The sequence below is a fragment of the Zingiber officinale genome, chromosome 9A, assembly GCF_018446385.1.
Source record: "Zingiber officinale cultivar Zhangliang chromosome 9A, Zo_v1.1, whole genome shotgun sequence".
Classification (NCBI taxonomy): Eukaryota; Viridiplantae; Streptophyta; class Magnoliopsida; order Zingiberales; family Zingiberaceae; genus Zingiber; species Zingiber officinale.
In genome coordinates this window covers 43,631,491-43,703,579 of record NC_056002.1, presented here as the reverse complement: position 1 = coordinate 43,703,579, position 72,089 = coordinate 43,631,491, and the positions used below count along the sequence as shown (strand labels likewise).

General features: G+C 38.0%; 1 protein-coding gene across 4 annotated transcripts; it reads left to right on the top strand.

The window, feature by feature from the left end:
- Positions 1 to 51,297: 51,297 nt before the first annotated feature.
- On the top strand, positions 51,298 to 71,537 carry LOC122019754 (calcium-binding protein 39-like). 4 transcript variants are annotated; one of them, XM_042577266.1, is made up of 11 exons: positions 51,298 to 51,832; positions 56,201 to 56,365; positions 56,438 to 56,556; positions 58,271 to 58,345; positions 67,583 to 67,676; positions 67,786 to 67,845; positions 67,993 to 68,058; positions 68,131 to 68,229; positions 70,342 to 70,386; positions 70,720 to 70,822; positions 71,108 to 71,537. In XM_042577266.1, the coding sequence occupies exons 1-11, from the start codon at positions 51,788 to 51,790 to the stop codon at positions 71,194 to 71,196; spliced, it is 960 nt and encodes a 319-aa protein (XP_042433200.1). In that variant the 5' UTR covers positions 51,298 to 51,787; the 3' UTR covers positions 71,197 to 71,537. The 4 variants fall into 4 exon arrangements, with proteins under 4 accessions (XP_042433200.1, XP_042433198.1, XP_042433197.1 ...); XM_042577263.1 differs by lacking the exon at positions 51,298 to 51,832 and adding an exon at positions 55,139 to 55,324; XM_042577265.1 differs by lacking the exon at positions 51,298 to 51,832 and adding an exon at positions 55,982 to 56,110.
- The last annotated feature ends 552 nt before the right edge of the window (positions 71,538 to 72,089 follow it).

The following is a 72,089-nucleotide window of genomic DNA, read 5'->3' as shown; positions in this document are numbered from 1 at the left end:
CATGCCCAAATGAGTCAATATAGGATATTGAGCTCATTTGATTTAGTGAGTCTACTTGGAGTTCAAGATTTAGATTGGTCAGAGGATGACACGGTCTATGCCTCACATTGACCAATCTAGATGTCTAGGATAGAATGACACTTGTTATATATTGTGAGGAGTTACAATTAGTAGTCACAAGGTGATGTTGGATCTCAATATTCTTGTAACTTGGGTAGTAATGATGTATTGCTAGATACCGCTCATTACTTATGCTCCTAAATGGGTTTAGGGGCATTGCCAACGTTACAAGAACCTATAGGGTCACACACTAAGGGCAATTAGATGGAGACTAGGTTCATTTGATGAACCTAAATGATTAGGTTCATATGATGAACCAAATTGGATTAAGAGTAATCCAAAGTAGGTTAATTGAGTTGGACTCAAGTTGGTTCATGTGTTAAGTGAGTCTAATTTGGACTTAGACTCATTTAATTAATTTAATTCAATGAATAGAGATTCATTAAATTAAAATTGGCTTGGACCAATGGTTAGATTAGATCAACCAAGGGATAGAAGTGGTCAAGTTTGACTTGACTTAAGTAGGAAGATGAAGAGTCAAGTTTTGACTTGACTTTGACTTGACCAATGCCATATCATCAAGGCTTCTTCATTTGGTCAAGTTTGACTTGACCAAATGCCACCTCATGAGAGTTACCAAGAGTTATGACTCTTGATATTCCATGGGGGTTACAAGCCTTAATGTGACCGGCCACTTTTAGGGTGAATGAAAGTTTTATTTTCATTCAAGGCTAATTGATTTCATCTTCTTCCTCTTGCTCACAATTCTTCTCTCCCTCTCCTCCTTCTTGCCGAGACCTTGCTTGAGTGCTAGCACACTCTAAAGGTTTCTTCTCCATCTCTTGCTTGTGTGGATACACATAGAGAAGTGTCTACTTTGACACTTTCGAGATCCGGCGAACCGAGGACAAGCGGGATTGCGAAGGGCTTCGCTACAAAGGTATAAAAAGGTTTATCCTTATGTAGATCTACTGTAGATCAACGTTTAAACTCGTACTCGTATTTTTCGAATGTTTTCTTCGCACGAGATCCAATGGCTAGGGGGTTTCGGGATTTTCGCGGCCTGAAAAACCCAACATATTTACCAACTTGTAAATAACTCATTAACTGACCAGGTTACCATTTGTTCACATCTAAGACAATTAAATCAATTAATCTACTTCATTAAACTTATCATACCAATTATTTAAATAACATCAATTAATAACCTATTAACAATTAATCTCCAATTACAAAATAAACATCTAATTCATTACCTCATTGTTAATTTTTTTCCTTCTCCTCTTCTACAGTGGCGTACAGGGCAATGGCCAGCGGCTCATGGCAACAGCCACCTTCAATGTCGTTCGCCAATGAGAGGAGCTAAGCTTGTCGGCAACGACTGGCAGGCACAATGCTGCTGCTCAGACTTCACGACATCTAGTGGTGGCGACAGGGATATGGTGGTGAAACAGGTGGCCACGGGGCACGGAGGTGGCGGCTGTGAAGATCTCAAGCAGTCGGCACAGGGGCAGCGAGGCGTTCTTGTTCATGGACAACGACTATTGGTGGCCACTGTCACTGGCGGGGAGCGCGGGCAACCGACGATGGCCTCGGGTAGGAGGCGAACATGGCTCCAGTGTCACCGTTGTGTGAATGGAGGCGGTGCCGGCGATTGGCGGAGGGCATGGTCAGTCGTTTGTGCTGCCGACTCATGTCGCGGGTGTGTGGAGGGGTAGCGGCGGCACTGTGCGCACACGACCGAGGAAAGGATGGACGATGACAGGGAGACTTGTGACCCGCGGCGACGACGCACAGGCTCAGGGCAAAGGCGTTCGGCGATGGAGGGAGTTGGACAGAGAGTACGCATTGGCCAAGGGAGGTGGCAACGAGCTTGTGTGGGCAGCAACGATTCGCGTCACCTGCGTCGACGCTCGGGTGGGAGAACAGCAAGAACATTTAAAGCTTAAAACTTAGGTTAAACTAATTAAAACTTAAGTTTATATTTCAATCAATTTCCAGAGTATTTCTAAATAGATTTTTCTCTTATCCATTTATACCTTTTAAAATCTAAAAAGATTCCTTTAAACTCTAAAAAATTCTAATAAATTTCATAAATTTATATAAACCTATTTTCTGATAAATTATCCGATCAATATATTTATTTTTTTAAAAATAATTTAATTATGTCATATTTAAATTATATTTAAATTTTTATTATATTTTTGATATATTACATTCGGGTTCGGGATCAAGCTTTCGGGGTGTTTGGATTTGGGATCAAGTATCATAGTAAATCTATTTTTTACATGAATCCTTATGAGAGATGTGTCGGGTAAATAATACTTGGTCAGTGTTTTCTGAGGTTTGATATGTACCTTGAATATAGAGGGAATTGAACAATGCACATCAGCACATGGAGGAAGCAATATCCTCTGTTTTTTAATCCAAGAACACATATGATCAGTCTAGTTTATATAATTTTTTTTTATTGATAATTAGAATAAATCAAAAAGCCTTCCGACCAATTTAAATGACTAACATTCTTAAATTTATTTTTAATAAAAAAAATCCTTATAATATATCATAATTAAGAATCTTAAATTCTTTAATTATTTATTGGAAGACTTAACTATTACACCAATATTTCATGGGCAGAAAAAAGCTGCCTTGAAGTTACGGCTTGAACCCATGTGCCATGGAAGACTTATGGCTCGGCGACTTTATTAGAACAAGTAATTGGTTGAATTTTGGTGGAACTCAAACCACTTTTAAGACATAAAATATTGAGTGATTGTGTTGCAATCAAGGAGATAGTTGAAGATAATGGAAGACACATATGTTCTTTATTGTTAATTTTTATCTTTTAATTTCCTTTTAAGTTTCAGTTATTTTCATTCAGCTTCCATATGTTGTTTTGTTTTGATACCAGATCAACATTACCTAAAATTTTTATAAATATTAACATGCTTTAGGACGTACACAAATGATGGATGCATGAATTACTAAAATAGCGGATCTATTTTTTTATATAAATATTAATATATTTAAAATGTTTTTTAGTTTACTATTAAAAGTCATTGTTTTAAAGTTAAATTACATATTTTTATCATTATATAAAATTACTTAAGAAGGCGAAAAGATAATGGTTTGAAGGTAAATATATATTACCTCTTTAAATAATATATTATGTATCCATTATATTAATAACTATTTTTATTAATACATACTTGTATTCATTTTAACATTAATATTGATTATTTATAAATTCCACTATCTATTTATTCATCTTTGTTCCTTATATCTATTTTTTTTTTAAAAAAAAATATAAAATCTGTTAATTAACAACAATCAATTTTTTGAACGTGATTAATGTATGGGTGTTATAACATTCATTTTTTTTGTAACGCCACCTGAGTATTATAACACCCATGTATTAATACTAATGTGATGCTCTAATATGATTTTGTCATGCCTCAAAGGAGTCCTTGTTCGGCAAACGGACAACATCTCCCCTGTAACTGTGACAATATGAATCATGAATATAACCACAAGGTTACTCACAAGCTATAATCATCATCCCACACGACTGAAATATACATAACCACGCAGTTATATACACAGTCCACTTGGTTAGAACAAAATGATCACAACCACACAGTTATATAATGAACAGCTCACACGGCTGTACTAAAAATACAACAGAAAATGAAAGGGAAGCTCATACAAACCAAAAAGATACCCAATCTGAAAATGAACCTACCCAATCTTGTACTTGTTAGATCGAAAAGAACTTTAGAGGGGGGGGTGAATAACAATCGTTGAAAAATCGTTATCGAGTAAAAGTACGCAGCGGAAAATAATAATGAAAACAATGCTAACACACCAAGTTTTACTTGGTTTGGAGCCTTCGTCGACTCTTACTTTATGACCCGCATGTGAGAGTGCTTTTATTGGACAATCCACTAATAGTTCGTAAAAGAGTTACACAGTAAGTACAAGAACTATAAAATAAAGTTACCGACGACAAGGAAAATAAAAACTGAGTGGCAGGTTGTTGGAGAAGCTTCACAGCGTCGCAGGAGCGTCTTTGGAGTAGCACGCAAGAAAGTAGTTGCAGAGAGTTGTGTCTTGTGCTCCTGGTGGAAGGTTGCTTATATAGGCAGTTCTGGGCACCTGAATCCCTTCCGGGAGCTTAGACTGTGACGTCAGCCATCCAATCAACACGCTCCAAGCTGGCGACAAGATAGATTTTGGGCATTTCGGGTGCCCGAACCACTCCAGGCGCCCGGATCCCTTCCGGGCGCCCTGACCAACTTTTCCAGCAGCCTTTATTTCCTACAAAATGAAGTTAGTCCGAAACAATAAAACTTATATTATCCTACAAAACAAGTGTTAGTACAATTATAGTCAAGAGTAGTAATTAGATTCTATCTCCTCGAGACCAGAATCTAGTCAATATCTCAACTTAGATTTCCCAAATGAATCTAAGTTGGATCGACCCCTACTATTCCCTGAAACGGGGAATGCGCCCTCACTAAGTCACTCTCCTCCAATGACTTACCTAAACTTACCGCTTTGACAGATATCCGGTCAGCCCGTCGACCTATCTGGACTTCGTGCAAGATATTCGATCAGTCCATCGACCTATCTAGACTTCGTACTAGCTATCCAGTCAACCCGTCGACCTAGCTGGATTTCTTACCAGATATCTAGTAAGCCCGTTGACCTATCTGGACTTCTCCTACACACTTAATTAAATTGTTAGATCACATTAAACCTAACTTAACTTACTTTTTTATCCATCAAAATTTGAGTTAGACCGTTAGTGCAACCTGCACTAACAATCTCCCCCTTGTTGATGCAATGACAACCTGGGTTAAGTTAAGAAAAAAATAATATGCAAAAAATAAATGACATGGTTTTTAAGTTAGTCTTGTTTAGTCTTATTTTGCTAACTTAATTCACCTAACCTTCTCCCTTTGACATTTATCAAAAAATATGAATAGACAATACATGGAAAAAATTTGCTAAGTAAAGTAACAAAAAAACCTTGATAATAGAAAATTTTTAGGATTACTTGGGGGAGTTAAAAACAGCTTAGAAAATAAGTTAATTAATTTGAAGAGAATCTTTAAGACATCTTGTAAAGTAATTTTTTAAAAAAATTATGTTAGGATTTTCAAAAATAATGTGATTTTGAAATTATTTTCCAAATCTACATAGTTTTCAAAATATAAGATTTCCAAAATATACAAAAATTTGATAATTATAAGTTTTTGTAAATATTAGAAAATTTGAAATTATTTTCAAAATCTACTAATTTTTCATAAGGTTTTCAAAAGAAAAGTTTTTTCAAAAATAACTTTAAGATTAAAAAAATTCAAAATTATTTTTCATAATAAAAATAAGAAATATTTTAAAAATAACTACGTTTTTTTTAAGATACCTTTTGAAAACATTTGAACACCTTTTTTTTCAAAAATGTCTTTTTAAAATAATATTTCAAAAACATAAATAGTGGTCAAACTAATTTACAAAGAAATCATTTAAAAACACTAAGGGTGATAAAGTTGAAGTGTTTACAAATTTTTCAAATTTTCAAAATAATTTTTAAGTTATTAATCCTCCCCCTGAACCTGACATTATTTTAAAATAGATAATTAAAAAAAATATCCTTAACTGTCTAACCATTAGTTACTTACTAACTATTAGAAGATAGTAGTTTTCACTTGGTTAGTCAGGTTAAGTTAATTTATCCAGTTAGTGTTTGACTAAGCTGAAAAACTTAACCTGATTACTGTTAGTTTGGTATTTAATGCCAAGCCTTGTATTGATGCACTGATATAAGCATCTTAAGTTTAGGCAATCTACCAATGCATCTCACCCCTTTCTAAGTTTAGCAATACACAAACAAGGTAGTCCTAGTATGTTGGTGAGATGCTCAAATCCTAGATCTATAGGAGCATACTTTCTAAGGGTTTAATCTAGACTAAGGCTAAAAGTAATTTTGAAAATTCTAAAAATAAGGGTAGTTTTGAGAAAAATAAATAAATAAATTTACCCTAGAATTTTAAAGAATAATTTTTGAAATTAAGAGTCCTAGTCTATTAAGCACATTCCTAATTGTAACAAATAAACTGAGAAAAACTGACTATAAATAGTAAGTTAAAAATATACAATGCATAGTAACAATAATCAAGGCAAATACAAGTAGATAATAACAACCTAATCTACTGTGATGATGAGGAGGGTGGTCCGGAACCCAGAGAATGCAACATCTCTATCAGCTTAGTGTGATGAATCTGGTCATCCTCGCGAGAGCTGGACAGGTCCGGTCGAAGATCGGAGACATCCTGCCGCACGCCCAGTCCAAGATTAGAAATCTCTTGCCGCATGTCCCGTTGAAGATCGGTGACATCCTGCCAAAGGCTAATCATAGCTGACTCAAGGTCGGTAACTCGGTCGACTAGAGTACGAGGGGCGGGATGTGCTACAGGGGGATCACCAAAAAGCGCAACCATGAACTCATCCACCCCTGCCTCCTCCCCCTCAACATTTGGTTGTGGCTCAACGTTCGGGTCAAGCTGGTGTTAGGCCCCCCTCCGCCAGGACAAGACACCCTCATCATCTGTATGAATACCACCTAAAGAAAAGTTCCTAGATCCTACCATGTCAAACTCAGTCAGGGCTCTGACATCACCTCTGGTGACATCAATACCTAAAGAGGCAATGTATGCGGTCAAGATGTGACAGTAGGGCATGTGAACCCGTCTGCTAGTGATGAGTCCAGATGAGTAAAGAATGACATGAAAAATATGTAAACTAATATCTATATCTAATCTATGACAAAAGGCATACAGTAAAAATGAGTGAAAGGGACATATCATCGCGGCGTCGCCAGTGGTCAACGACAAAATGCAAGAGACTAAGACCCTATAAAGGGCATAGTCTTGGACTCTAAGAGAGACTGACCTAAATAGGATAACTATGGGTACTCGCTCTCCCCTTAAAAAATATAAATAGATCGTATCAAGTGTAATGTGTGAGTACGGATCACCAAATGGTGAATCCCTAAGGGGATAGCACTGAAAAGTGCATGCAGATGGACATATCCTAGAAAGGTCTAGATGATAGTAGGGGATAGCATGATATCAGTACTAGCTATCCTAGTGGTGTATGTAAGGTCATCTATTCTAACTAGGTTTTTGTACAGTTCAACACATAAATCTATGTTAACTAAATTGGTACAATAAACCAGACGCTGCAAACTGTAGTAGTCAATGACCTCTACAACAAGAATACATGAACACATAAAAAACTATCTATCTAGACACCTAGTTCATATAGGCATATAGATAGTGGTGAAAAACCTAATCCTAAGTTCCTCAGTAGGAAACCTAGGGTCAGTACTAGCAGTAGAGGGCCTAGTACCAATATTAGAACGCTTCCTAATTTATCGAAGAAAACTAAACTAAGCATAAAATACTAAAATAAAACAATTTTAAAAAAAATAGGAAAGGAAAGAAAATTTACCGATGCATTGTTAAAAGTACTAGAATTGACGATCTCGGTTGTTCCGCAATGACGTAGTAACCAGATGAAGAGGAAAAAATTTAAAATTTTATTCCTTTTGTGTTAAAGCCCGGTGAAGGCCTTTGCAAAAGAGAAAGCTAGAGGTACAAGGCTTTGGGGGCGCCTCTGCCTTTTATAAGGCGGTCCGGGCGCTCGGACATGTTCAGGGCGCCTGGAGCGAGGAGACGGGGTGGGGCACCCAGAGCATGTTCCGAGTGCCCGGAGTCAAATACCAGGGGCGCCCGCTCCTAGTTTCTATTTTTTTTTTAATTTAAGTTTAAGTTATATTTTAATTTAATTTAAATTTTAAATTAATTTGATTTGAATGTTTAAGTTAATTTTCAGTTAAGTTTAAGTTAATTTTAAGTTAATATGAATTTTATATTAATTTGATTTGAATGTTTAAGTTAATTTTCAGTTAAGTTTAAGTTAATTTAAGTTAATTTTAAATTTAAGTTAATTTAGGTTTGATTTATTTTGAATTTTAAGTTAATTTAAATTTTAATTTAAGTCAATTTAGGTTAATTTAAATTTTAAGTTAAGTTTAAGTTGAATTTTAAGTTGAATTTTAATTTATTTTTTTAAGTTTAAGTTTAATTTATTTTTTAAAGTTTAAGTTTTAATTTTATTTTTAATTTTAAGTTTAATTTAATTTTTAATTTTAAGTTTAATTTTTTTTAAGTTTAAGTTTAATTTAATTTTTAATTTTAAGTTTAATTTTTTTAAGTTTAAGTTTAATTTTTAACTTTAAGTTTTAATTTAATTTATAATTTTAAGTTTAATTTAATTTTTAATTTTAATTTAATTTTAAGTTTTAGTTTACTTTAATTTTTAAATTTTAAGTTTAATTTAATTTTTAATTTTAAGTTATTAGTCATCTCACTCGATCTATGTTTTCAATCAGGGAATCTTATAATTTTGTGAGATGAGTTAAGTTTAATTCCAGGATTTAGTTTAACATTATGTTAGATTCAGGTTTAGCTTTGGGTTCAACAAACAAATATTTTTTGGATAAACTTCTGGGCTATGGTGAGTCACCTAGACATCATTAGAGTAATAATGCATTCGAGGTTTTCTAAATAGTCTCATCCACTGAACTTAGTACAAAACGTTGGTCTAACTAGTTAGGATTCATAAGGGGTAGCTTCAGTTAGTTCCACTAAGTCAAATGCACCAGGTCGAAACCATATCTACCTAGTCATACATAGACAGAGCTTCCCTAATCTACTATCATCCAAAACTTCACCAGTACTGTAGGTCAAGTTAAACTTTTGTCCTTTTTTACTCTAATCCTAATTACTCTGTCGAGTAGGTTATTTTTAGAGGTGTCAACTAGTTTGGAGTCTCCCCCTGAATTATTGATATGGATTTCTTAAATTTTGGTTTTGGGTTTATGTTGGTTACTTTTGTAATTATAATAGACTTGATGATAGTTTGGGTTTGAGTTGGTTCTGTAGTTCTTTCTATTATTTGTCTTTTGTTTAGTTGATTTAGTTTTATATTTTGATCTTTGATTTGGGTTATTTGATTTTACATAATATATTTTGTTTTTGGGTATATAGTATTAGTTAATTTCTACTTGCATGGTTAGGTACACTTTTGGAACTCAGGCTTTAGTTTGTGTTTTATTTTGAGTTATGAGTGATATGAATGATTTATTTGTTGAACTGGACTTGTATCCAAGCCCAGATTTATTGTATACAATTTTTTGATTTTTAAGGATTAGATCCAAGTTTGTAGATCTAGTTGTAAAATTTTCTAACAACCCTTTAATTTTGTTAATTTCAATTTTTAATGTTGAGTTTTCCTCCTTAAGTTTTACAACTTGATTTAGATTAGAATTTTTGATCTGTTCCTTGAGGTGTTGATTTTTCTCAAGGAGCATTTTATTTTAATTTTCATTTTCGATTATTTTTTTATTTAAGCATGCAATAATTTTGAAAAAAAAATTGCTTAAATTAAGGTATACCTCATTGGAAACTTCGAAAACGAGTACGGACTCGTGACTCGATTTGGGTTTGAACCCGTCTTCCAATTCACCTTCCGATTCTAATTCAGAGGCCATCAGTCTGAGGTAACTTTGGTGCTTCTGTTCTTCAGCGTTCGATTCATCCGAAGCTGATTTGTCCCACGTCGCCTTAAGTGCTTTCTTCTTGGTTTTATCGTTCTTCGGCTTTGGGCACTCGTTCTTGTAGTGCCCCTTCTTGTGTCATCCGAAGCAGGTCACATTTTTGTTGTTAGGATCGGTGGTGGAGTTGATCTTCTGCAAGTCATTTCTACTGAAGTTCTTCTTTTTCTTGGTGAACATTTTTCTTACCAAGTTCACCAGGTATTCTTTGTCTCCTGGGTGTTGGTCAGACTCACCTTCAGGTTCAGGTTTGGTTCTTGACTTATCTTTGGAGGAACCTGCAAAAAGGGCAATTCCTTTCTTGACCTGTTTTGAGCTAGTCTATTCATGGAGTTCAAGTTCACAAAATAGTTCATCTAGCTTTAATTTGGAAAGATTCTTCGAAATCTTGTAAGCATCCACTATGGATGCCCACAGTGCATTTCGAGGAAACGCGTTAAGGGCATACCTTATCAGGTCGCGGTTCTCCATCTAGTAGCCGATGTTGTGAAACCTATTGAGGATGTCCTTTATCCTCGTGTGGAGTTGACTCATAGTTTCTCCTTCCTGCATTTTTATATTAAATAATTTATTCAGATAGAGGTCTCTTTTGGTTACCTTCGCGTTGTTGGTTCCCTCGTATAATTTGATGAGCTTATCCCATACTTCCATCGCATTTTCGTGTGGGCCGACGTAGTTTAGTTCTTCTTTCATTAGCCCGCACTAGAGGGTGTTGAGAGCCTTGAAATATATTTGGGCTTTCTTCTTCATCTCTGAATTCCACTGTTCCGGGTTCACCGGAATTTTGGTGTTATCGACCGGAACCTTGTAGCCTCTGGTGATGTTGAACCACTGGTCAAAGTCGGTCTTCAGATAGACCTTCATTCACTTCTTCCAGTACGGCAAGTTGTTGCTGTTGAAGAGGGGAGGAAGGATAGTGTTGTATCCCTCATTTTGGGCTATTGCTCTTGCACACAATAAAGAAAAACAGAGATGGTCCCAAGACTTTTGGTCTTGGATTAACAGTGTAGGATAAAAATAAAAATATTAAGACTGAATTGGTGTTGTACCAATTCAGATTAGTTTGCTACGAGAAAATGTTTCCAAAGAGGTAATTATACCAATTTGGATTATCTCAAAAAACTTAAAACCGAAAATAAGAAAACAAAAATTTTCACCCCCTTTCCTGATTGATAGTTGCACCAAATCAGAGCGGTAACCTGCTCTGATACCACTTGTTAGATCGAAAAGAACGCTAGAGGGGGGGGTGAATAGCAATCGTTGAAAAATTGTTATCGAGTCAAAGTATGCAGTGGAAAATAATAATGAAAACAATGCTAACACACCAAGTTTTACTTGGTTCGGAGCCTTCGTCGACTCCTACTCCAAGGCCCACATATGAGAGTGCTTTCGTTGGGCAATCCACTAATAGTTCATAAAAGAGTTACACAATAAGTGCAAGAACTATAAAATAAAGTTATTAATAACAAGGAAAATAAAAACTGAGTTGCAGGTTGTCGGAGAAGCTTCAAAGCGTCGCAAGAGCATCTTTGGAGCAGCGCGCAAGAAAGCAATTACAGAGAGAAGTTGTGTCTTGTGCTCCTGGTGGAAGGCTGCTTATATAGGTAGTTCTGGGCGCTTGGATCCCTTCCGAGTTCCTGGACCATGACATCAGTCATCCAATCAATGCGCTCCAAGTTAGCGACAAGATAGATTTTGGGCATTCTGAGCGCCCGGATCACTTCCAGGCGCACAAACCACTTCCAAGCACCTGGACCACTCCGGGCGCCCGGGACAACTTTTCCAGCAGCCTTTATTTCCTGTAAAATGAAATTAGTCTAAGACAATAAAACTTGTATTACCATGTAAAATAAGTGTTAGCACAATTATAGTCAAGAGTAGTAATTAGATTCTATCTCCTCGAGACCAGAATCTAGTCAAGATCTCAACTTAGATTTCCCAAATGAGTCTAAGTTGGATCGACGCCTACTGTTCCCTCAAACGGGGAACATGTTCTCACTAAGTTACTCTCCTCCAGTGACTTATCTTAACTTACCGCTTTGCCAGACATCCAGTCAGCTCGTCGACCTGTTTGGACTTTGTGCCAAATATTCAGTCAGCCCGTCGACCTATCTGGACTTCGTATCAGCTATCCAGTCACCCCGTTGACTTAGCTGGATTTCTTGCTAGATATTTGGTCAGCCCGTCGACCTATCTGGACTTCTCCTGCAGACTTAGTTAAATCATTAGATCACATTAAATATAACTTAACTTACTTTGTCATTCATCAAACCCTTAATTAGACCGTTAGTGCAACCTGCACCAACAGTACTAACATATAAGGTCAAGATTATAAATGACATAATAAATGCACATACTTAATTTGGAATCGACACATATGGTATAATGATCAGTAAACTCATCGGGGATCTGCAACCGATCTGCTGTGACACCTGAGCAATATAACCGACAGCATATATATGTATAATAAATGACATGTATGAAGCATAGCAACCATATGCAACAATCATAGCTCAAACAAGTGCAACATATCACAATCACATGTAGCTAATAACTACAAGATATGTATGCAGATATATCTCCACAGATGCATCGCGCATCATATGCAAATGCACATGCATGCCACATAGTCACCCCTGTCACCTCTCAAGACACCACGACCGCTATATGTCCGAGAGGTTTGGGTCCATGACAACTGTACTACCCTCAGGTCACTATATAGCAGTTGAGACAAATAGTTCGCTAAGTAGCTATCTAACTACATAGCATTAGGATCCCTGACTGCTCACAACGCCGGATATCACTTCAACCACTGAGTGGACAGGTGCCACAACAGGACTGGCTCCACTCCAAACTACCACTCTCCCACAGTGGTCGAATGACAGCTAACATGGCTGACAACTAGCTCATACTGAAAGGGAGCAATGGCCACAGAACCAGCCTATACCACTGGGAGCAATGGTTGTCAGCATGTATATGTATATATGACTGTCAACTAGCTCATACCACAAGAGAGCAATGGTCGTTAGTGTACATATGATGTAATGATACACATGATATAAATAATCATGATACCGACACAATATCCACACAATCATCATCAATGTAACACCTCAATCCATCATAAATACCTCTAGTACCTGATCCATCAAACACCTATATCTATAAGTAAGGGTAGATCCAACAAGTATCTACTAAATACCAAATATAGTAAGTAGCATCACTAGACACATACACACGATACACGTACGCAACCTATAACATAGGTATAATCAACATAATACCTCCAATATCACACCAGACACATACACACAACCACATAGGTATAATCTGTTGGTGCAGCGGGATCAGCAAGAGGGGGGTGAATTGCCTGCAAATAAAAAAATACCCTCCTCAAAGCTTTCAACTTTAAAATAAAAGCAAAAATTATAAAATTAAATAGAGCTAAAATAAAAACAGAGAAAAATAGACTCAGTGTTTTACTTGGTTACAACCAAGACGGTTATTAATCCAAGACAGTTGGAAAATGCACTAGGAACGTCTCCTTCTCTGAAGGCGGAGAAGCCTTTTACACTAAGAGCTCTTACAAGTTGCTTAGAAATGAAAATCAGAGTTGATTTCGAATAGCTGTTCGAGGCCCCTTTATATAGGGGTTCCAGAACTTATCCAATCACCTGATCTTCGGGATCAGGATTTGACTCAAGAGGGATCGGCCGACCAATCCTTAGGTTCGGTCGACCGAACCTGCTGAACCTGCCCAGCCTTCCATCCAGATGCAGCCTCTCTGGATTGAGCTTGTGTTTGGTCGACCGATCATAGTGTTCGGTCGACCGATCAGTCAACGGTCTCCACCTGATCTGGCCCGATCAAATCACTCAACCAAGTCTCTGGTTTATCTTCGGTTCGGTCGACCGATCAGAAGGTTTGGTCAATCGATCGCTTCACCAACGACTGGTTGCTGATGTGTCACCAACAGCTGGTCTCTGATGATTGGGGTTTCGGTCGACCGATAAAGACGTTCGATCGACCAAACACTTGTCAAGTCAACTTCCCGATTGACTTGCTCTGGTTCTGCTTGCTTGGGTGATTGCGGCCAACCGGAATAGGGCTCACCCGAACCCAATTCCAGGCCTTCTCCTCGAGCAGTCTTCCGCCCCGGCTTTACGTCCCTTGAACGTCGCGCACGTTCTTCTCACCCACCGGTGTACTCTTCCGCAGCTATCCCATCCTTCTGATGCACCGAGCCTGTCGGCTCCCTTCCCATGTCGTCCTTCTCGCCAGCTGCGTCTTCTGCTCGACTTCCTGCGCTGTTAAGCTCCTGCACACTTAGACACAGAGATAAAAAATAAACAGGATCTAACCTAAACTTGGTTGATCACATCAAAACAACCACGGGGTCTAACAATCTCTCCCTTTTTGATGTGCATCAACCCAAATTCAAGTTAGGGTAAAACAGACAAGTATTAATTTAAGTAAATTACTAAACTACCATTTTTAAGCATAAGTTTGCAATAAATTGCAACATACAATTTGGTTCTATTTGTTACTAATTACTGAAAAGAATAATAAGAAATTCAAAAAAAGTTTGAAAATATTTTTAACTCCGCCTTAACTTTTAACTCCCCCTTAACTTGTACCTATCTCCCTCTTTGATCATAGCAAAAATAAATGGGGTATAAAACATGTTCAAATAACCAAGATAAAAAAAATTTAACTGTAACTTGGGCAAAAATAGTTTTAAAGAATTTAAAAAGATTTAATTTCGGTAAATATTTAGACAAAAAGGTTTCTGAGAAATTTCTCACCAAGATGTTTTTTTTAATTTAAAAAAAAATGGTTTAATTTTCTTCTAAAAGCCTTAAAGAGAATTTTTAACCTAGTAGAGATTTTAGAACTCAGTATAGGTTCTTTGCTACAGGGTTAGCTAAATATTTGGGCGGTACATAAGTCTTGGGAATTTTTCTAAGTTGTCTCTGATATTTTCTTATATACCAATTTAACTTTCCATAAATTTTAAGTTTTGATTTTTGAAAACCATTTGTTTTTGAACATGCAGCAGTTTTCAAGTTTTCAATTTGTAATTTCAAACTATCATTTTCTATTTTTAGGTTGTTAAATAACTCTAAGGGGCATGATTCTTCTAATTTTAATTTCAATTTAGCATTCTCTTTTTCTGATTTTGCTAGATCTTTCGTAAGTACTTTGATAAATCGAAAAGACTGAGTAGGGGTAAGATCGCGTACCTTACTTACCTCACTTGGTGATGCTCCCCCTTCATTGTAGCTCTCCTCTTCTGATTCTCTCCCTTGATCTATGCTCATCTCTGAGTCCGAGTCATCTTCAAAGAGATGGTTGGCCATCAGTGCTACTCCTGAGAAGGTTTCGACTTCTGACTCAGAGGATGAAGTATCATCCCATGTAGCCTTGAGACTCTTACGTGTAGAGGACGTCGGTTTCTGAGGCTTCTCTATGTGCCTTTTCTTTAACTTGGAGCAATCATCCTTGATGTGCCCTTCCTCGTTGCAGTTGTAGCATCGGATCGTCCTTTTGTTGTGTTGATGCTTTTTCGATTGCGATCTGAATTTGTTAGTTTTAATAAATTTATTTAGTTTTCTTATCAATAGCGCCGCTTCGATTTCGTCGATCGGCTTCGGAGTCGGGATCGTCCATCTCTGCTTGTAGGGCAACATTGAGGTTTGACTTCTCTATTTGTTTAGGCTCTGCAATACAAGATTTGTGAAGTTTGAATGTAGAGAATAAGTTTTCTAAACTACTTACCTCAAAATCCTTAGAGATGTAGTAAGCATCTACTAAGGACGTCCACTCTGGAGTTCTTTGGAAGGCATTGAGCGCGTACCGGATTAAGTCTTGATTTGTTACCGATTCTCCGAGGTTGGTCAGTTGAGTTATCAGATCTTTGACTCTCGCTTGGAGTTGCGCTACCTTCTCGCCGTTGTTCATCCGGAGGTTCGTTAGCTGAGTTCGGAGGATGTCCCACCTTGCCAATTTTGCTTCTGAGGTACCTTCGTGAAGCTCCAGAAATTTTTCCCAGAGGTCTTTCGCGGAGTCGTAGCTTCCGATTCGACTTATCTCTTAGGGCGGCAGAACACTGAGCAGGTGAAATTTCGCCTTTCCGTTTGCGACGAAATCTGCTTGCTCCTTCTTCGTCCATTGGTACTCTTCTTTATCTTTTGGGGCTGCAAAACCATATTTCATAGTAATAAGAATATCGAAGTCTATTTTAAAAAATACCTCCATTTTTCACTTTTACGTAGCAAAATCTCCGTCGAACTTTGGGGGATGAATGTTCGTGCTGGTCATTGTCTTGATCTTTGTGCTTTAGTCGGCGGTTAGTCCTTCTGAGGCTGTTGGGCTCTGATACCATTTGTTGGTGCAGTGGGACCGGCAAGAGGGGGGTGAATTGCCTGCAAATAAAAAAAATACCCTCCTCAAAGCTTTCAACTTTAAAATAAAAGCAACAATTATAAAATTTAATAGAGCTAAAATAAAAACAGAGAAAGACAGACTCAGTGTTTTACTTGGTTACAACCAAGACGATTGTTAATCCAAGGTAGTTGGAAAGCGCACTAGGAACGTCTCATTCTCTGAAGGCGGAAAAACCTTTTACACTAAGAGCTCTTACAAGTTGCTTGCAAATGAAAATCAGAGTTGATTTCGAATAACTGTTCGAGGCCCCTTTATATAGGGGTTCCAGAACTTATCCGATCACCTGATCTTCGGGATCAGGATTTGACTCGGGAGGGATCGGTCGACCGATCCTTAGGTTCGGTTGACCGAACCTGCTGAACCTACCCAACCTTCCATCCAAATACAGCCTCTCTGGATTGAGTCTGCGTTCGATCGACCGATCACAGTGTTCGATCGATCGATCAACAACGGTCTCCACCTGATCTGGCCCGATCAAATCGCTTGACCAAGTCTCTGGTTTATCTTCGGTTCGGTTGACCGATCAGAAGGTTCGGTCGATCGATCGCTTCACCAACGGCTGGTTGCTGACGTGTCACCAACAGCTGGTCTCTGATGATTGGGGTTTCGGTCGAACGATAAAGACGTTCGGTTGACCGAACACTTGTCAAGTGAACTTCCCGATTGACTTGTTTTGGTTCTGCTCGCTTGGGTGATTGCGGCCAACCGGAATAGGGCTCACTCGAACCCAATTCCCGACTTTCTCCTCGAGCAGTCTTCCGCCCCGGCTTTATGTCCCTCGAACGTCGCACACGTTCTTCTCGTCCACCGGTGTACTCTTCCCCAATTATCCCGTCCTTCGGACGCACCGAGCCCATCGGCTCCCTTCCCGTGCCGTCCTTCTCGCCAGCTGCGTCTTCTGCTCGACTTCCTGCGCTTCTAAGCTCCTGCACACTTAGACACAGGGATAAAAAACAAACATGACCTAACCTAAACTTGGTTGTTTACATCAAAACAACCACGGGGTCCAACATAATCAACAAGAAACCTCCAATAACCACGCCGATCAAGTATACACACACAACATGCAAATGGACAATCAACCAGGTGACTCCTACAACACATACCAATTATATGTACACTCAACATCAAATGCATAATCAGCATGTTAACTCAGTCAACAAGATATCCCCTACTATACATACTCTACATGTATATGCACAACAGAGTATAGATATCCAAAAGTTAAGGTTGTCTATGAAATAAATAAATCATCTTAAAGGTCAAGTACAAGTATCAAGCAGCATAACAATATGGATAGATTTAAGGTAAAACAACCTAATTCATCAATCAAAAATGACCATGCACAAAGTTCAAAGAACTAAAGAGGCCAAGGAAGAAATATCCGCCTTAATTTGTTGATCATGCTAAGCAATCCAACGTCGAGACGCTCATCTTAAAATCAGAGTCATGCATCAATATGTGTTATTTAGCTAATTACATCATATATCAATTAGCTAAATTAAATCCTAATCCCATTAGGAAACCCCAGTTTAGATCAACCTAATCAATCCATTATCATATACTAAACATAATAGGGAAATGAACGAACCAATCTTACCTAAAATCAAAGACTCTGCTTGATGTAGAAATCCAATCGCAATAGCAATAGAACTCTCCCCTCAGATCCGATAAGAGGATGGTGTCACAGAGATGATCGGAGCTTGGTATAGGTACTGCCCCCCGCCCCCCCCCCCCCCTTCCCAAAATCTAATAACCTTAAAATTGCATTCAACACATCCACATCTGCATTAGGCCTAATCATTAATGATTAACCTCTTAACTTAGAGATCTTACCTTCATGTTACCATTGATCTCTATTCGAAATCACAATAGGATGCTGGCCAGACAGTGCAATTTGGGAGATTTGGCTAGGGATTCACGTTGGACCAGAGGAGAAGTCCAGTACAAACCCTAGTGACATAGGGATGTCCGGAGTGAAGAATCTGGTACCTCCAAAAAGCCATCAGTGACCAAGACCCAAACGAAACTGAGCATTTAGCAGAGGAGAGGATCTGGAATGAGAGAGCTCGATCTCCAGCAAGGGTTAGCTGAAGTCGAGGATTCCGATGGTCAGTGCTCTGACATGCAAATGGGTGAGGGAAGATCAACTCTAGGGCTCAGCGTCGAGCGATCAGCTGATGGGAAGGGGGCTTAGCGGTGATCAACTCGTACTCGTGGTAGGATTGAACAGCGTAGATGCAAGGAGAGGGTGAAGGATTGACAGTGGATCGAAGGAAAAAGGCTCAGAATAACTGGCTGACCCTGGATAGCTGCGACCTGCTACGACTAGCAAAGTCGACTATGCTACCGCTTTGCTGAAAGCTGGTTGTGTGACAACCATGATTTTGTTACAACATTTGGATCCATATATGCTTGCTTTTATGATCTTATCATGTGTTTAAATCATGTTTATATCATGTTTCATGAGTTAGAGTCATTTGTGGACTTAATTATAAATTATTTTATAATTATGATATTTGATGCTAATATTTGAATATGATCTTTGTAGGTATCAAAGGGCAAGGACTCGAGTGTGATCAGCCCAAATTCAGCTCAAATCTGAGCTTAAATAAGGAAATCAAGCTTTGGAACAATATTGGTCGTTCATCCAAGATTGGAGCATATTTAAGCCATCTGTTAAGGATCCGACCCAGCCAACTTAATGAAGAGTAGATCAGGACCTTTGATCAAGATCAACACCATTGGATTGGATTTAAAGCAACTTCCCATTGTTGATCAAGGTCCGGAGCATTCTGGGTCATCTGTGCAGATCTGATGAGATTTAAAAGGCGGAGAAGCTACAGTGTTCGTTGGGCTCAAGCTTTTCTCGCGATTTTTCCACTGTTCATCATCTTCTTCCCCGTTGCTCCCATTTAGCAACCAGATCTGAGGCCAAGTTTCTTTGTCAACAGAGAATATCTAGTGATCGGCAATCGACTTTCAAGGTTTAGAGTGCATCATGCAGAGCTTAAAGGGTGTTCCCAGGAGTTTCCCTGATTGTGATTTTGTATCTGCATTTCATTATCGCAATCAAGTTCGAGGGTGTTTCTCGATCTGTGATTTCCATCAGCCAATGGAGCTCGAAGGGTGTTCTCCAAAAGCTTCCGATCTCATTCTGACTTCCACTTCATCCGCTGCACCCGAATTGATCTGATCAATCGATCGAGTTAAGGACTTACCAGATTCAATTCCTTTGTTCCTTCGTGTGTTGAGTTTGCTAGGTGATTGCGAGCTCGAAGGGAGTTCTCCAGAAGCTATGAGCATCATTTATGCTAGCTGGGAACTTGTAGATTCATCGTTGATCACCCGAAGGGTGTTTTCCAGAGGCGAGTCTGCTTCATGGCAGAGTGGAGAAGCTGCGACAGAGATCTGTGTTTGTGAATGATTTATTTTTCTTACAATTTAGTTTTTCTTTCATTGAAATTGCTCAGATCTGATGATTTGATACTTATTTTTGTAATATGTCTTCTAGTCATTCTTGATTTCGTTACTGCATTTCATCCATCCCTTATTGAAAATAGATACCCTTTATGTTTACATTTGAATTGTTATAATTTGAATTGTGTTAGATTTGAGCTGAGAACCACCTTTCTTTGATATCATTTTTGTTCTGAACCTTAATTGTAACTCATTTAGTTAAGGTTTTGGTTTTTACTAATGCACTGTTGCGAGTTAGATGAATTCCATCTAAAATGTGAATTTAATAAGAGTGTCAAGATTACCTTGTCGACGTGATTTGTTTAATTCGAATTGGATATCATTTCTATTCTTACTTTTAATATGCTAGCATGAGTAGCTATACTTGCTGGATTTATTTCGGATACTTCCTTTTGCATGAATCAAAACTAGAAAACTCAATTTTATTAAGAAAACTTGAAAAGAATCACTTGAATCTAGAGTACTCACATATTTACTAGTTATCCTTGGAAAAATACGACTTGAGACTCCTTACTATATATCTGTTCTTGAGTTTAATTGAGTTTCCAATTTTTATTAATTTGAAGTGCCTAGTGACATGCAAAAGGGGCAACATCAAAATTTTGGCACCGTTATCGGGGACTAATAACTAGTAGTGTGTGTTTATTTTAAATTGTGCATTGATTGATTTTCTTTATTTAGCATTCTTAGAGATTTGATTGTTTATCTTTTGTATTTTCATGTTGGCTTATTTTTGAATTGTTAAGTTCTTTAATGTTCATATATCCATGTGTTAGAAACTTTATGCTCCTAAGTCTTCTAATATTGATTGTTAGTGTTTTAGTATAAGAACAGGAGATTTATTTTCGCATGGATCCATATTTTCAACATTTTGGAGGTGGAATGGAGAGTTAGTATTTTCAGCCTGAGCATCAATTTTATCCAACCATGGATCAACAAAATAGGTATGAGTCATTTTCTAATGCTTATAATTTTAATTGGGTGGACCATTCACATTTCAGGTATAAAAATGTACAAGGACCAATTACTGAACCATATCCATCCTACCAGAATTAATATGGATTTCAGGAAGTTTCAGAATTTACTTGGCCATATTCTTTTCAATAGAACGAGCCTCAAATTAAAGAGTCAATATGGAAAACTCATGAGGTTATGCAGCAAATGAGAGAGCATCAAGAGCAACAATTTACAAGGATACAGAATATATAGATATAATTAGATCAAATTGCATCATCCATCAACCAACTACAAACACAAAACTCCATCAACCACCTCTTGCCTGGATAGTCATAGGCTCACACAAATCAGAATGAACCAATTCCAACACTTCTTTGGCTCTATAACCCTTTTCCTTAAAAGGCCTTTTGGTCATTTTTCCTTCCAAGCAAGATTCGCAGGTCGGAAAGTTTTCCACTACCAATGAACCCAAAGGTCCATCGGCTATTAACCTTTGAATCCTACTCAAGTTAATATGACCCAACCTTAGATGCCAAAGATATGTTTGGTTTATTTTCGAAGGTTGATTTCTCTTATTAGAATTAGAAGATGTGTTATTAATTTCCATTTGTTACTTCGTGGGAGTTATTGGATTAAGAGTATACAAATTGTCAACCAACGCACCAGAACAGATAACCATCCTATTTTTCTTGACAACCACTTTGTCATCAAAAGAAATAGAATATCCATCCATAAATAATTTAGAAACTGAAATCAAGTTTTTTCTAAAACATGATACGTAAAGATAATTTTTCAAAATCAAAGTTTTATTCCTATCAAAAGATAGATAAACATCTCCCACTACAATAACCGCCACTCTCGTAGCATTGCCCATGTAGATGGTGATCTCCCCTTCATGTAGTCGTCGGGTTTCCTGGAACCCCTGCAATGAATTGCAGACATGATCAGTGGTCCCCGTATCTACATACCAAGTACTGGTAGATAACACCGCTAAATATGTTTCAACAACTAATGAATAGATATACATTTATTGTTCTCCTTTCTGCGAGGACAGTCCATCTTCGAATGTCCAGACTGCTTGCATATGAAGCACTTGCCTTTCGGCTTCTTCACACCTGCCTACAGCCCAGTCCCTTGAGGTCGAATCACTTTCTTTGCCGAACCAACTTGTTTCTTCCTCTTCTTTCAGCCTTTCGGCTTAGAAACAGAAACGTTTTCAACAATGTGAACTTGAGAACTTTGACGAAATAACCCTTCTGCCACTTAGAGTTCTATTAGAAGTTCCGTCAACAAATAAACCCTTTTGTTCATGTTGTAATTCAGGTGGAACTGCTCAAAACTTTTGGGCAGTGTTTGGAGAATGATATCGACCTGGGTTTCCCCATCGATTTCAGCTCCAAGGACATCCATCTCATTCAAAAGAGTCATCATCTTGAGGATATGATCCCTTACGGGTGCCCCCTCAGTCATGGTGGTCGTCATTAAGTTTCTCATGGGCTCCTGCCTGGCAGCCCGATTCTGGTATCCAAAGAGTTCCTTGAGATTGAGCATCATGTCATAGGCAGTAGGTAGGGCCTGATGCTGATGTTGCAGCACATTTGACATAGAAGTCAGCGTCATCTCATCTGCCTTAACTCATTTCCTATGTCTTTCTATCTCCTCTTCACTAGAATCCTTATCAGGCACGCTAGGACAGATCTCAAGAAGTACGAACTTGTATTCTTCAGTAGTTAAGATAATGTCCAAGTTTCGTTTCCAATCAATATAATTTGGCCAGTAAGTTTGTTTTCTTTTAAAATAACAGCAAGAACATTGAAAGCCATTTTGAAATCTTGAGAATCACAAAATAAAATATTTGGTCAAAACTTTAGAATTTAAAATAATATCGATTCCTCAAACAATATAATTTAAATCCACCAACACCTCAAAATACCATGAATTTTGTATGCTACGATAGTGTGGACGTATACTAATTCAAACATTTGTAAGAGGAGGTTTTACCCATTAATTTTATTATCTTGTTAACCTAATTTTATGACAAATAAAATTAATAGTTGGTTCATCTTCAGTCACACAAATAATGGCAGTGACTCCGATGTGAAGGATACTATTAAATGCGCCTAAGTATATACCATTACTTGATACTTAGCCCATTAATTAGGATTGTGCCCCTTCAGATGGAGAAGATCACACAAAACTAAATTATTTCCTATAATCATCCATAGAGGAAGTTTGATCTAGTGACCCGCAAAAAAACTCATCCAATATGGAGGAAGGCACTTAAAGCCAACACGCAAGTTTGAATGCATCACTTACAAACCAGTAATGGAGACCGTTGAATTTATTTAAATAATCCCTCTCCTACTTAGTAATTTAAATTGAGGAATTTTAACATGCACACACATCACAACACATAAACACAATATCACAGCACATAAAACAGCATATAAAGACAATAAATATGAAAATAAAATTTCCAACTATTATGGTCTCATCCAACGTTGTCCCCCAATATGCCGCCAATGGATTAAGTCATTGCGTCTATCTTGCTTCCTTCTTCGCCACGCCTCCGATCCTTAAAATAGCACCACGCATAGCAAGGATACAAGCCGCAACAAAAAAAATAAAAAATTACATTTATCGATCCTATATTCCACAAAGGAATTTACATATAATCTAGATCGAACAAAATGAAAAAAATAATATGACAATTGGTTGTATTTAATTATTATAATCATGCACACACAAACAAGCTCGACATGTCCGAGGGTTCAAATCATACACAAACACACAAAAATCCATTATAGTTAAATCTAGGATGTCTGCAACCACAGAGTTAATCTATCTATAGGGATGTAAACGAGCCGAACCGAGCCGAACAGTATTAGGCTCGAGCTCGGCTCGTTTAAGTTATATTCGGGCTCGAGCTTGGGTCGAGCTCGAATCGAGCTTTTATCACAAGGCTCAAGCTCGGCTCATTTTAGAATGATCAAGCTCGCGAATAGTTCAAGTTCAGCTCATTATTAGCTCGATTAGCAAAGTTAACGAGCCTAACTTGTTAAGCGAGCTCGGGCTCATTTTCGGGCTCGTTTAAAGCTTGTTTTTAGCTCATTTTTGTCTCATTTTTTGGCTCATTTTAAAGCTCATTTTAAGGCTCGTTTTAGAGCTCATTTTTTTGGCTCGTTTTAGAGCTCATTTTTTGGCTCGGTTTAAGGCTCGTTTTAAGGTTCATTTTTTTGGCTCATGAGCCTATAAACGAACATGTTCACGAGCTCATGAGCCGAATATCCTTAATCTCGAGCTCGGCTCGATAAAATGTCGAGCTCGAAATCAAGCTCGAGCTCGGTTCGATAAGATAAACGAACGAACTCTAACGAGCTTTTTACCGAACCGAGCTCCAAATAGCTCGCGAACTGTTTGGTTCATTTACATCCCTATCTATCTAGCACATCCTACTATTATCCGGCCTAAACTTATGTATGATCAGTGCATAATTTAATCGAAAACCAATCACATAGAACCAGAAAACTTGCTCTGATACCACTTGAAGGGCGCTGGAATTTCATTCTGTTTAAATTTCCCCGTAGAAAATTGTACAAGTACAGAACTATTCCTAGCAACCCGCATGTTCGATCAGACATGTGTTTAATCAATCAAGTAAGTTCTTGACGGATCAAAGCACACCTTGATCGAAGTATAAGATCGCTGGCCTCTTGTGTTGGTATTCAAAATCGATACAAAGAAAACTCGACTAATTACGCAATGAAATTAAAGAACTAGTTGTACCTTTCCTTTGTAGCTAAAAACCTCTTGATCTTCTACCATATTCCACTCCTCTTCTTAGACGTCATGTGGGCGACGATCTACCAAGACAACACCACCCTCCTTCTCTTCTCGGTTTTCAAACCGTCGGCTACAAAAGGAGGCTCTAGGATGGGGCACCTTCTAATCTTCTTCCTCTTCTTCAAGCCGCCGCCCACCAAGGAGTAGAGGGGGTGACGACCCTTAGCAAGGTGGAGGAGATTGCCGGCCCTAGGTAAGGAGGAAGGGGCGCTGGCCCTTGGTGGAGGTGGAGAGGAGGTGGCGCCGACCATAAGCGAGGGAGAAGGGAATTATGGAAAATTAGGAAAATTAGGTTTTAGGGGGTACCACCTGCTCCTTTTATAACCTTTGCCGTCGGTTACAAAGAAAGAAAAATAACAGAATTATGTTAAGAAAAAATCTCTCTTTCTATAACATTGTTAAACCAAACCAAGTTTAAACCAAACCAAGTTATGGATGGGTGGATGCGAGGCTTTATATAGAGGCTACAACAGGGACCTAGAAGAAGAATTGGTTTAGGCCTCCTAATGGGCTTGGGTTTCAAGTGTTCGGCCCGAACACCCAACCCAAGTCCATCAATTATAACCCATACCACTAAAGGGTTATTATTGAACTACCGCACCAATCCTATATTATAATATGGGCTCCTTCTTATCATGAGTGCGTTAATCTCTCCGTGTTTAAGATATCGTATGTTCGTTAATTAATTTAGTTACTAACAACCCAATTAATTAACATCTGATTCCAAGAGTAGTACCACTCAACTTTATTATCATGCCAGACTAAGTCCACCTGCAGGGTTTACATGATAATCCTTATGAGCTCCTCAAGGGGACATCATCAGCTTAAATAATTAGGACATAGATTCCTTCTATAATCAACAACACACCATATAAATAATACTATCTCCTAACTGTTGGAGTGTATACTAAAAGCCTAGCTTTTGTAAACATTTATTTTTAAAATAAAAGAATCACATTGGTCAATATTTAAATTTATTTGTTAAATGTAATTGTTCAATTAATTTATATAAGTAGATAACATGGTGTGTGGTGTCACACTCAAAAGATCATGTTGTCGGTTCTTTATAAATTATAAATAGTTGCTCACGACTAAGATGGAAAGTCAAAAACCATCAGAATAGTCGCAGTGTAATTAAGTATTAGTTTATCTTGATTAATAAATTACACTGGTACACTCTAAGTGTATTGAGTAGGACCATTTAGGTAAGTTATTTTTGTACTGACTTAGTAAAAGAACTAGACCTTAGTTATTATGGAAGTATGTGCTCTTAATCCTAATATAATAACAAGCACATATATTTAATATTTATTTCTTTGACTTATCAAAGGGTGAGATTTAGCTCGATAAATCAATATGCCTGATAAGTTGGGAAATGGTATTACTTATAGTGTGTGTTGTTGATTATAGAAGGAATATGTGTCCTAGTTATCTAGGTTGAGGATGTCCCCAAGAGGAGCTCATAAGGATTGTCATGTTAAACCCTGCAGGTGGACTTAGTCCGACATGACAATGAAGTTGAGTGGTACTACTCTTGGAGCTAGATATTAATTAAGTGAGTTGTCAATAACGTACTTAATTAGTGGACATTCGTAATCTTAAACTCAGGGAGACTAACACACTCATGATAAGAAGGAGCCCATAATGTAATTTGGGATTGGTGCGGTAGTATGGTAATAACTCTCTAGTGGAATGAGTTATTATCGATGAACTTGAGTTGTGTGTTCGGGGCGTGCACGGGATACTCAAGCTCATCGAAAGGCCAAAACTAATTTCTCCTCTAGGTCCCTGTCGTAGCCTCATTATTGCCTCAAGTCCATCCAAATGTAAGACTCTTCTTGGTGTCCAAGAAGTGGGCCGGTCCAATGCTTGGTGACCAAGCAAGGGCCGACCACATCCTCTTCTATAGGGGCCGGCCCTTTGCTTGGTGACCAAGCATGAAGGGGCCGACCACAATATTCAAACAAGGAGGGTTGTTTTTAAATTTTTAAAATCTTCTCTTTGTAGAAAACTATAAGTTTTAAAAGAGAGATTTTAATTTAAAAAACTTTCCTTATTTAAATTTAGTCACATGTTTTAATAGAGAGTTTTAAAAGTTTTAAAACTTTCCTTTTTTAGCCATCCTCATGGTTAAAGAAAAAAAAAGGAAGATAAGTTTTAAAATTAAAATTTTCTATCATCATGTTAAAAAAAGAAAATTTTGTAAGAGAAGTTTTAAATTTTAAAACATGGTTTTAATTTTTAGAACTTTCCTTTTTTAACTCCTACTTTAAGAAAGAGAGCTTGTAAAATTTTATAAGAGTTTTCTTGTAAAATTTTATAATAAAAATATATTTCCTTTTTCCCCTTGATGAGGTGGCCGACCAACTTGCTTGGTGCCCAAGCAAGTGGTCAGCCATGTTAAAAATAAATAAAATCATCATCAATCAAAATTGGTGATTTATTCAATCAAGAGGAAAGAAAAGGAAAAATAAAAAGGGAAAAGAAAAAACTCTTGGATGGTTTTATTTTTTATAAAAAGTTTTTCCTTATTTGCCTTGGGCAAGTAATATAAAAGAAGGGGTGAGGGGGCTTCATGAGATACAACTCTTATTCTTTGGCTTGAAGACTCTCTTGGTGGCCGGCCCCTCTCTCCCTCTCTTCTCTCTTTGCTCTCTTTTCTATTATGGTGGTGGTGGTCGAATATTACAAGGAGGAGAAGCTCTTTTGGGTGGTGTTTATCTTGGAGGATCATCGCCCACACGACGTCCAAGGCGAGGCAAGGAATACGGCAGAAGATCTCAAGGTCATTAGCTTACAAAGAGAAGGTATAACTAGTAATTTTCTTCCGCATCATACTAGTTATTTTCTTTGTAAGAATTCTAAATACAAGAGACAATTAGATCTAGTTTTTCGAATTTATTTTTCGAGTTTGTGTTTTCTTCTTTTTCGAATTTGTGATTCGATTGTTCTTTTTGGTTAACCTAGAGTTATTTAAGGAAATTAAATATTAGCTTTCCTTAAAAGGCTTTGTCTAGGCGGTGGTGGTTACTCCCATATCCAAGAAGGTCATGTGCCTCGCCATGCAGTCCTAGAAGCCAATTTTGGAAATTAATATTTAATGAAATTAATAACTTAGGTAGATTTGAATCAATAGTGTTAAGTTCTGCTTACGATTCAAATCTAAACCATTAAGAACAGATAAGTTAAATTTGGAATCAATGATGTTAAGTTCCGTCTGCGATTCCTAGTTTAACTTCTAAAGAACACAATAGGTTATTTAAGGAAAGGTTCGACACTTGTACAAAAATTTTTGTACAGTGGAACCGGTACGTTTTCCTAGGATTAACCAACATTAACTCATCGGGCCTATTGATTTAACGAATAAATCTCACCCATTGATAAGTTAAAGAAATAAATACTAAGTATACGTATTTGTCATTATATTGGGATTAAGAGGGCGCACATCTATAATAATAGAGGTTCTATTCTTTTATATAGTCCGTACAAATCGAACAACCTCAGATGGTCCTGCTCAATACACACATAGTATACTAGTGTAATTTTATAGTGAAGACAGACTAATACCAAATTACACTACAACCGTTCCAATGGTTTGTCCTAATCCATCTTGGTTATGAGCTACTATTTATAATTTATAAGGAACCGATAACATGATCTTCTGTGTGGCACCACACACCATGTTATCTACAATATAAATTAAATGGACAACTGCATTGACATATATATCAATATAAAATGTAAACATTTGACCAAAGTGATTCTCATTTCAAAATATTTCAAAAACAGATGGTTATATAAAAGCTAGACTTATATTATACATCCCAACATCCCTAAGAAGAGGGATGAAATCTCAAAGCCAAGATGAGTCAAAGAATGAGGATCTTGACTCTTTTATACCTCCAAACTGCCCAGAAAACCAGGATTACATGGGTCCAGTAAATCGGATTTTTCACCCATTAAACCAGGTTTTCTCATGATTCGCCCTAAACTAAAGTTGTAGCTTGTCAATTTGTCTACAATTTGATACTTGGATTGGGCCTGGCTCCAACCGAGCCGAAGGTTATGGCTGTTCAAAGTTGGGTCTGCAGTCTGGGCAGAGGTCCAGTTGAACCCACAGTTGGGAGGCATGGCTGTGCCATTTAGAATGGGAAGAAAATGCTTCCTCTCTGTTTGGTCTGAAGCAAAGTTTTAGATCTTGAAGTCAGCTACGTTTTGGTATAAAGAACAACTTAAAACTCTAGCGGAACACAAAGTTATGGTCATTTTATGATCGGTCTGCAATCTGCCCAGAATTCAGAACGGCTCTGTTTTGGCATGGCACGACCCCATGTTCTTCATCACACGGCCGTGTGGAATCCACACGGCCTCACCCGACTTTCTCACGGGTTGAGTCACATGGTCGTGTAGCTCACACGGCCGTGACCTTCCTATTCTCTGCCAAAGTCACACGGCCGTGTGGATTCACACGGCCATGGCCTTCTTTGCCTCTGGAAGATTGGCATGGTCGTGTGCTGCTTGGCCACGGGGATAATGGCACGGTCGTGTGTCTCACACGGTCGTGGCCCTCTTCACATCTAGATTGCAGGCACGGTCGAAACATGCTAATGGCCACACGGTCGTGTGGCCTACACTGCCCAAGCTCCTGTGTGCGTTCTGCTCCATTTTCACTCCAAATAGCATCCTATCAATAAAAACAAGCAAAGAGCATATCTCCGAATAAAATATAATGGAAGCATGACATTATAAAGAAATAGGGTGCAATAAACATAGACTATGCTAATGAAATACAAGTAGATATGTGTCCAAACATGTATAAAAGTGTATATAATCTACACACATCAGGACTCGTCTCGGTTGAGGGCACAGTAGGCATCAATCCAATTTAGGTCTATTTCAAAAACCTAAATTAAGACCCTTACTAGATCCTAGTCTCAGAGAGACAGAATCTAATTATTATTTAATACTATTTTTATTGTGCTAACTCTATTTTACAGGTTGTTATTTGTTTTAGGCTAACATGAACTTGATAGAAATATTTTTTTTAGATGGTAGAACATGACATAAGCTTGATCCCATAATCAAGATTTCTACTGTAAAGCAGATCTTATCAAGTATATGAACGAATTTAGAGAATAAGAATTACCTGTGTTGAGCGCCAACATAATTGAAGACTCGATCTTCACCTCTTTTGCTCTACGAGGGGGGATGGATTCCCGTATGTACTTCTTAGGGTTGCCGTAAGCCTTCATGTGTAAGAGTATGTAAGAAGCATCCAAATAGGCTAGACCAAAGTGCCTATTTATAATAATAACAAACCCTAATTCTTAATAGGTAAAGCAAGAGGTGGGACTGACCTAATAAGAAATACAATCACTAGTCCGTCCATCAAGGCTTTAGTGATTGGGATAATTAAATAAATTATTAAGGAATAACCCAACTAATTATAATCTGTAGGCCAACATCATGGATTGGACTCCGTCGAATGCAACATTCTCCCACTTAGCTAAAGGACATAATTAACTTCAAAATGGGTTTAATATACCAGTAACATTATATCCTTAATAATCCACATCATCTAAATGTTTGATCGGATATAGCCAAAGATCTAAAATCATATGTAATGGATTCGTTCCTAACTCACAATCTTACACTGTCGATTTTATGGTTCAATAAACATAAGTGGTCCTTCAGTGATTTATTTATAATGCTTAACATTAATGCACAAATAAAAGCAATAAATCACATGATCATAAATAGGATCCAAAACATTATAAATGTGATCACAAATCAATATCTAAATCAAATAAATACCCTCTCTAAATTAAAGCTTGCAAAAAGTCCCAAATTATGCACATACTCGCGAAACATCTTGGGAGGCAAGGCTTTTGTCAATGGGACCGCCACCATAACACTAGTACTAATATGCTCAATGGATATTAACTCATTTTGGATCCTTTCTTTCACAACAAGGTATTTAATGTCAATATGCTTGGAAGCACTACTTGACTTGTTGTTCTTAGAAAAGAATATGGCAGCTTGGTTGTCGCAGAATATTTTTAGTGGTATGGACATAGAATTCACCACTTGAAGCCCCATGATAAAATTTTTAATCCATATAGCATGACAAGACGCTTCATAACAAGCTACAAATTTCACTTCCATGGTAGAAGAAGTTGTAATAGTCTTCTTTGTACTTTTCCATGAAATAGGTGATCCAGATAACATAAAAACATATCTAGATGTAGATTTTCTAGTATCGAGGCATCCTGCGTAGTCAGAATCAGAATATCCAATGACCTTGAGAAAATCTAATCTCCTGTAAATGAGCATGAAATCTTTTGTACCCTGTAAGTATCGTATAACTTTCTTGGCATTCTTCTAATGATCCACTCATAGATTAATTTGGTATCGACCAAGCATGCCTACAATATATATGATATCTGGACGTGTATACACTTGAGCATACATTAGACTTTTTACAACAGATGCGTAAGGAAATTGCTCCATCTCATTAAGCGCCAACGGGGTCCTAGGACACTGTGATAAACTTAACCTGTCACCTTTATAGACCAGTGCAACTGTGGAAGAACAATTATGCATGTTGAATCTTTTTAGAACCTTTTCAATATAGGCTCTTTGAGATAGACCTAACATACCACGAGATCTATCCTGATAAATTTCAATACATATAACATAAGAGGCTTCACCAAGATCTTTCATATCAAATTTACTTGATAGAAAATCTTTTGTCTCTTGTAACATGCCTAAATCATTACAGACAAGTAAAATATCATCCACATACAGTACGAGAATAATAAATTCGCTCCCACAAATTCGCATAAAAATGCATTGGTCGACAATGTTCTCCTTGAAACCAAATTTACTGATCACCTCTAGAGACTTCAAATACCACTGTCAAGATGACTGCTTAAGACTGTAAATGGATTTCTTAAGTTTGCATACCATTTGTTCCTTGCCCTCTACCATAAATCCTTCTGGTTGCATCATATAAATATCTTTATGCAAGTCACCATTAAGGAATACAGTTTTGACATCCATTTGATGTAGCTCTAAGTCAAAATGAGCTACAAGGGCCATAATTATACGGAATGAATCATTTTTAGACACGGGTGAGAAGGTTTCATTATAACCAATACCTTCCTTTTGCATAAACCCTTTAACAACCAAATGGGCCTTGTACCGTTCAACATTTCCTTGAGGATTCAGTTTGGTTTTAAAACCCACTTACAACCTATCAGTTTGAATCCGTGAGGTAAGTCTACAAGATCCCATGCATTATTTAATTTCATTAAGTTTCATGGCTTCAAGCCATTGAGGTGTTTGGTCGCCTGTCATTACATCATTAAATGATGTGGGATCATTCCCAATAGAATTGTCATGACCATCGAAATAGACAAAGTCATCAAGAGTAGTTGGCTTTCTCACTCTTTCTGACCTTCGTAAAGGTGGGTCATGAATAATAATAGGAGAAGGTTCATCAACGTGGTCTGAAATATTAGGCATTGTCTCATACTTGATGATTCTCCCACAGAATCAGGGATAATCAAATCTCTTGAAATAATGGGAACATTTAAAAATTCACATTCTGTGAGATATAGAAAATTTAAATAATAGGGTTATTTGAGAAATAACCTTATAAAATATTTCCGGAGTTTTTAGAAATTTTCTGAGAATTTTTCGGAGCTCGTACGACAGGTTTTAAGGGGACGAATTAACGGGTTCGGATAAAGCATGTTTGGGGTACCCTTTTTGTGGGACTTGATTGAGATTCAACTTAGTGTTTAATTATATAAACCTAAGTTTTAATCAAACCCGAACCCGATTTCTCCTCATTTCCTCTCCTTCCTCGATCGCGAACTCCCCCAACTCTCTGTTTCCTCTCTCTCTCACGGACGAGCCGACGCCGACGGAAACCCTTCATCTTCAGCGATCGTTCTCACCGAGTCGCCGGAGGAGCACATCGCTAGCAGCTGATTTTCTGTTCTCCCCGGTTCCTTCGCGTCTCTGCTCTCGGCTATCTCTCTCATCTTCTCGGCATCGTAGGCGCAGATCAGGTCTTGGAGCGAGGAGGGAAGTCTGTCGCCTCCTTCAATCTCCGACGTCTCTTCTAACCGACTGCCGACGCCACTGGATCGATCCAGATCTGCTCGATCCCCGGCGTAGGTAAGCTAGCTTTAACCGGCTCTTCCTCTTCTTTGGGGTTTCTCCGACTCGTGCCCTAGCACAGTCGGTAATTCTTCTTCTTCTCTTGATTCTCTCCAAATCGTGCCCTAGGTTTGTGGCCGGTGCTAAATCTTGGCAGATGCTGGCTGATTGGGGTTAGTAGTATCTTTGATACTTTGCTTCACGAATCGGATCGGGTGACATTTTCTGGAGACAATCAATTAAGGTAATGTTGGGAATTATGTGGATTCAAGGATCTTGTTAGATTGATTTTCCTTTGTGATGACTTTATTGTTCTTGATTTAAGGAAGTATCGGATTGCTGTGGATCGATGGATGAGGGCTGTGAGGTTCTGTGATCGTGAGGTGTATCCAGCAGAGAGGTTCTGTAGGCTGTGAGGTTGTTTGTTTTTGGTTCGGCAGCCACCCATCCATCAGTGATCCAACATCAACAGTAGCTGAGATTCGAGGACTCTGATTCGAGACAGACGTCTCGACGTTGGATTTGGCGTGATTGTACCTTCTTTTTGAGGCGGGTACCCTTTGACTTATCTCTTGATGGTGTCTTATGATATGTGCAGTTTATATATACTTACTAGTGTTGGTAGTTAGTATTTTCTTGGTTTAGTTTATTGATACTTATCATGTTCCTACTGTTAGTTGTTTTACATTAGAACTGGATGCTTTTATCTTTTGCTATCTATGTTTATAGAGATGGATATGTATATTTATAGTGCTCCACTATACTGGATTAGTTGCTTTACATGTTTGATACGTGCTATTGAATTCATGATACTTATATCATTGTTATATGTGATGTTCTTGGATTTATGATGTTTATATCATGGATATATATATGCATTTACCTTTTTGGCACACACATATATGGAGGAGGATATGTTCAGGTATGACATACTGTAGCCGTACGCACCATATTGCATGATTGCATGTTGGGCGATTGACGACTCCATTATTGTTGAGCTCGTCGGCCGGCTACATGAGGGCCTGCACACAGCGTGACCACTGCATGGGTAGTGGCACAGCACTCAGGGTGTGTATGGCAGGTTGCTCGGTGGTGCACCCCCGGGGTGCTCATGGGTAGCATAATACTGCGGGGTTGCAGCCGGGATCCCTCCCCGTCATCGCGTACCGGGAGATGAGAGCATTGCGCTCTCTCACTATGTTTGAGGTAGGAGGATAGGTGTACTCCGACAGCATCCCGTCCACTCGGTCACTCATCAGGGGTAGTGACGGCAGAGTGCACGGTTGTCACAGCCCTACCCACTCGGTTTCACCATTGTGTGTGAGATGACTGAGCATGACAGTAGGGGTGACCAGGACATGTCATTTGCATCATATGCATAGATTGCATTATTTATGATTGATGCATTTTGGTGATTTCATATGATTGACATGCATACAGGTTATATGCTTTTGCTCTGACTATTTTTATCTGTGTATGTTCACAGTCAGTTGCACAAGCCTCGCAGGTGAGTACAGTTTATTTCAGTTATGCATTTTCTTATTATTTTGCTATAGACTGTACTTTATGCCTATTGCTGGTTATTACAGTTTATTTCAGCTATGCATATCTGTTATACTGTTAGGAGACTGTACTGTAGGTTGTACTGTTAGGAAATTGTACTGTAGGCTCTATGGTTTAGTGTACTGTACCATAGGATGTTACTGGTGGTTATATGTTGCTGTACATATCTATTGGATTGCCTGCTGAGTTCTTTGAACTCACCCTGTTGTTACTATTTTTCAGGTTGAGGCCGTCGAGAGATATTCCAGTCGCTAGCCCCATTATCGCGAGGATTCTCTTTGTCGGATTATATTTTGCTTTTGCATCTTATATACTTGTGTTGTGGGTTTGTATTGTGGACATTGAACATTCGGGTTTGCTACTTTTGTTTTCCGCTGCGGATTTTCTCATTACTTCATGGATTTGTTTTCTTTGTTGTAGTGGAGTAGGATGTTTACATATATCTTTGAGGATTCCTTATCGTCTTTTTATATTAAACTGCGTGGATTGATTATATGTTGAACTGTGTGGAATGTTGATATAAACTGCGTGGTTTGTTTCTTATTTGTATTGTATTGTTCCGGCCGTGTGTGGCCGAGGTATAGATATATGTATTCTGGATTCATATTGTCACCCGTACAAGGGAGATGCTGCCGAAATTTCTTCGGACAGGGACTACCTGGGGCGTGACAATTCTTTTGGTATCAGAGCGGTTTTTTGATACTTGTTTCTCGTATTCTGGTGTTTACGAGTTTATCTAGGTATTTTCGGATTTGTACAGATTTTCGTCGATTTTCTCATTTCAGAATTACGAGGTATTTTGACGAGGTTCTATTGGTTCTATTTGGGGGCTAAGCAGCGACAGGATATCTCCAGACGGCAAATAGGTAAAATAGGTAATTTTATAGTTTTTATACCTATAGATATATTTGAGTAATATTTTGTTTACTGATATGACACATACACGTGTTCTAGTATCGAGATGTGGTCGTCCACGTAAGAGGCCAATAGATTCTCTGGAGATAGAGTCTCCGGAGAGATCTGCTTGGGTCGAGCTTGTCCGTTAGGGACAAACTCGTCAGGATATTATAGGCACGTCGCATTATAAGATCCCAACGATTTTGACTTCAGAGGTACATACCTCGACGGTACTACTAGTGGTATCACCTTCAGTATATCCGACACCCCCTCCAGTCGTGCCTACTACTTTGTACTTGAGGTACGAGATGGGGCAGAGATCTGGTGGGACACGTAGCGCTCGATTATAGGTGAGTAGCATATTATCTGGACGAGATTTAGGGAGGCAGTAGAGAGTCAGTATTTTCCCCGGGCGTATCAGATGACACATCGGCAGGATTTTCTGAGTCTTCGACAGAATAACCGCTCAGTGATGGAGTATAATGCCGAATTTAATCGGTTGGCCAGATTCTGTCCTGAGTTGGTTGCCAATGACAGATCTCGTATGCTTCAGTTTGTCCAGGGACCGGACGGGCATCTTCAGGTGAAGATTGTCGATTTTGGTCATTCATCATACACAGAGGCACTGGGTAGAGCTCTTATGATTGAGTCAGCTCAGCAGAGAGTGAAAGTAGACAAGAAGAGGAAGCCGACTGATCGGACTTCCGGACAGATCCAGCAGCCATAGACTACGGGACAACAGCAGAGCAGTTGCGCTCAGACAGATAAGAGTACTTCTGGGTCATCTGGTCGACCCTAGAGGTCAGGACGCTCTTAATCAGTACGTTCCCGGCCTGCTCAGCAAAACCGGAAACTGTCCACCGGTGACCCTTACTGCACCTGATGCGGATCCCGAGAGCACTTCACCTCTGCATGCACCTTGGGCCAGTCAGTTTGCTATTATTGCAAACTGCCTGGGCACTTGAGCCAAGACTGTTCGCTGAAGGATCAGCATGTAGCTTCCGGGATTTCTGTTCCAAGAGGACAGTTTGGTCAGTCAGGGACAGCGAGGTGGGTCGAAAGCCAAATCTTCACATCGTCAACAGAGGGCAGCTCCCCCTGCAGCAGTTGCTTATGGCATACATGGTCAGGAGCATTTCGGTGTCCTTGTGGAGAACCTCACGGTATTCCGCCCTAGTGTTCTCCAGTACTATTCGTCCAGAAGAAGGATGGTACTCTAAGGTTATGCATCGATTATAGGCAACTGAATGCAGTGACTATCAGAAATAAGTACCCCTTGCCCCGGATTAAGGATTTATTTGATCAGCTCAGGGATACATCAGTGTATTCTAAGATTGATCTGCGATCTGGATATCATCAGCTGAGAGTTAGAGATTCTGATATTCAGAAGACAGCATTTCGCACCAGATATGGACATTACGAGTTTTTGGTAATGTCATTTGGGCTTACCAATGCTCCTGCAGTATTTATAGATCTGATGAACCGTATCTTTCTGGAGTATCTAGATCAGTTCGTTATTGTGTTTATTGATGACATATTGATCTATTCGCGTTCCGAGGAGGAACATGCACAGTATCTTCGCAAAGTCTTGGACACTCTGCGACGACATCATCTGTATGCGAAGTTCAGCAAGTGTGTATTTTGGCTGTCCTCAGTTGGTTTTCTGGGACATGTAGTGTCTAGCCGAGGTATTTCAATAGATCCTCAGAAGATCGAGGCTATTACCAGCTGGGAGCAGCCTAAGTCAGTCCAGGAGATCTGTAGTTTCTTGGGATTGGCTGGATATTATAGACGATTTGTTGAGGATTTCTCCAGTATTGCTATGCCATTGACACGTCTGACTAGGAAAGGCATGAAGTTCACGTGGTCAGAGGCTTGCGAGACCAGCTTCCAGGAGCTGAAGCGGAGATTAGTATCATCACCAGTTTTGGTTTTACCTTCTGGTGATGACGGATTCGTACTTTTCACAGACGCATCTCTTCAGGGCTTGGGCGCTGTTTTGATGCAGCACGGTAAGGTAGTCTCCTATGCTTCTCGTCAGTTGAAGGAGCATGAGAAGAACTACCCAGTACATGATTTAGAGTTAGCCGCCATTATCTTTGCTTTGAAGATTTGGTGACATCATCTTTATGGTATTACTTTTGAGATTTTTACTGATCATAAGAGTCTCAAATATATTTTCACATAGAAGGAATTCAATCTCCGACGGAGGAGATGGATGGAGTTCCTGAAGGACTATGATTGTACTATTAGCTACCATCCGGGTAAAGCTAATGTGGTTGTTGATGCACTTAGCAGGAAGTCCAGAGGGACTTTAGCTTGTCACCGAGTTTTAGTCACGGACTTGATTCAGGGATTCTCCGAGTTGGGCCTTGAGGAGCAGGGATGGACAGAACAGGGTATTCTTGTTACTATGGTTGCTCAGTCGTCGATCAGGATGAGGATTCGAGAGGCCCAGGCCGGAGATCAGCATTTACAGTTCATTGGCAGCCAGATAGCTTCCGGACAGCAGACCGAGTTTACACAAGATGACGAGGGTATTGTTTATTTTCGAGGCAGATTATGTGTACCTCAGTCTCACCCAGTCATGGAGGAGTTACTTCAGGAGGCTCATCGCTCTAGATTTGCTATCCACCCAGGTGGAACTCGTATGTATCGTGATTTGAGGCGTTCCTATTGGTGGAACGGTATGAAGAAAGACATCGCAGAGTTTGTAGCTAGATGTCTTGTCTGTCAGCAGGTGAAGGCTGAGCACCAGAGACTTGCTGGTTTACTTCAAAGGATCCCTATTCCAGAGTGGAAGTGGGAGCATATTACTATGGATTTTGTGGTAGGATTGCCTAGGACTCGATGAGGCCATGATGCGATTTGGGTAATCGTTGACCGATTAACCAAATCCGCACATTTTATAGCGATCCGGAAGACTGATTCTCTAGATCGATTAGCAGAGCTATATTGTCGTGAGATTATCAGGTTGCATGGTGTTCCTTTGAGCATTATATCAGATAGAGACCCACGATTCACGTCCCGGTTCTGGCAGAATCTGCAGCAGGCTTTGGGCACACAGCTCCGTTTCAGTACGACATTCCATCCGCAGATAGATGGACAGTCAGAGCGGACCATTCGGACTTTGGAGGACTTGCTGAGGTCTTGTGTTATGGATTTTGGAGGCAGTTGGGAGGACCACCTGCCCTTGGTGGAGTTCGCCTACAACAACAGCTATCATTCGGCTATCCAGATGGCACCGTTTGAGGCTTTGTATGGTAGACCGTGTCGGACACCCACCCTCTGGGAGGAGGTTGGGGAGGTCCAGCTGCTAGGACCTCAGAGAGCTCAGCAGGAGGCAGAGTTGATTCATACTATCAGACGGAGGATATCAGAGGCTCAGGACCGTCAGAAGAGTTATGCTGATCGGCGACGGAGACCCCTGGAGTTCTCTACTGGTGATCATGTATTTTTGAGAGTTTCACCCACGAAAGGGGTGAAGAGATTTGGTCTTCGAGGTAAGTTAGCTCCACGATATATTAGGTCATTCCAGATCTTGGAGAGGATTGGAGCAGTAGCTTACCGTCTGGCGCTACCACCATCTCCAGCTAGCATTCACGATGTATTCAATATATCTATGCTGAGGAGATACGTATTCGATCCGGCACATGTTCTGTCAAATATATCAGTTCCCATTCAGCCTGACGTTACTTACGAGGAGGTTCTGGTACGGATTCTGGACCACAGAGAGCGTCAGCTGCGGAACAAGACTGTCCAGCTGGTTAAAGTCGAATGACAGCATCATTCTGACGAGGAGGCTACTTGGGAGCTGGAGGATACGATCCGAGCTCGATACCCTCATCTGTTTACTTGAGGTATGTGGGTTAGGTTTCTTTTCAGCATTTATACTGTTTTATATCTCTAGTGGTTGCTGTTGGTTATAGCGAAATTTGGGGACCAAATTTTTATTAGTATGGGAGAATGTGAGATATCAGAAAATTTAAATAATAGGGTTATTTGAGAAATAGCCTTATAAAATTTTTCCGAAGTTTTTAGAAATTTTCTGGGAATTTTTTAGAGCTCGTACGACAGGTTTTAAGGGGACGAATTAACGGGTTCGGATAAAGCATGTTTGGGGTACCCTTTTTGTGGGACTTGATTGAGATTCAACTTAGTGTTTAATTATATAAACCTAAGTTTTAATCAAACCTGAACCCGATTTCTCCTCATTTCCTCTCCTTCCTCGATCGCGAACTCCCCCGACTCTCTGTTTCCTCTCTCTCTCTCGCGGACGAGCCGACGTCGACGGAAACCCTTCATCTTCAGCGATCGTTCTCACCGAGTCGCCGGAGGAGCACATCGCTAGCAGCTGATTTTCTGTTCTCCCCGGTTCCTTCGCGTCTCTGCTCTCGGCTATCTCTCTCATCTTCTCGGTGTCGCAGGCGCAGATCGGATCTTGGAGCGAGGAGGGAAGTCTGTCGCCTCCTTCAATCTCCGACGTCTCTTCTAACTGACTGCCGACGCCACTGGATCGATCCAGATCCGCTCGATCCCCGGCGTAGGTAAGCTAGCTTTAACTGGATCTTCCTCTTCTTTGGGGTTTCTCCGACTCGTGCCCTAGCACAGTCGGTAATTCTTCTTCTTCTCTTGATTCTCTCCAAATCGTGCCCTAGGTTTGTGGCCGGTGCTAGATCTTGGCAGATGCTGGCTGATTGGGGTTAGTAGTATCTTCGATACTTTGCTTCACGAATCGGATCGGGTGACATTTTCTGGAGACGATCAATTAAGGTAATGTTGGGAATTATGTGGATTCAAGGATCTTGTTAGATTGATTTTCCTTTGTGATGACTTTATTGTTCTTGATTTAAGGAAGTATCGGATTGCTGTGGATCGATGGATGAGGGCTGTGAGGTTCTGTGATCGTGAGCTGTATCCAGCAGAGAGGTTCTGTAGGTTGTGAGGTTGTTTGTTTTTGGTTCGGCAGCCACCCATCCATCAGTGATCCAGCATCAATAGTAGCTAAGATTCGAGGACTAAGATTCGAGGACTCTGATTCGAGACAGACGTCTTGACGTTGGATTTGGCGTGATTGTACCTTCTTTTTGAGGCGGGTACCCTTTGACTTATCTCTTGATAGTGTCTTATGATATGTGCAGTTTATATATACTTACTAGTGTTGGTAGTTAGTATTTTCTTGGTTTAGTTTAGTTGATACTTATCATGTTCCTACTATTAGTTGCTTTACATTAGAACTGGATGCTTTTATCTTTTGCCATGTGTATCTATGTTTATAGAGATGGATATGTATATTTATAGTGCTCCACTATATATACTGGATTAGTTGCTTTACATGTTTGATACGTGCTATTGAATTCATGATACTTATATCATTGTTATATGTGATGTTCTTGAATTTATGCTATTTATATCATGGATATATATATGCGTTTACCTTTTTGGCACACACATATATGGAGGAGGATATGTTCAGGTATGACATACTGTAGCCGCATACACCATATTGCATGATTGCATGCTGGGCGATTGACGACTCCATTATTGTTGAGCTCGTCGGCCGGCTACATGAGGGCCTGCACACAGCGTGACCACTTCATGGGTAGTGGCGCAACACTCAGGGTGTGTATGGCAGGTTGCTCGGTGGTGCACCGCCGGGGTGCTCATGGGTAGCACGATACAGCGGGGTTGCAGCCGGGATCCCTCCCCGTCATCGCGTACCGGGAGATGAGAGCATTGCGCTCCCTCACTATGTTTGAGGTAGGAGGATAGGTTTACTCCGACAGTATCTCGTCCACTCGGTCACTCATCAGGGGTAGTGACGGCAGAGTGCACGGTTGTCACAACCCTACCCACTCGGTCTCACCATTGTGTGTAAGATGATTGAGCATGGCAGTAGGGGTGACCAGGACATGTTATTTGCATCATATGCACAGATTGAATTATTTATAATTGATGCATTTTGGTGATTGCATATGATTGACATGCATACAAGTTATGTGCTTTTGCTCTGACTATTTTTATCTGTGTATGTTCACAGTCAGTTGCACAAGCCTCGCAGGTGAGTACAGTTTATTTCAGTTATGCATTTTCTTATTATTCTTGCTATAGACTGTACTTTATGCCTATTGCTGGTTATTACAGTTTATTTCAGCTATGCATATCTGTTATACTGTTAGGAGACTGTACCGTAAGTTGTACTGTTAGGAAATTGTACTGTAGGCTCTATGGTTTAGTGTACTGTACCATAGGATGTTACTGGTGGTTATATGTTGCTGTACATATCTATTGGATTGTCTGCTGAGTTCTTTGAACTCACCCCGTTGTTACTATTTTTCAGGTTGAGGCCGTCGGGAGATATTCCAGTCGCTAGCCCCATTATCGCGAGGATTCTCTTTGTCATATTATATTTTACTTTTGCATCTTATATACTTGTGTTGTGGGTTTGTATTGTGGACATTGAACATTCGGGTTTGCTACTTTTGTTTTTCGCTGCGGATTTTCTCATTACTTCGTGGATTTGTTTTCTTTGTTGTAGTGGAGTAGGATGTTTACATATATCTTTGAGGATTCCTTATCGTCTTTTTATATTAAACTGCGTGGATTGATTATATGTTGAACTGTGTGGAATGTTGATATAAACTGCGTGGTTTGTTTCTTATTTGTATTATATTGTTCCGGCCGTGTGTGATCGAGATATAGATATATGTTTTCTGGATTCATATTGTCACTCGTACAGGGGAGATGCTGCCGAAATTTCTTCGGACAGGGGCTATCTGGGGTATGACACATTCCCTCTTCAAGAATATTTTGCGAGACGTGCTATCACCACAATTACCAACATCTTCCAAAAATATTGCATGTCTAGTTTCGATTATTCTTTTGGTATGCGTTGGACAATAAAATCAATAACCCTTTGAACGTTCTGGGTAACCGACGAAATAGCAACTTATTGTCTTAGGATCAAGCTTTCGTACATTTGGGTTGTAAATTTTAGCCTCTGCAGGACATCCCCATACACGTATATACCCAATATTTGGTTTTCTTTGTGCCCATATTTCATAAGGGGTTTTAGGCGTAGCTTTAGTAGGAACATGATTTAGTATGTGCATAGCTGTCTTAAGAGCCTCAACCCAAAGATACTCAGGTAAAGAAGTTTGGCATATCATACTTCGTACCATATCCATAAGGGTATGATTACGTCTCTCAACGACACCATTTTGTTGAGGCATGCCTGACATAGAAACCTGAGCAATAATGCCACATTCTTTCAGAAATAAGGCAAAAGGTCCAGGATTATGACCTGAGTCAGAAAAACTTCCATAATATTCTCCTCCTCTATCAGATCGAACCACTTTAATCTTTCGATTAAGTTGGTTTTCAACTTTAGATTTATAATCCTTAAAAATTTGGAGTGCTTCAGATTTTTCACAAAGGAGATAAATATATCCATAACGAGAGTGGTCGTCAATAAAGGTGATGAAATAGCGATCCCCATGAATACCAAGAGTATAAGGACCACTGATATCAGTATGAATCAGTTCTAATAGTCCATTACTTCTGGCGGCGCCATGTTTGTTCTTTTATGCAAATTCTCCTTTAATACACTTAATACATGTGTCAAAATTAGAGAAACCTAATGGATGAAGTATTCTGTTTCTTCACATGTCTTTTGTCCTTTCCATGCAGTTTCTGTTTCTTGCCCTATCGTTGAGTGGTAAAGTGGGCACTATTAGGTGTCTCAGCCTTAAGTCTTTCTTCTTCCTGATCACATACTAATTAGTTCGCTCATTTTCCATTTCTCCTTCTGAGTATTATAGTTGATCTTGAAAGGACCAAACTGAGAAGGAAGATATGTCATAATAAAATAAATGAGAAAGCCCTCAAAGATCTCCATGTCCATGGCCTTAAGATGAGTAGCCATATCATTCATTCTTAGGATATGCCCACGAACACCACTAAGGTCGTTGTACTTAGAAGTTACCATTTTGATGATCAGTGTGGTAGCAAGTGCTTTAGAGGAGCTCTGAAACTGCTCCTCAATGGAATCAAGCAAGTCCTTAGCATTTTCAGAATCAGGCACGCCTCCTCGAATATCCGACGATATGGAACCTTTCATTATCATAAGTGACAAACGGTTGGACCTTTTCCACTTTTCATAAGTAGATTTTTCATCTTGAGTGCTAGTGTTTGAACGTGGGATAGGTTTATCAACCCGTAAGGCATAATAAAGGTCCATAATGCCTAGAACGAGGCGAATCTGTTCGTTCAATTTCTTAAAATTGCTACCCGTCAGAGTTTTAATGGGAGCGATTTGGCTCGTAATTGAAGTTGCGTTCACAGAGTTAAATCATGCTCATTAACAATAATGGAAAATATAAATCATAATCATAATACATAAGCGATTGAAGAAGTACACTTTAATGTAATTATAGAATTGAATTTATATCACTGTTGGGCAGAAAATAAATTCAGACTACAATTAAGCATTACATTAGTGCCAAAATTATGATGGAGAATAATGACATACGTTATCCATCGATAAAATAACAAATGTTACACCCTTCCGTTGGGCCAACTGTAATAAATGCACATAAATTTTCTCCATTAGATTTTTGATTTAATCATAGAACTAAATTCAAATCACCATTGGGCAGAATTGATTTAGAACTACGATTAAATTGTGTGTTAGTGCTAAAGTATGATAGAAAATTAAACATAAGTTATCTATCAAGAAATAGCAAAATATTACAACCTTCCATTGGGTTGATTGTAACATATGCACGAAATTTTTTTTATCCATAAAAACTTTAGCATAATTATAGTTGAATTTGTTGGAATCCTAAGGTTATTTTGATGTGATCAAACAAGTTAAGTTAAATTCTGTTTGGTTTAATCCCTGTGTCTAAGTGTGCATGAACTTAGGAGCACAGGAAGTCGAGCGGAAGACACAGCTAGCGAGAAGGACGACGCGGGAGAAAGCCGACGGGTTTGGTGTGTCTGAGGGATGAGGTGCTGCGGAAGAGTACACCAGTGGACGAGAAGAACATACACAATGTTCGAGGGACGAGAAGTCGGGGAGGAAGGCTGCTCAAGGAGAAGGCCAGAAATTGGGTTCGGGTGAGTCACATTCCGGATGGCCAAGATCACCCAAGTGAGCGGAACCGGAGTGGAAGACCTGGACCGAGGCGAGCAGAACCGGAGCAGAGGGGTCGGACCGAAAAAGTCAACTATGTTGACTTTTGTGGGTCCGGGCGCCCGGAACCCTTCCAAGAGCCCGAAAACTCAACTCTTATAAGAATCGACGTGTACGTTGACTGACGTATCGGGGATAGAATCCCTCTAGGCGCCCGGAACTCTTCCAGGCGCTCAGAACAGTGCTATAAATATAGCTATGATTTCAGTAGTTCAAACAACAACTTGTTATTCATTTCTTTCTATTCTACTTTCATTTGTGAGGTGTTAACGTTGTAAGAGGCTACTCCGCCTGAAGGAGATCATCATAAAGTGTGCTTCATTTTTCTTGGATTAGCAATCTTCTGATTGCAAATCAAGTATGTGTCCTTGTGTTTCTGTCGCTGTAATTAGTCTCTTAGTTTTTTTTATTACAAGTGTTCTTTATTAAGCTATAAGTCGAGAGAGGGCCGAGTTTGTTTTTGCAGGGCAATTCACCCCTCCCTTCTTACTAGCCACCAAGGGACCAACAAGTGATATCAGAGCAAGGACACTTCAGAAGGACTAACCGCCAACCGAAGCAAAGAAACCAATGGTCAGACCAAACATCGTTCCACCAAAATTCGAGGGAGACTTCGCACATTGGAAACGCTGAATGCAGATATTTCTAAAAACTGACTTTGAGATTCATTTAATAATCAAGTATGACTTTGTAGCTCCTACGAATAAAAACAAAGAGGAGACGGAAGAGAGTCTTTGGACGAAGAAAGAACAAAATGATTCTGTAGAAAATAACCGAGCGAAATATCACTTGCTGAGCATGCTGCCGTCTTAAGAAGTCAACCGCATTGGGAGCTACTCATCAGTTAAAGAACTCTGGGAAAAATTCCTGGAACTCTATAAAGGCACATCCAAAACCAAGCTTACAAGATAAGACATACTTTGGAACAAACTGATGAATATCCGTCTAGGAAAAGGTGAGAAGGTAGCCGATCTACACGCGAAGGTCAAAGAACTAATCACTGGACTTGAAAACCTTGATGAAATGGTAACCAACCGGGACTCGATTCGCTACGCACTCAATGCCTTTCCCAGGACTCCAGAATGGACCTCGATAATCGACGCCTACTACATTTCAAAGGACCTGGAGGTAAGTACCATAGAGGAACTCTTTTCTACTCTTGAATTATATTAAACTAGATGTGCAAGTACAACAAAAGAATCAAGCTAGATTATGACACTAAATGCAACCAAGAAGGATGAACCCGAGTCAGACTCAGAAGAAGATCAAGAAGCTTACATGGTAAGGAATTTCAGAAAATTCTTTAGAACTAACAAATTTAAAGAAATATAGAACAGGAAAAATCCAAGAAATAGAAGAAGGGTTCGATGCTACCAGTGTCAAAAGGAAAGATACTTAAAAGAGGACTGCCCAGAACTCAAAAAGGAAAAAGGCAAGATGCCCAAGCAAAACAAGCACAAGACTCTAACTGCTACTTGGGATGACAGCTCATCATCAGAATTAGAAATAAAAGAATATGCCGGACTAACACTGATGGCAAGCCATAAAGAGCAAAACACCTCAGAAGACAACATCGATGAAGGGGGAGCGACTTCATATGAATGCAGCGAAGCAGGGGGAGAGTCAGACTTCAAGTTTGATATGGTAAGTGAGGTATGCCTCTTGCCTCCCGATCAACTCTATTTTGGTATTAAGTCTATGGCAAAACCTATGTACAAGTTAAAAAAATAAAAATGATAAATTAAAAATTAAAAACTTAAAAATTAAAAGAATTTTAGCAAAATCATGCATGATAGATGATTTTGAAAAAGTAAAACTTGAAAATGTTAAATTAAAAGAAGAAATAGAAAACTTGAAAAATTCTGCATGTTCAAATGTTTTTGTTTTTAGAAACTATAGAGAATTAAACTGGTACTATAAATTTCACAAAGGTCGGATCAGAAAAGTAACAAAATCTTATATCCCTAAACAATACCTGATTAACCTTGTAGAAAGGAACCTATATTGAGTTCCAAAAACTTGTTTAAATTAAAAAGTGAAATTAGACTTAACGCTTTCAGATAGAAGATTAAATATTTGAATTCATTAAAAGGTTTTGTCTAGAAGTGGTTGATGATTCAATAACCAAGAAATCCTAGTGCTTCGCCACAACCTAGAAGCTAATTTCTAAATTAAATATTTAATTGACAAACTGATAAGCATGAAATAGTTAATTAAATTCAATGCTTTCAATATTTGTCAAAGGTTTAACATGTGTTAAAAAAATTTTAAAAATCTTTTTCAAATTTCACTTAGAAATTTGTCTTTAATTGTAAACTTCATTTAAATTATTTTTGTTAAAACTTATTTTTTTCTGTTTAACTTAAATTTTTTAAGTTATTTTATACGGTGCACAAAAATTCTATCTTTAAACTTAGAAAAATTTTTTGCTTGAAAATTTTCAACTTCACTTAAAAACTTTTTCAAATTTTAAATTGTTTTTGTTAAAACTTATTTCTTTTCTGTTTAACTTAAAATTTTTTTAAGTTATTTTATACGATGCACAAAAAATTCTATCTTTAAACTTAGAAAAAAATTTTTGCTTGAAAATTTTCAACTTCACTTAAAAACTTTTTCAAATTTTAAATTGTTTTTGTTAAAACTTATTTCTTTCCTGTTTAACTTGATTTTTTTTAAAGTTATTTTATACTATGCACAAAAAATTCTATCTTTAAACTTAGAAAAAAATTTCTGCTTGAAAATTTTCAATTTCACTTAAAAACTTTTTCAGATTTTAAATTATTTTTGTTAAAACTTATTTCTTTTTTGTTAAACTTAAATTTTTAAAATTTTATATGTGCACAAAAATTCTATCTTTAAACTTAGAAAATTTTTATGCACAAACATCATAATTACCCTTAGACCTGTTGTGATAACCCCATTTTTAAATGTGATCAATGGGGGAGAAGGGACTATTAAGTCTAGGGGGAGGTATTATCCAAATTTTAAATTGTAAAATCCTTTTTGCACTTATTTTGCAAAATTATTTATTTTTACATTATATTTTTTTATCCTAGCTTAATTTGGGTTGCTCACATCAAAAAGGGAGAGATTGTTGGAACCCCAAGGTTGTTTTGATGTGATCAAACAAGTTAAGTTAGGTCCTGTTTGGTTTAATCCCTGTGTCTAAGTGTGCAGGAGCTTAGGAGCATAGGAAGTCGAGTGGAAGACGCGACTAGTGAAAAGGATGGCACGAGAGAGAGCCGACGGGCTTGGTGTGTTCGAGGGATGAGGTGTCGCAGAAGAGTACACCGGTGGACGAGAAGAACGTACACAATGTTCGTGTAACAACCCAAATTTCCTCATTACGAGTTCTAATAGTGGTTAAAAATATTTAGAAATGCTTTAGAAATATTCTAGAGATTTTTAGGAATTTTTAGAGTATTTTTATGTAATTTTTGGAGTTCGTTTGATATTTTTACCAAAAGGAAGAAGTTTCAAAAAAATAAAGAGGTTCGAACCCGCGACCTCCGACCCGAACCGAGACTTAAGCGAAGCGTGATGACCAAGAACCCAGCAGGGTCGTGCTGTTTAAAAAAGATGGCGAAATATATTTATGTGGTAGATAGTTAACAGAATATTGGAGTTATAAAGGGAGAACTTAGGGATTAATTTGCCGTGACCTAATTTCTTCTCCTCTCCTCTTCTGCGTGCGACGGCGATCTGCTCGAGTGAAAACAGAGACGAACCTAGGGTTCATCTCCGGCGCCCGGCGAGGGGTTAATTTCGTGGGTTCTTTACACGGTTGTGATCCTCTCATTGAGGAGAAGCCGTAAGCACGAAGCAAAGGCCGAGAGATTGAGTTTTCCCAAAGCCCTAGCTGCCTTTCTTCGGTTGTAAGTCCAAGAACACCAAGGTAAGCGCTTCTCACCTGCGGTAGGAGTAGTTTCGGACCCTTGTTCTTCTTGAATTCGAAGTATGTTGTAAGATTTTTGGTTTTGGAATTTCTACCATGGATCTCAAAGGAAGAAAGTAATTAGATTAAGCATGTAGGTTTGTGTTTTGAGGGTTACTGCAGAATAGTTATGATTGGGCTTGGTTTTTCCTTGTCGTGACACTGGGTATGCAGAATTTTTTTTTGGTTTTGTGTTTTTCTTTTGTTGCCGTGGCACATAGTATGAAGAACAATTATGGTTTTGAGTTTACAGTAGCAATTTCCATTAGATTTGTTGTTGTGACTTGATGAGCATGTTCGGGTTGAATGGAAGCTAGCAATCTTCCGTTTTCTTTTGTTGCCATGGCACATAGCAGAAAGAACAACTACTACTATGCAGATTTGATTTGTTATCAATTGATTGGCATGTTGTTAAACCCTTTTTGTCATTAATTCTCTAATTGCAGTTTTAGTTTTTTTTTTTTTTTAAGTCGTGTAGATTAGCAATGAAAAGATTGTGTTCAGTGCTAGCTTTGTAGATCCAGAGCAATGCAGATTAGATTGCTGTTAGACCCCTTTTCGTCCATGCTCAGTACTGGTTTATTTGGTGTAAACGGCTTTAAGGAATAAGCATAGTATGTAGATTAATTATAAGTATGCAGTTCTATTAAGCATTCTTGTGTAATTCTATTAAACACTTCAGTGCGATATTGTTAAGCAAATTCAGTGCAGTGTTAATAAGCATTTCAGTGCAATTTTGTTAAGCATTTCAGTGCAGTTTTGCACGAGGCATTCTTTTATTAGAAGTATTAACAAGTATAAGTATTTTACTTGAGAAGGCTAGTACCCGACTTCCGAGGTTGTCGTTAAACAAATCTAGGTGACCGTTTCCGAGGTCTCAGCCCTGGTAAGACCGAGGTCTTTACCCTCAGAGGACTGGTGGCTCGCTACCTCAGTTTCTATTAGGGAGCGTGCAATGGTACTAAGCCTGGGCCCAAGAAAAGATTATTATTTTCAAGTATAAAAGTATAAATTTTAAACAAGTGAAATAAGCTTCACATAAGTTTAAAATTCAGCAAGTTTAGTTTTCTTATATGCTGATATGTTGTTTAGATTTGCTTACATGTTTAGTATTTCAGTATGCTATGTTTCTTTTGCTGTTAGATGAGCATGAGTAGTATTTCTTCCTGAGCATTCAGTTTTAGATTTCTTCCAGTTACATGCATATTTGAGTTTTGTGAGTTAGATAGTGCTTACTAAGCAATTTTGCTTATAGTTGCATTTTCTCTTACTGTAGATAAAGGAAAGGAAAAGTTATAACAAAGGAAGGCGACGAGGAAGTGTAGATGGATGTGTGATGCTTGGACTATAGAAGCCTCGGGACTCAGTTTAGAAATTTATTAAGATTGCTTTGTATTTAGACTATTGAAATTATTTATTCATGTTGATGATTTTATTATCAGAGTGACTTTATGTATTTAGAATTATTTCTTTTAATTGACATGTACAATAGTTCCATTGTTTGAGTTGTAGTATTATTGCATGCATGTTCTGATTATTAGATATGTTTTTAGCATGTATACACAGATTGATATGTTTTAGTTGGTATATATGCTGGAGTAGAATGTTGAGATAAGCTATTCATGTTTCCGCTGTCACTAATTGCATGTCTAGAGAGTTTTATGTATTGATAATTACATGTGAACAACTCTAAAAAAAGTATAGTTAGTAGTCCAGTAGCGCTCCACCCTCACAGACTAGTAGTGAGGAGGGTGGGGTGTTACAGTTCGAGGGACGAGAAGTCGGGGAGAAAGGCTGCTCGAGGAGAATGCCAGAAATTGGATTCGGGTGAGCCCTATTCCGGATGGCCGAGATCACCCAAGCGAGCAAAACCGGAGTAGAAGACTCGGACCGAGGCAAGCAGAACCGTAGCAGAGGGCTTGGACCGAAAAAGTCAACCATGTTGACTTTTGTGGGTCTGAGCGTCCGGAAGTCAACTCTTATCAAAATTGACGTGTACGTTGATCGACGCATCGGGGATAGAATTCTATCCCACTCTAGGTGCCCGGAACCCTTCCAAGCGCCCGGAATAGTGCTATAAATATAGCTCTGATTTCAGTAATTCAAACAACAACTTGTAATTCATTTTTTTCTGTTCTACTTTCATTTGTAAGCTGTTAACGTTGTAAGAGGCTACTCCGTCCGAAGGAGATCGTCATAAAGTGCGCTTCATTTTCTTTAGATTAGTAATCTTCTGATTGTAAACCAAGTAAGTCTCCTTGTGTTTCTGTCTCTGTAATTAGTCTCTTAGTTTTTTATTACAAGTGTTCTTTATTAAGCTATAAGTTGAGAAAGGGTTGAGTTTGTTTTTGCAGGGCAATTCACCCCTCCCCTCATGTCGACCACCAAGGGACCAACAGAATTCACCCCACCATTAGTCATAAGATAAATTCATACTATAATAAATTCTATTTAATAATTAAAAATGATAATTTTCGGTTGGGTGATAATGGGTACTTTTTGTATTATTTTGGTTCTTATACTTAGCATTTTATATCTTTTCGCATGCTTAATTTGGTGTTTATATTATATTTTGTGAGTAGGAATTAATTTTGAACTTAATTGTAAATTTTCTATAAATTGTGGAATTTAATTGCAAATTTTGATGTGATTTTGTAGGAAATCAAAAAAGCCATGGATTAGGGTCGAGCCGGATCGAATTTGACCTTATTTGGAGGTCAAATGAGGGAGATCAAGATGAAGCGATATGGACCGTTGAGTCTGATCCAGTGAGATCATGCTCCTTCACTCAGATTTAGTCATCCAGCCCTCCATCAAGATTTAAAGCGATCTAGACCGTTGATCTAGAAATCAAGGCATCCAAGGGTTCATTCAAAGCTTCAATTCAATTTGGATAAGAGAGGAACCCAATTTCAAAAACCCAACTCATTCCTAAAGCCTACACTTCTAAGCCTTATCCAAAACCCAATTTAAATCCTCTTATTGGATCCGGATCCGGATCTCACTCTTTTCCTTTACGCAAAACCTTTACCCGACCCATTAAGAAACTTCCCTTACCTCTTCACGCACGCACAGTAGCTCGAGCTCCATCTTCATCGCGCGACTTCTTCCCGCAAGGCTAGGGTTCGCGTCAACTTTCTCCCACACCTTCTTCTTCACCTTCCTTCCTTCTCTCCGGCCGGCGGCCTTCTTTTCTTCACTGCCGTCGGCCGGCCAGCACAGCCCACTCCTCTTCTAGATTCCAATCGGCGACGGCAGAAGCATCACTCAGCAGGACCGGCAGCAAGCTTCAGCATCAATTATCTCCACCTCGCCGGAGAGGGTTTCTCCGGCAAGACATCCACATTCCGGCAACCTTCTGGCAGCTTCTCAGTCTGGAGTTCAGACGACAGCAAGAAGGAGGCAGCACGGCAGTCCATCACAGTCCAGCAAATTCCATCCGAGGGGGTTCTTCGTTGGAAGATTGCATTCATCCCATTGTTGTCGAAGCAAGCAGCAACCAGCGGAGAGAGCTACTGTTCACTGGTTTTTGGGGGTTCCGAAGCCGGGTACTCGTGTGATGGCGAGGATAGTCATTGGCATTGAAGAAGTCGTGTGGATTATGGTTTGGATAATCAGAATTTTCTTGTTTAGTTAGTTTAATTTGGTTCATTGCTTATGTTTGCTTTTGTTGATGTTTTGTGGTTGAATGCTTGTATTGAATGTTATTTCCATGTTTGAATTGCACTTACTTTGCTTAATTAGATTTATGCACGCAACGTGTTCGATGAAATGTTTCAACCAATAGTTAGATTTATTTTGATGTATTTTAGTTTAGTTAATTCTTGCTTTGTCGTGTTCCTCAATTTCATCAAGTCCTAGCTTTGATTTAATGAATTAGGATAGATTAGTTTAGGCTTTCATTACATGCTTTAGGCTTCATTACATTCTTAGGTTAAGTATGGCTTAAAAGGTTAGATGGTACTATCCATATCACCAAGGTGTACCTTCATTTTTGGAAGCCCAAACTTAAAGAACTCCAAAGTTAAGCGTGCTTGGCTTAAAGAAATCTGAGGATGAGTGACCTCTTGGAAAGTTTTCCATGGTGCGTGCAAGTGAGGACAAAGCACGCTGAAAGGACCTCCGGTGGTTTGTGAAGCTAGTCGTCAACTCGATGGGCAATTCTGATGGTGTTCCCGATTCGGTCCGGATGGGGCCCGTCCTGGGCCGGGGCATTACAGATGGTATCAGAGCGACCTTGCGACCGTGAGTGCGCCTGTGGCAGGAGCACCGAGGGCACCACCTAGCAAGGGAGATTCTGGGATTTGTCTATGGTGCGATTCGTGGTTACACAACGAGGACGTTGTATCTTTAAGTGGGGGTGGTTGTAATACCCTGGTTCTGAGATTCTGGTTAAGTATGGCTTAAAAGGTTAGATTGTAATATTCATATCACCAAGGTGCACCTTCCTTTTCGAAAGCCCAAACTTAAGAACTCCAAAGTTAAGTGTGCTTGGCTTGGAGAAATCTGAGGATGGGTGACCTCCTGGGAAGTTTTCCAGGGTGTGTGCAAGTGAGGACAAAGCACGCTGAAAGGACCTCCGGTGGTCTGTGGAGCTAGTCATTAACCCGATGGGCAATTCTGGTGGTGTTCCCGGTTCGGTCCGAATGGGGCCCGCCCTGGGCCAGAGCGTTACAGAAACGGGCCAACATCAAATCTGATCCGATTATCTACAAGTGTTGGGTAACAAAAGTAAATTTGTATTTAATTTCTATAGAAAAGGAAAGTGTTGCGTATTACACTTGTCCTGATTTTTATTGTATTCAATCTTCTCTTCCAGCGGTCCTAGAAGAGGTTATTAGTGTAGGATTGAAAAGCGCTAGGGGGGGTGAATAGCGCTCGTGGCTAATTCGTTCGTTTTAAAAGAATCGATCAAAGATATGCAGCGGAATAGTAAATATCAAACACAAAGACCAAGATTTTACTTGCTTTCGATAGTAAACATCAAACCTCCATGGAGGCCGCTCTCCATCCAGTGTTCAAGGCGCCTTTCATCTCCTTGGAAGGCTCCTTCACGCCTTGTTGCACGAGGCTTTCGACCAAGGCATCCGAGGCGCCTCTAAGCTCCATGAGGGCGCATCGGGAACTGTTCATTTGAGTCTTAAGTCTTTTTCTCTCCCTGTAAGATGCATTAGTCCAAAATACAAAATATATCCTGAAAAATAGAGTTAACATAATAAAATATGAAATAATAAGTTATTTTGACCGTCTCCGGACTGTTCGGTTCTGACTTCGGATTTTCCTTTCGGAAATCCTAGGTTGAACCGATGCCTGCTGTTCCCTCATTGGGAAACGCATCCTCACCTACTCCTCTCAAGAAAGTTTACATGTTGTCAGACCGATCCTCCAGACCAACTGAACTTTTGCTCAACGTCCGACGCTTCTGGTCTTCATGCTGGACGCCCGCTCCACAACCTGTCCAGACTTCCACACGATCCGCGACCACCAGGATTTCAACCTAGAGTCCCCGACTCTGGGATTTTGCCCGAAGCGCTCGACTCGCCAAGACTTTCTGCCTAGGGTTACCACCCCCTAGGGTTTTCCACATGCCTAACCGCAGCTAGGACTTTTACCTAAGAACACTTAGGACTTTCCTGCAATCTCATTTAAACTTATCAGACAATAAATAACCTTAACTTTAAACCCTTTGTCATTATCAAAACTCAGGTTCAATCGTCTAATGCTTCTCGCACTAACAATTAGTGGATTACCCAATGATAGATCTGCGGGACTTAAGACTTGGAGTAGGAGTGACCGAAGGCTCTGAACAAAGTAAAACCGAACATGTGTTTTTCTTTTTCTTATTTTCTCATTACGCCGTTGGATTCGTACTTAGTTTTTAAAAAGAAAAAGAAAAATTTTTAAAACCACATTATTAACCCTCCCCCCTTACATACGTCTCGATCCAACACTTACATATTTAAAAATTTAATATTTTTCAAATAAGATGAATTTTAGAAAACCATTAGTGGTATTGCTTAGTGAGGATCATTGTCCGAAACCTTATAATAAACTTATAATAAATTTTATCGAATCTTTATAAGTTTAAAAATTTACTGTTCTCAATTTATGCTATCGAATGAGAACATCGATATATTAAAGAGGCCTACATGAGTATATTAATTTTGATTTGAAGTGATTCAAAATTTTCTAGGTTTATCATCCAGTTTTATCTAAAGTTCATCAATGAATTTATACCATTTGAAAATTTTAAAGTTTGATATTTTTTGAATCAAATAAGTTTGAAAATTTTATTGGGGTGTTGGTTAGTAAGTATCATTAAACTAAGTTTTATAATAAATTTATGGTAAATTTTATCGAGTCTTCATAAGTTTTAAAAATTACTTTGCTCAATTTATACTATCAAATTACTTTGCTCAATTTATACTATCGAATTCGATATTGATCGATGAATTTAGAAAATTTTAAATCAATTCAAACTAAAATCAATGCATTTTTGAAATCAATCCATTTTTGAAAGACTTTTTAATGTATTCCTGCATTCAGATTAATTCGATAACTAAATTGAGAATAATTCTAAAATAGGTAAAGTAAAAATATATAAAAAAAATTATAATTATTTCATTAAAAAAAAGAGAGATATTTTAAAAATATGATACTTAAGTATTATGAAAATTGAAAGTTAGGTATTTAAAATTAGAAATTTTACTTAACGCGCACTTCAGTAAAATGAAGATTTTCAAACAATAAAGTTAAAATACAATATTTTAAACCATAGAGTGCAAAAATGAAAAAGGAATAAAAAAGTAGGGATAAAATGATATTTTTCTCTTTCGTACACTTGCGCAATCCGAAACATCTTGCCACGTTTCATCCGTGTACTCGTCGACAAAGTTAAAGCAGGCACATCCGAAACCAATCGCATCATTCAACCGTCCGCTTTCCATTGTCCCTTGATTTGCTTTGGGGCGAAGCGACTGCAGCGTCCATGTCCTTCTTCTTCAAGTCGTCGCCGCGGCCTAAGTGGTCGCCGGCGGAGCTCGCCAGGGTCACCAAGGAGAGCTTCCTCGCCCTCGATACTTCCACCTCCGCCAAGGTCGGTCGCCCCCCCAATCTTTTCCGCCTTGTCCCTGAAAGATCAGCTTCTGATCCGTTCTTCTTCTGCGATCGATTGTTCGATCCCTAATTTGGGTAGGATGGATGGTGGATCTTTCGACAACACGGCTGCGCTCGTGATCTCTTGGGCTCGCATTTCGTTGATTGTCTTTCCATCGACTTTTTCATTGAATCCTCTGTTGTTTCCGAAATGGGTTTCTCCTTGATCATAATACATGTCGTTTAAGGATAGAAATTCACTCTGGACAGCTCAGGCTTCCTGATGTTGATCTCTAAATTGAATTATTTATAAAGCGATATGCACTCTATTCGTCCACTTTTAAGCTTTTGTAGATGGGTAGACACTAGCAAGATAAATCATGGATATGCTCATGTTTGATCTATGGAGAAGAATCCATTACTTGGGATATTTTTTTAATACCTGCTAATGTCGTTGCTTCATTAGAAAACTATTGACACAATGTTGGTACACATTTTCATGTTTCTTTCTTGATGTGAGCGTGACTTTTCTTCATATCACTAGTGTGTTACAACCTCTGTTGGTTAAACACCTTGAGGTTCAAAACATGAATACGAATAGGCTGCAGCATTAGTGCTCATGACACAGTACCCTGTCCTTGCCGCCTAACTTTATTTTTATGTAATAGTGCACAATCATTTATGTATCTAATGACGTGGCTTATCTGCATAGATTGTTTTCCAATGAATGGAGAACCGCCAAGAATGTGCTAATCAAGAGTTTCTAATGAATGAAGCACATTTAAGTGTAAATTTACAAATAGAATGATGCCATATCCGCTTAATCTAATGGAAAACAATTCATTTTCTAACTTCTTTTTGTACTTCTCCATTTTAGGCTCATGAAGAAGTTGAAAAGAATATCCAATCAATAAGGCAAATGCTTTCAGGGGATGGAGAACTTGAGCCAAATCAGGATCATGTTTCACAGTTGACACTTGAAATATGCAAAGAAGATGTTATTGCTTTATTCATTCATAAGTTGCCAACGCTAGTGTGGGATGTAAGTTAAACCTTCATGAGGTCAAGTTGTTTCGACTGATGATTTAAAAGCTAACTGATTATATCAAATCAGGCTAGAAAAGATTTGGTGTATTGTTGGTCCATTTTGTTGAGGCAGAATATTGATTCTCACTACTGCTGTGTAGAATATCTTGAGAGTCATTTGGAACTTTTGGATTTCCTCGTTGTCTGGTAAATTATCTATCTCTTGCACATCTCTAATGCATGCTTGGTTTGTCACTTTATCATCAACTGTCACTTTATCATCAACATATATACAAATATCTTTTATGTTGAAGAACACAAGGCCATCTAGTTGTAAAGCCATATGCTTGCAAGTTATGATGGAAGACCAAATTGGCATATATCCATCTAGGCAAATAGCTTTATGTGGTTACTGGTTACTTCCATGGTTCATCTTTCCCATAATAATTTGAATTTGCACATGTTGATTCCTAGGTCATACGACCTATATGTGCTATAGAAGGTCTATGACTATATATGCATTTCCTACAAAAAGTTTGATCTGTGTTTACGTATTAGTTATCACTTGTTTGCTTGTAATTGTAAATGTATTTTGATTAATTAATATACTTTTGTTACTTGCATATTTAGTCATTTTTAATGTACTTATCAATTTATTTATGTTAATTTTATTTTAATATTGATCACATATTGCACCCACGTATACCGCATGTATGCTATGTAGTGGTTGTAAAACTGCCTTTTAAAATCTTAGATGGTCATGTTTGTTATAAAAAGTTTAGATGGATCAAACCAACATTACTTCTTGAATGTGATTCAAATAGTATTGTATCAACAACAAGGTTAACCAAAGAAATACTATTCCATGGATCTAGGTAAGTATATTGGTAGAATGAGACCTTTTTTGTGTGTTGACTGGCATGGAATGAAATTTTAAACATTGCTTGCAGAGGCCCTTACAGCTTAGATAATGCCCCACTTATTTTGTCTTAAATAGATAAGTGTGAGTACCTCAATATGATTGATAATGCTAAGAACCCTATATTATTGAGAATGTGACTTGCTCAATGGATATGCACCACGTATGTCATTTCTCTTTCTCTATATAAAATAATTGTTCTAATATGAATACTTGTAATCAAAAGTTATATGTGGCATAAAAATCATAAAAAATACACTAGTAAACAAGAGATAATGCAATAATAATAATAATAAATGAAAATTATAGAAGTCTATCGAGTAAATCTAGCTTCAACTTAGGTATCTCTTCTGTTGGAATTTTAGGTTCAAATAATATCATGAGAATTTAATGACGAATAACAACACACAGCAGTCCCTTGATTGAGTCCTCAAGTTGGCAAATAATTCTCATCTTTCACTTAAACCTTATCATGGATTCCCTTGCTCTCGCCTTCCATCGCAATGTCATCTCGAGTAACAATGAAACCAAAGGTCGTATAGTGCCTCTTCTCCACTCTACACTGACTCAGCTGAGGTAAATAGACCCATAAGGACAAAACTAAAACACAAATTCTTGCCAGCTAAGAGCTACTGTGAACATGTAATCTTTCCATTTTACTGCTCTATATAGATGCACATGATTTTGGTGATCTTGCTCTAGGAATACACTTAAAGGCACTTACCATGTTCAAATAACTAAATCCTCTTAGATTTTATGTAGTTATTAATCTCCTGTTTACCCATTGACTTCTCTAGATAACTTGGCTTGTTTTCTTCATCTCTTTTGTTCTCAAATTAGTGTGCGATAAAACCTCAGTCATTACAACACCACTGACCTGTTTAGATGCGCACTAATTAAAGTTTTTTCTCTTATAGTGTATTTATGTTTCTCTTCTAGTTTAATTCTTTTTTGCATTTCTATTCAATTTTGGACCTTGATTTTAGATACTTTGTCTAACAGTTACAACAACAAAGAAATTGCACTGAATTGTGGTAGCATGCTGAGGGAGTGCATCAAATACCCAACTCTTGCCAAGTAAACATTTTGAAATCCATGCTTGTTTTAGTACTAACAATCAGTATATGATGAATTGTTTCTGTTGGCATATATTTGATTGAGTGTTGTTGCCTTTTGTTTTAGAGAATCCACACCAGCTTCCTTATCCAAAATATATAATTTAGTGTAAAAAAGTTACTTTATTAAATTTGGATATCTACTTTTCACTATACAATATATCAACTTCCCTATTATTTCTTTGTCCTCTATCATGTTTAGGGAATAGAATCCATTCCCTAAATTTAGAGAAGGACTGTTCATAAATGCTAAATTTAGGGAATAGATAGAGTAGCTGATGCAAAGATTTTTTTAATTATCCTATTTAAAATTTAGGATAAAATCTTTGGATAAGGTAACTGATGTGGATGCTTTAAAGCTTTAGATTACATTTTGGTATGAAATTTGTCGACATAATCATATTGGGATCCTGTGTTGTAGATTTGCTAAGGAAAATGAGTATATGCTGCTGGTTTTTACAATGATCAGATATTGTGTCATTTTTTTTGGTCCTGCTGTGTATTTATTTATCAACTGAGCTCAGTCTCAAACAACTCATCACATCTATACTTTGCAAAACTTACCTGTTAGAAATAGTGGGTAACTCTGACATGCTGGTTACTAATACATTGTTAGGCTTGGGGGTTATACACATGGGTTGCAATCTTGTTACTGATCTTTAAAACAACTCTAGTTTCACCTTGGAATCACAGCTAACTCCCTTTTGTTTGGCCATGTTGCCCCCTTCCTTAGCACCATCTCCATTTGCATCTTCTACTCTTCATCACCAGTAAGTACCCTGGCTCCTACCCTTGCTCATACAAGTAAGCACCTTGCTCCCATAACTATTAGACGACCGGCCTGATAATAGATCCTTCCTCATATCTAGCGGATCCTCATGATGCTCATCTTTTACTGTTGTGCTTGTACGATATGTGTTCCTCTCCTCATGATCCTTACCATCTTTACTTGTCATAAATGTCTATTCTTTTTTTTCCCCTTCCTTTCTCTTCACTATCTTCTATGATTAGGATATGTATATCTCTTAATTGTAATCCTGATTGTACTCTCTATTCCTCTTCTCTTTAATCTTAATGTTTGTTAAACCCTTGGACAGCTCGGTGCACGAAGCTCCCGCTATGCGGGGTCCCGGGGAAGGATCCATTGTACGCAGCCTTACCTTGCTTTTTGCAAGAGGCTGCTTCCAGATAGGCAACCCTTGATTGAATTAATTTGTTTTCATGCTAGAGGGTTAACAATAAATGCTATTTATTTAATAAAAAATTATGAAGTATATGATTTTTTCTGACAAAAAATTTCAGGCAATTATTGTGGTGGATTTTCCAGATAGCCAACCCTGGATTTTTTTTTTTTTTTTATCATCAAGGTTTATGCTGTCTACTAATATTATAGTTTTTTGGAGTGTGACAATAGTTTATTTCAGCTCTGAATCTTTGACCTTCTTAAGTTAGTAGGATAAACCTCCTTTGTGTATGCTGTTTGCATGCACTAAGTTGATGAGTTTACATAGATTAAAGTCAAAGTTTGAATCGTGGAGAAAATATTTAGAAGCTATTAAAGCAATAGGTGAAGTAAAATTAAAGTTATATGTACTTTTATAGTTTTCAAACTTGACCATTTTTTATTTGGACCAGTATTGACAAATTTTGATACAATATTTTCCTAGGAATCAGGCATCAAGTAGAATGTGGTAAGAATAAATCAAGAGAATCTTGGAACGATCCTAATTTAAACAGATCTTTGAATAGTCGTCTGATTTTTAGAATAATTGTTCGATTATAGTTGTTTTGTTCAAAACTAAAGCCCACTTGTCTTGGTTTCCGCTTCAGATATGTTAGGACACATCTCTAGGATAAAGTTATAAAGGAGGGCTGCTGTAAAGCACAGGAACAACTTAACACAGTTTTATCTCAATTTAGTAACCAAGGTTATATGAGAAAGGAGCTAGAATTATTTCTATATATACCGTTCAAGAATATGATTGCATGTGAATCATATAATTAATTTTTAATATACATGGATGATGATGAACTCCGCCCGTGACGACCTAGTCATGGTCGGTCCCAAGTTCGGATAAAGGAGGAGGGTTGCGTTAGGTTACTGGCCAGCGTTAAAACTATGACAAATATTTAATGAATGGATTTATTAAACTATTGTGCTAATGCTAGGTTGTTCCCAGAAGGAACGCGTTGTAGGGTCCAACTGTAATGTCTCAGCAAGGACCGTTACATCTCCAGAACTTATGTGTAGTGCTAAATATGCAAGAGTTCGCGTTCGACTGTAACGTATCGGCAAAGACCGTTACATCTCCATGAGAACTTGGGTGTAGTGTTAAATAGGCAAGAGTTCTCACACCATATGTTGGATAAGAACAAATATGATAGGAAATCAATGGAAGTAGTAATATTATGATTAGGAGAAGAATTAGTATTTTATATGTACAAGAGATAAAATGGATAGGCGAGAAATGGAGTGAGCATTGTTATAGATAGTTCGTTAAAAGATGAAGTTATAGGAGTAAGAAAAGGGGATAGAATTATAGTCCTTTAGCACCGCAAGCAGGATTAGCTGAAGCTACCAAATCAAGGTTTTGGAATGACTTAGATGAAATATTACAAAACATTCCACCAAATGAAATGATTTTAATAGGAAGTGATCTAAATGAGCATGTCGAAGTAAAAAATGAGGAATATGAGAGGATACATGGTGTTATGGGTTTGGAACAAGTAATGAGGAAGAAAAAACTATACTAGATTTTGTGATAGCATATGACCTTATATTAGCTAATACGTTTTTTAAGAAAAAAGAACACCTAGTCACGTTCAAAGGTGGGAATAATAAATCGGAAATTGACTTTCTTATGATTAAGAATGATAGAAAGATTTGTAAAGATTACAAGATCATCCCTCGAGAAAGCTTAACTACCCAACATAGGTTAGTAGTGCTGGATATATGCCTCAAACATAATATTAATAGAAAGAAAATATATACGACTCCTAGAATTACATAGTGAAAGTTAAAGGTGTTGGGGTTGCAAGGTTGCAAACATAGTCCCATATTGAAAACACATGGAAAAGATCATGAGTTTATAAGAGAAAGATATCTCCATTGGTATGAGGCCTTTTGGAGAGAGCCCAAGAGCAAAGCCATGAGGGTTTAGGCCCAAAGTGGACAATATCATGCTATTGTGGAGAAATCTAAATTCTTTTCGATCCTACAATTGGTATCAGAGCCTGGACTGCCAGAAGGTTTAACCGCCGACTGTGGACAATTGATTCTTTGAGGGGGGGATTGTTGGGGTTGCAAGGTTGCAAACATAGTCCCATATTGAAAACACATGGAAAAGATCATGGGTTTATAAGAGAAAGATATCTCCATTGGTATGAGGCCTTTTGGGTAGAGCCCAAGACCAAAACCATGAGGGCTTAGGCCCAAAGTGGACAATATCATACCATTGTGGAGATATCTATATTCTTTTCGATCCTACAAAAGGATGGGAAGCAAAATATATTCAAGGAGATGGTAGGAGTACAAGACAAGGTTTAAATTCTCGACCCGTGCCAAGGTTTCGGTCTCAGACCGGAACAATACGATTTCGGTATCGTATCTTGCCGTGCCGATACTGTTTCGGTATTTTTTAATTTATATATAGTAATTATTAGATAAATATGGTTATTGTGTATAATTTAAAAATAAGTTGTATATTGATTTTATATAAATTCTCAATTATTGAACAACTTAATATTGTTAGAAAAAATAATTATATATATATATATAAAATTGATCTATCAATAACTTGAATTAAAATTAATACATCATAATATGTTATCTTACTAATACCAAAAGAAGTGACGTGAATTAGATAGAAGCATTGGTTTTTTCAATATTCTGTTTAGGTCAACTTCATAGCTCTCCAACGCCCAGATTAACATGACATGTAATATTGATAGTGATTTTTCCACATGTACATCAATGTGTCTTGATTTGTCACTGAATGTTGGATTTGAACTGACACCACTAAAATCGGAACGGATACAATCACAGGAAGGATAAGGATAAGCATACGTCTCCGAGCTCTGGTATGATGGATCACTATATGATGCATCAGAGTTATAATAAGAAGGTTGCGAGTATGATGAACTTCGACCAGAATCAATCTCAGTTAAACTCTCCCACATATCTTGATAATTATGAGCTTTCTTTTGTTTGTCACCCTTATATCGACGTTGATATTGAATAGCACTACTTCTAGCTCTATGATTATAATCTTGAGTTGCATGTGTGTAATCTATCTCACATGTCCATGACTTCGGTGCTAGAGTAGGGGGAACATAATTTTTACCACTAGATGCATCACCACTGTCATCACTTCCATAAGTACTTGCATTGCTATCAACATCACTATCCTCATTTTGAACTTCTCGTTGGACTATAGTGCTATAAGGTAATGATGTTTCATCACTGTCATTATATTCTTGCTCATCAAGAATCAAGTGAATTTTCTTTAATTTTCAATTGACCCCTTCTGTAAAAGTAGGAGGTTGGCCTTTTTCTTTCTTTTTAGTAAAAATTGCAGGAGCTTTGCCTTTGCCTTTACCTATGGACTTTGGTTGGGTTTGGGGTTGGGATGTTTGAGAATGTTTTGACCAAGATCTAGAAAATCGAAATTCTTGATCAAAAGCTTCATTATCATCTTCTTCCTCACAGATATCTCCTTTAACTTATATTTTTTCAATCTGTTGAGTAAGAATTTGAGATGGTTGTGGTGGGTCTCCTGCTTCATCAAGTAACCTCAACAGTGTTCCACCAATCTATCATTAGATCATTCTCAGTTTGGACAAATCCAATATCAAATGAGTCTACATCTCCAGACTCTTGTTCTTTATTCTCTTCTGTTATTGCTTTTAGTTGAAGACGCATATTATAATGAACGTAGATCATCTTCTCCAAGCGACGATAAGAAAGATGATTTCGTACTTTTGTATGAATGAGGGAGAAAGTTGACCAATTTCTTTCACAACCACTTGAAGACGTTGTCTGTGAGAGAATTCGTAGTGTAATCTTTTTCAAATCTGGAGTTGATCCTCCATATTGTAACCACCACTCAACTATAAAATAAATAAGAACAAAATTAAAATAGTATTTATATTTGTTGACAATAATTGTAATAATTTTTACTATATTTACCTGCATCCATTTTATATCTGCATGACACTGCAATAGGGTCGCTAAAAGAACCATATGCCTCTCGAAATAATCGACTTTCATTAATAGTCTCAGCAATTGATTCTCTATTTGTATGCAATCTTGATATTACATGTCTGAGAGTCACTAATAAATCATCATCTGTGTCAAGATTATAACGGTATTGATATACCGGATTGAGATAATAACCTATAATAATTAAACATATAGAATTATTAATAACAATATTAAAAATTCTTTATCATTAAAAAATACATACCGCCCAAATGAATATATTTTTCCATTTGATTGTCTCATCTTATAGTGATTATATCAATGTAATGTTGATACTTAGTTGGTGATTATAGACGCCTCTTAATTTCCTCTTTTGCTTTAAGAATTAGGCTATAAACATTGTCCATTTGTGGCTTCTTGTCCATATCGACTTTACGTAGAACAATCTGATAGATATAATAATTTTTTGCATCTCCTTACCTTTGGCCATGCTAGAATATCAAGAGGCTTCCCAATCTTCAGAAGGGAACATGACCTTCAATCCAACTTTTTTCTAATTCAATGATTTTAACAAGAGCAAGTGAGTGGTAAATGTAGTCACTCTTGGTCGTAGAATCTCATTATCAATAAATTTCCACATTAATCTATGAACCCAATGATGATTATATAGGAGTTTTGTTAAAGATTGACCTTTTTTCACTACCTTGTTCACTATATCGAGTTTACCGATATCTGCCATCATCAAATCGATACAGTGTATTGCGTATAGTGTCCAAAATAATGTGTGATACTTTTACTTTAATAACTCTCCAGCCCTCTTAAAGTTGACACCATTATTTGTAATCACCTGTAATATATATTCTGCACCTATCTCTTGAACTGCACTATCCATTAAACGATATATGTAGGGTGCATCATGATAGTCTGTAGTTGCATCAATAAATTTATGAAATATCACCTTTCTATTGCAGTATGGTAGAAAGTTAATAATGCTCATCCGTGTAGGTCCCGTCCAACCATCACACATCAACGTAATCTCATATAAGCTCCATTGTTTTTTGCATGATAGGATCCAAGTCTTTATCTCCTCCACTTGTTAATCTAAATATGGACCGGCAATTTCATATGCAGTTGGAGGTTGAATACCATGACCAAATTTTTGGATGTTGGATACCATGCTACGATAATATGTGTTGTTTGCTGCATTAGGGGAAATATGATTGAAATGAAAAAATTTAGCAATACTTTTACCGATTGATTTCTTCTTCTCTTTTGAATATGCATCATCAATCCTAGTCTACTTGCTAGCTTGGTCTGAGAAAGCTAGTGGATCAATATCAGCAACATCAACTGCACGTCTTCGTCCCATAGAAAGAAAAAAAACGACCAATACCACCTTATGTTGAAAGAATATGAACACTTGCACTCCTTCTTGATGTTGCTACAGTAGTTGAGCCACTTCTGGCACCATAGATTGGTTCTTTTATGCCACATATTTTGCTCAATCATATTGAGTTCGAGAGGCAGTGAGAGCTGCTAAAAAATCTTCGTCATTTGGAACTTTATCGCAACCTTCAAATTCATCATAGATTGGTTCTTTAAAGCTTCGGCTATCAACAAGTTCACGTTGTCATTGTTGTTTATACTTTAATGCTTTTTTGCCATCAAGTTCCTCTTTCATTGCACAATAAACTTTTTTAGAAACTTTTGACAATTAGAAACATCCGGATATCCACCAGCAAGATGTTGTTTTAGACGTGAGACTCTACCATTGCGCCCAATCATATCGCAATGCAAACATTGTCAATGAAATCGATTTTCTAATCAACGTGCATGTCTTCAAGCTGGATCATAAGATTGTTGTTTTGGTACCATTACCTATATATTATAAAAAATTAAGAATAATATAATAATACACATTTTCAAGTAATGGTCACCATTTTATAACGTCAAAAAAGTATCTACCATTGGAATTGTATATATAATAATTATATAAATTAAATATTTATTCATTTAATTAATATATATTTTAAATAGTAAAAACAATCAAAATAAAAAAATATTAAAAATATAAATATAATTTATTAAAAAACTAGAATTTTTTAGAATTTAAATAAGAAAAAAATAATAAAAAATATGAAAATATTAATCCGAATTATTATAATTATTTAATAAATTTTTTAATATAAGTAAACTAATTACTGTATTGGGGAAGAAAAAAATTGCTTGAGTTTTTAGGGCTTCCGCACGTTGCAGGCGTCGGGGAGGCTTCCGTTGGGGTCGAAAGGCGTCGAGAAAGCTTCCAGCGGGCCTAGAAGGCGTTGGGGAGGCTTCCAACGCTGAGGGAGGTGCTTCGTGACCCTTCTAGCATTGCGGGAGGTGCCCTGCCTCACGACGCAGGAGCTTCCAGCGGCTCCCAAGGCAACGCGGGAGGCCTCCGACGGCATCCGAAGCCACCCGCAACACCTCTGGCGCCGCCTAGGAGCTGTTTGTGTGCCCGTGTATGAGGCATGGTCGGAGGCGTCCCGGCCGTTTGCGAACAAGGAAAATAATACCTTTCCGGAGCTACTCACTGCCGCCTCGCTGCTACTCGTCGCTGTTCGCCTCACCTCGTAGTCACTCGCCGCTGCTCGCCTCGCCATCGCTCACCGATGCTCGCCTCGCAGTCGCTCGTCGTTGATCAGTGCCTGCCTCCCGTTCTATCCTTTATACAAATGATTGCAGCGACAGGAGGAATCAAATGGAAAGGAATTGAATCGATTCCTTCTGTCGTACTTGTCGTCATGGATGCGCATGCGTGACGGCGAAGTCATCGCACTATAGGTGTCGATTTCGGTCCACCAACGGAACGGTAAATACCGTGCGTGCGGGTGGCACAGCTATTGTGGCAGTAACAAGTAATCTAGTGTTTCATGAATGCACTAAGCACATTAAAGTTAATTGTCACGTCAACCAAGATTCCATTATGTTCAATAAGATTTGCATGCCATACTTTTCTTTGAATGTAAAAGATCTTAATTTTACCTAGCAATTTAATGGAAGTCAGTTTATGGTTTTGTGCGACCAACTAGCATGATATATGTATCTATGGCCAGCTTGAGGGAGATGGTTAGAATAACAGAATTAGTCTACATATGCTGTTTATGAATAAATTATTAGAATTGGGGATTATCTATACACTGGTTGTAATCTGATTGTCGATCAATACAGCATAATAGTTTGAATATCATCCTATTATATAAATCTAATAAGATAAACTATACTAAGTTAGAAGTGTTTGTTATGGATCTTTATTATATGCGTGTAAATTTTTCTGCTGAATCTTTTGTTCATAAGGCAGTAGTGTATTTCCTAGGAATATTAAAAAATGCATTGTGCCATTTGTATAACCTTTGACATAATATGAGAGAAATTATTTTGATCAATTTCTTGAGGTTCATAATTTAAACAAATCTAGAATTAGGTTAATTAGACCACCTGTTCAGGGCTTAAGATCACAGCTTTTCTATTGTTTAAGCCTTTTGGAATAATCAAAATTAATGACATTGTTTGAGTCTACTTATCCTATCACTATTCTTCATATTATGCTTTCCTCTGTTTTCTATAAAGCATCTAATGCCTAAATTCGTCCCCATCTAATAATTCTGTTCAGGCACTAATCTTATTGTTGTTTTTGTGTAGGGTCCTATAAACTCATACAAGTCCACCATGATAAGAAGTCTTCCATTAATTCAATTTTATTTCCTATTACCAATTTAACAATTCATAGCCTTGCTGTTTTAGCTCCTATTCCTTAAAACAATCCTGACTAATCCTGTTCGTTACCTTCTTTACTAACCGTGTAGCTATTATTATTATAGAAATCAACTTCATGTTTAAGGAGCACTGGATAAAAAACAAAAAAGTAAATGTAAAGAATGTTTTACCATGAAGTTTTTTTTTATTATGAACATCAATTTTTGATTTTGAATACATTGTGATTTTGTAGTGATCTTTCAGATGCATTCTGGAATCAAATAGCTTTGAGTTATTTTTCAAATATGTGGAACTGCCTACCTTTGACATTGCTTCTGATGCTCTTGCTACTTTCAAGGTTAGTTTTAAAAACTTCAGGTTTTATCATATATATATGCCATTATGTTTATATTCCACAACTTCTTCATGAATTGCCTTGCACTTACCTCTGGATGAATTTGTGGCAGGACTTGCTTACCAAAAACGAAACAACAGTCTCTCAGTTTCTTATTTCCCATTACGATCAGGTTAGTGTTCTCCATGGGCTACTCCTGTCAATGATAGTTCCTGTAAATTCAGCATATTATGATAGTTTTCTTGGAAAACTGATCTGCTTGTTAGATAACATGTCTCTGGTGCGAATGATATCATTTCATCAAATTGTGTTGTTACAGTTCTTTGAGCTTTATGAGAAGCTATTGACATCCCCCAACTATGTTACCAGAAGGCAATCCTTGAAGGTTTGTTATTTTTATTTCCTTTGTCTAGATTGAATCTTTAGTCTTTAATATGCTTCATTTATTTATTTTTAGATTCTCTCGGATTTCCTTTTGGAAGTCCAAAATTCACAAACAATGAAGCGCTATATTCAAGAAGTACGATACTTGAAGATCATGATGGCACTGTTGAAGGTAAATGTTTGTTTTTAGCTTGATATATAGTCATTTTGTTTGGACCTTCATATTTTAGTGGTATCCATGTTTATCATGGGATCTATGATTTTTAATATTTAACTAGATGGAATAGATGTATGATAGTCATCATGTAAATTTAGAAGAGTTTGTTCTTGTATTTTGAGTAAGTCTTACAATGCATCATTCTATATTTCTATAGTCTTATAGATTGTTTTTTAAAAAAAAAAAATGTTCCCAGCCCAAACATCCCAACCTTAATTCCTTTCAAAATTCCAAACAAGATCAGACAAACCTTGAGTTTAGTTAAGAAATAGAGAGAGGGCCAGAGGAACTCTTTTCAGGTTGTAGCTTGATGTTACTTGGAAATGTTTGGTTCAATCAGTTCAAAAATAAACCGGCTTCACAAGCCAACTGGATCCGTTCCCAGATACTCTCTGGGCAGTTGATTTGAGAACCAACACAACCTAGACTAACTTTCCTTTTCAGAAGTTGATGTGTATATATTAACTAAACAACTGCAAGAGCAATCAGCAGAATTTGAAAGGTCAGTTATAATTGTAGTATGCTCCTTAGACTGTTTATTTGAGAGGATGAAGAGGGGATACAAAGGAAGGCCTGCTAAGGTGAAGCTGTCACCTTAGTGACCCCTCCAAGGCTGCCCCACACACTTTAGAAGGGGGTAAATTAAGCCCTTTACAAAGGCAGGCCGGCTAAGGAAAGTGGGGAGGGGAGGGAGAGAGAGAGAGAGAGAGATGATCCCTTGTTTTGTTACTTGAATACGAGGAAATAATGGGAAAAGAGGAAGAAAAACTTCTGACTTGTGATGTTTTTCTTTGTCAAGTCACCTTCTCTCTCATCCTCTACTATTTATGGATGGGTCAAATTTTAGAGGAAATACTGGAGGCTCCCCATCTGCTTTCTTCTGAGTTCTTTGTCAGTCTCCATCAAAGTAAACAACTCTTCCATCCATTAAACATATCCTTAAATAACCTTTTTTGTGTTCAATAAATTTCTTTACCATCAAATCAGTACTCCTTGGACCAGGTGAAAATCAATTCTTCCAAATTCAGCACTTAAATCTTGAGTTTTTGTAAATATTATTAGTTTGAGGGATCGACTTTCCAGGTATATCTCCTGTGATTCTGTGCATTGAGAACCCTTTTTAATTTTATATTGCACAAACAGATGGCCAAAAACTAGCAGGAACAGAGAAATAAATGTCTACTTGACTCCTGTAAAAGTAGCCTTGCGAGTAGCAAAATCAGGTTATACATCTGTCATCAAATGGATTCATGCACATCCTAGTAAATTCAATTTGTTGACCAAGAACCATAGTTCTCTGCATGATTTCTAGCCATTTTGCTGATTGGTCATCTAGTACTTTTTGGGATAATTTTAATGTATGTATCTATTTTCTGCGGAGTTCCATCCTGCCCATAATAATTTGCTAAATTTTTTTCTACTATTATTGAAAGAATGAGAATATGCTACAAATCAAAGTTCACGTGGTTTATAATTTGACACTGCCTGTGTACTTGAGAATGTGCACGGTCTGATCTAGATTGCTTGATTTGAGAATTATCTGTTGAGTGACACTCTGGCACCAAAGAAAAAGAAATTTTCTTTCGTTCACCTCTTCTTCTTGTTTACTAATTTCCTTTTATCATTATCATCATCATCCCAACAATAGCAATGAAAAGGAGTGGGGAAGAAAAGAAAAGGAAGAGGATGTGGAAGGAGAAAACAAAGGAGGATGAGATGTGAAGAAGCCAGCAGCAGGGGTAAAATGTAGAAGTTTGAAATGCTTGATTTTTTTTTTAAAAAAAAACTTTCTTCCCTCTTTTGAAAAAAAATGAAATTGTTAGAAACATAACTCATTTGGTCTCCCCATTTTTTTCTATCCTCTCAATTTTCTTTCCAAGTAAGCATTAATTTTTCTTTCCACTTATCTCTCTAAGTAAATCAGGCCTCATTGAAGAGACTATTTGTGCCATTTAATATATATATTTCTGTATACAATACTTTTTTGAAATTGATTTCTGAGGATGGAATATGTCCATAACTGACGTGTATCTATATTTTCTGTTTGTTTGCACATTCCATATTCAGGACTCAAGCAAAAATATCCAGATATCTGCCTTTCACATATTCAAGGTAGATTGTTGCTCAGTACTTAATATGTTCGCTAACCATTTTGAGGACCTGTGAATTGTACTCGATTGAGGAATCATAAACTACATATTTCACTTTTCTTGTTGGTTTGAACATTTCTGTCCCTTTAGGCTTCATATGGTCCTCAACTTCTTGTTAAAAGTACAGATTGAAGTCCTACTTTCGGAACAGTTTTCTATCCTTTCATGAGCGTTACTTACCTGACCAAAAGAATACAATCTGATTTAATAATATGATCTGTTTTTTTTGTAACATCATTTGTCACTGAGCTACGTTTCCTACTGATGATTGTTCTTTTCTTTGGCTTAAAATTAGGTATTCGTTGCTAATCCTAATAAGCCACGACCGATTATTGATTTCTTGGTAGAAAATCGTGAAGAGCTGTTGATTGCACTGCAAAAACTTCCTGCGAGCAAAGGTAGATCATTTTTTTTGACAAGATACCAACGACTATTTGTTCAAGCACAAAAAATTCAAAATTGAACTACATCGCTGTTTAGTCGGACCACTTGCCTCACAGTCATACTAGTAACGAACTACAAAGAAATAGATCATTGACTAATATTCTTGGAACTTAGTGGGAAAAGAAAAAGAAATGAATAGGGAATTGTCGTCTTCTATTTTTTAAGAAAGAAAAAAAAGCTAGTTACTCCTTTTTATTTCTCAAAAATAAACTATGCTCACAGTGCTTGTGTCAATGTAGGTGAAGAGGATGATCAAGTTGAAGAGGAGAAAGGTTTAATCATCGAGGAAATTGAGGCAATCTCATCCTTGTCAAAGGCCAATAAATAGGTCTGGCGCCCGTCTTAGCAATACAACCCATCCCGTTGCATTTCTTTTTAGTTTGTCAAGTTCGGTTGATATTTCTCGTGTCCATAAAGGTATTCGTGTTTCACAAAACCTGGTTTGCGATCATCATCCATGGAAATGTTGTATTGTGGGCGATCAGTATAACTCGGTATGATATTTTTTGGGGGAATGCTCATGTTTAGTTTTTGTTGTTAGCAAATATCATAATCCTAAAACCTACAATAGATATAAATGTGTTGTGCTTTGGTAATGCAGACGATATTTCTTGTTTGAGGGTGCCAACTAGTTTAGTTGGCAAGTGTTAATAAAAATTGTTGCCAAAATCATGGACTTAGAATTCACCCTTATCTTATTTGCTGCTGCTAGATGTGACACTGCTCACCATTTAGAAACATTATCACAAAATCGAATGCGATTGATTTTCTATCGCATTGCTTTTTGAATGAAATCTATGGCCTCGTGGTATGTATATAAAGACCAGATCTCCTGGTCCATAAAATGTGGACCAGGGATGGATCACATGAAATTATGATCGGATCATGATTGTGATCTAGTCATAATTGATTACGATATTTTCTTGAATTCATCGCTCCTCTCCAAGTTATAGTTTAGGTCGGGGCGGGTGGTTGAAGGCAGCTTAGAGGATATCGGTGGTGGGCAAGTGGTCAGATTGTTGGGCCCTAAACGAGGGGCGGCTTTCGGCCATCTGTCCTGATCCAAATTATAACTTGGGAGGGACGGTGAACTCAAAAAGAGATCACTATCAATTTACGGTCGAATTGTGACCATAATTCGACTATAATTCTATGTGGTCTATCCTTTGATCTATAAAAATATGGATCAGAGGATTTGAACCCATGTATACACGCAGTCCA

What these genes read in the sequence shown, in the direction of transcription:
- LOC122019754 (XM_042577263.1), top strand. Translation starts at nt 55,217, where the DNA reads ATGTCCTTCTTCTTCAAGTCGTCGCCGCGGCCTAAGTGGTCGCCGGCG. An exon ending in ATGCTCTTGCTACTTTCAAG is followed by an intron (nt 67,677 to 67,785) that starts GTTAGTTTTAAA and finishes AATTTGTGGCAG; the next exon opens with GACTTGCTTACCAAAAACGA. An exon ending in AAAACTTCCTGCGAGCAAAG is followed by an intron (nt 70,823 to 71,107) that starts GTAGATCATTTT and finishes GTGTCAATGTAG; the next exon opens with GTGAAGAGGATGATCAAGTT.